The sequence below is a fragment of the Bubalus kerabau genome, chromosome 5 (genome assembly GCF_029407905.1).
Source record: "Bubalus kerabau isolate K-KA32 ecotype Philippines breed swamp buffalo chromosome 5, PCC_UOA_SB_1v2, whole genome shotgun sequence".
Taxonomy (NCBI): domain Eukaryota; kingdom Metazoa; phylum Chordata; class Mammalia; order Artiodactyla; family Bovidae; genus Bubalus; species Bubalus kerabau.
This window is the reverse complement of record NC_073628.1, coordinates 44,699,537-44,762,276: the sequence shown is the minus strand read 5'-3', so window position 1 is coordinate 44,762,276 and position 62,740 is coordinate 44,699,537. Positions and strand designations below refer to the sequence as shown.

Genomic DNA, 62,740 nt, shown 5'->3' with positions numbered 1-62,740 from the left:
AGGCATGGGGCACAACTATATGCCCTGGAGCGTATAGTTGGTTCCAATTAAAAAAACAAAGGAGTACAGAAAAAATAAAATTCTTCTCGTCCTTTAAGGTTCAGCTCAAAAATTCACTCATATTTATATGCTTCCAAATAAATTTATTACTTTTTAAAGTTTGTCTACCCTACTTGTAAAAGTAAAACCTGGGGCTCTTCATCTTAACTATCAAAAGATAGTTAAGGGTTAGATAGATAGGGTTTTTCATCTTAACTATCAGAAAGCATAGCAGAGTGCCTGCATATAGTAAATAAATAAAAGAATGAAATAGATTTGTGGAAAGTTCTGCTGGTTGCAACATAGAGGATGTCTTGGATGTGACTTTAATGTATCACCCAGTGAGATCTAGAAAACAGAGTGAAAATGATTAATCATGTGAGCAAAAAAAATGATGTATCTGGACTAAATACACAATAGTGGGGATGGAGAAAAACAGATTTTAGAAGTAAACAGTTGGCAGGGCTTGATGTTTAACGAAGCAGAATGCTTGATATTCAATTGAGTAAAATGTAAGAAGGGGAAGGAAATTAATCTGAAGTTGCTGACATGGAAAATTGCATAAAAATTGGTGATTTTCTTTTCTTTCTTCTTTTTTGGATAGAACACCAGACCAAGAACAAGCTTAGGGTGCTCAGAATTTTTTTTCTGTATTTATAAGTATTGTGAAATATATTGTACTATTAATGAATTCACAATCTTGCTAGAAGTTGAGACGTACATCTAAATTAATAGAGAAAATTGAAATGGCTTAGCAAAGATATCAATTTTATGGGAAATGAACATTATGGGGGAACGATACCATCTGCTTCCCAGAGAAGAATAAAAAGTCAATATTGCAATTGCTGTATGATCTGGAACCAGCTACTTCAATACGCTGAGTTGAGTTCCCAAATGGCAATAAATATTTTTGTTGATTTAACACCTTGACACAAAGAAAGCTGTTGATAGATTGCCTAGAGCTCACTAGGCATTCCTGAGGATTCTCTCTGCTTGGCAGAAAGCCAGCTTACATTGACTTTACATGGAGGGAAATTTCTTGGGTTACATAATGGAAAAGAGCAGAGATAGAGAGAAAGCATTTCAGACAAGGCTCTTCAAAAAGCACCATTATTAAAATGAAAGAGCAAGTCATAACTGGCAGAAAATATTTTATATTCTCTGTACAAACACACACAATATTCATCTTATGGATATAATTCAATTTGTATGTAATTTCACCATATATTTTATGTATCAATGATTTTTTAAGTATCTTTGTGAATATTCTTACAATTTTCTTTAATAAGAAGACAAGCAACACAATACACAAAGGCAAAAGACTGGACCCCCTCCAATAACATATTAAGAAAATGTCACCATAGACAAATGATAATTACTCTGGGGAATCAAAGAATGACCCAGTATTTAGGAAATCTATTAATATAAAAGATTCTGTTGACAGTTTTAAGGCAAATAATCATACATGTGTCTCCATTGATATATTTTCAAAATTCAACACAAAAGAGAAACAAATGAGCTTATCTGTATATCAACTGATAACATATCCACTTTGAAAAAAATTAATGCAAGTAACTGGATTGCATTATTTTGAATGTACACACTTTAATTTTTTTAAATTGAAGTATAGTTGATTCCCTGGTGGCTCAGAGGGTAAAGCGTCTGCCTACAATGCAGGAGACCCGGGTTCAATCCCTGGGTTGGGAACATCCCCTGGAGAAGGGAATGGCAATCCACTCCAGTACTCTTGCCTGGAAAGTCCCATGGACTGAGAAGTCTGGTAGGCTGCAGTCCATGGGGTCGCAAAGAGTCAGACACGACTGAGCGACTTCACTCATAGTTGATTTACAATGTTGTGTTAACGTCTATTAGACAGTGAAATGATCTAGTTATACACACACACTTATATAATCTTTTCCATTGTGGTTCATAACAAGATATTAAATATAGTTCCATATGCTGTACAATAGGAGTTTGCTGTTATCCTTTCTGCATGTAATAGTTTGCATCCACTAACCCCAAACTCCCCATTTATCCCTTTCCCATCACCCCTTCCTTCAGTTCAGTTCGGTTCAGTTCAGTCGCTCAGTCATGTCCGACTCTTTGCGACCCCATGAATCGCAGCACACCAGGCCTCCCTGTCCATCACCAACTCCCGGAGTTCACTCAGACTCACGTCCATCAAGTCAGTGATGCCATCCAGCCATCTCATCCTCTGTCGTCCCCTTCTCCTCCTGCCCCCAATCCCTCCCAGCATCAGAGTCTTTTCCAATGAGTCAGCTCTTCGCATGAAGTGGCCAAAGTACTGGAGTTTCAGCTTTAGCATCATTCCTTCCAAAGAAATCCCAAGGCTGATCTCCTTCAGAATGGACTGGTTGGATCTCCTTGCAGTCCAAGGGACTCTCAAGAGTCTTCTCCAACACCACAGTTCAAAAGCATCAATTCTTTGGCGCTCAGCTTTCTTCACAGTCCAACTCTCACATCCATGCATGACCACAGGAAAAACCATAGCCTTGACTAGACGAACCTTTGTTGGCAAAGTAATGTCTCTGCTTTTCAATATGCTATCTAGGTTGGTCATAACTTTTCTTCCAAGGAGTAAGTGTCTTTTAATTTCATGGCTGCAGTCACCATCTGCAGTTATTTTGGAGCCCAGAAAAATAAAGTCTGCCACTGTTCCCACTGTTTCCCCATCTATTTCCCATGAAGTGATGGGACCAGATGCCATGATCTTCGTTTTCTAAATGTTGAGTTTTAAGCCAACTTTTTCACTCTCCTCTTTCACCTTCATCAAGATTCATTTTGATATTTGGCAAAACTAATACAATTATGTAAAGTTTAAAAATAAAATAAAATTTAAAAAATTAAAAAATAAATAAATAAAATAAACCAAAAAAAAAAAAAAAAAGAGGCTTTTTAGTTCCTCTTCACTTTCTGCCATTAGGGTGGTGTCATCTGCATATCTGAGGTTACTGATATTTCTCCCGCAATCTTGATTCCAGCTTGTGTTTCTTCCAGTCCAGTGTTTCTCATGATGTACTCTGCATATAAGTTAAATAAGCAAGGTGACAATATACAGCCTCGATGTACTCCTTTCCCGATTTGGAACCAGTCTGTTTTTCCATGTCCAGTTCTAACTGTTGCTTCCTGACCTGCATACAAATTTCTCAAGAGGCAGATCAGGTGGTCTGGTATTCCCATCTCTTTCAGAGTTTTCCACAGTTTATTGTGATCCACACAGTCTGTTCTCTATGTCTGTGAGTTTGTTTCTATTTCATAAATAAGCTAATTTGTATAGTATTTTAGATTCTACGTATAAGTGTGATACTGTATGGTATTTGTCTTTGTGTTTCTGACTTACTTCGCTTAGGAAGATGATCTCTAATTTCATTCATGATGCTGCAAATGGCATTGCTTCGTTGTTTCTTATGACTGAGTAGCATTCCACTGTATACATGCACCACATCTTCTTTGTGCACTCATCTGTTGATGGATGCTTCGGTTGTTTCCATGTCTTGGCTACTGTAAACAGTGCTGCTGTGAACATAAGGGTGAGTGTATCTTTCTGAATCAGTGTTTTGTCTGATATATGCCCAGGAGTGGAATTGCTAGATCACATGGCGACTATATTTTTTAGCTTTTTGAGGAACCTCCATACTGTTTTCCAACAGCATGTAACCTTTCTCAATTGGCCTGCTTCACTTAGCGTATTCCCCTTGAGGTTCAACAATAATCTATTTTTTCTTCTTGCTGAGTTATAGTCCATAGTCACAACAAGCCACTGTCTGTTTAGGTATTTGTCATTGAAGATTATTGGGTTGTTTCCAGTTTTTGGCTGGAAATTTTACAAAAATTTCTGTTATTTACATATAGGTTTTCATGTGAACAGGTTTTCTTTCTCTAGGGTAAATGCCCAGGGGCACAACTGCGAGCTTATATTAGTTGCACATTTAATTTTATAAGCAACTACTAACTTGTTTTCAAGAGTGGCCGTATCGATTTTACATTTCTAAAAGTAGTGGGGTTTTTTTTCTGAGTATATTAGTTTTTATTTTTTTAATATACATTTATTTATTTTAATTGGAGGTTAATTACTTCACAATATTGTATTGGTGTTGCCATACATAAATATGAATCCGCCACAGGTGTACACATGTGTTTGTGTGATCCATTTTTCCTTCATCCTTTCAAGTATTTGGTGCTTTGACAAAATTTAGCCATTATGATAGACATGTGGTAGTATCTTACTGTGGTTTTAATTTGCATTTCACCAATGGCTCATGATGTACGTATTTTCACGTGCCAATTTGCCATCTGCATATCTTCTTTGATGGAATGTCTGTGTTCCTGTCTTTTGCCCATTTTCTACTTAGATGGATTTTTTTTTTATTTTACTGTTGAGTTTTGAGAATTTTTTACATATATTCTAAATATAAATCCTTTCTTAATATATGTGTAGTTTGCAAATATTTTCTCCAAGTCTGTAGCTTTTCTTTTCATTCTCTTTACAAGGTCTTTCACAAAGCAAAATCTCTATCTATCTTATATAAATCTTATATGAATGAACATGCATAAATACTTGAACTCTGTAAATACAAAATTTTTTATTAATTTAAAAGATACAAGCAGATGATGACAGATTCATAATGACTGATAAAACAGCTTAGAATAAGGAGTCTTATCCTGAGATTATTGGTTGTGTCTGCATTATTTAGAAGAAAAAGAGTCACAGAGTAATTGAGAGACTCCCTAGTTCAAAAACCTGTTTTTGCCATTTACTAGTTCCATGATATCTATTGCTCTTCTGATCTTCACCTGTCAGATGGAGAACATATTAATAAAAGTACCTTGCGCATGGTAATGTAAGGATTACCTAAGGTAGTACATATAAAGCACTTAGACTAGCACACGTCTATCTCTGTGTGTTAGTTGCTCAGCGGTGTCTGACTCTGTGCAACCCCGTGGACTGTAGCCTTCCAGGCTCCTCTGACCATGGGATTCTGTACTCAGAATACTGGAGTGGGTTGCCACGCCCTTCTCCAGGGAGCATAGCACATAGCATATGATAAATACTCAGTAGAAATCAATATTACCATTATTAATAGTATTATTAGAGACTCATACCAAGGTGTCTACTTTTATTGAAAATTATTGTTTTCTCCAAGTTTAAAGATTTATTTTCTGCCTAACAGATGATTTCATCTATGTAAATTTTACTTACCCTATGAAAACTTTGTATACTCTAGATACAAATGGCCAAAGACAAATCAGCTGGTCCTTGTCAGTAGCTTTCGTTAGAGTCCCTTTTTGGATAAGACTTGTGTGAAGGTTGTCACAAAGACCAAAGACTTATTTACCTCTGCCCTCTCATATTTATTGTACTGCCATTGTTGTTCAGTTGCTCAGTCGTGTCCAACTCTGCGACCCCATGGACTGCAGCACGCCAGGCCTCCCTGTCCCTCACCATCTCCAGGAGTTTGCACAACATCATGTTCATTGTATTAGTGATGCCGTCCAGTCATCTCATCCTCTGACACCCTTCTCCTTCTGCCCTTGATCTTTTCCAGCATCAGGGACTTTTCCAACGAGTCATCTGTTCGCATCAGATGACCAAAATACTGGAGTTTCAGCTTCAGCATTAGTCCTTCCAGTGAATATTCAGGGTTGATCTCCCTTAAGATTGACTGATTTGATCTCCTTGCTGTCCAAGGGACCTTCAGGAGTCTTCTCCAGCACCACAATTCAAAGGCCTCAATTCTTTGGTGTTCTGCCTTCTTTACGGTCCAGCTCTCACAACCGTACGTGACCACTGGGAAGACCATACCCTTGACTATACAGACCTTTGTCAGCAGGGTAACATCTCTGCTTTTCAATACACTGTCTAGGTTTGTCATAGCTTTCCTGCCAAGAAGCAATCGTCTTCTGATTTCATGACTGCAGTCACTGTCCGCAGTGGTTTTTTGCTCAAAAAAAACCCCAAGAAGAGGGGTTCGATCCCCAAGAAAAGGAAATCCGACACTACTTCCATCTTTTCCCCTTCCATTTGCCATGAGGTGACGGGCCCATATATAAATGATAATCAGATACTGGGCACTGTTCTTTGAGCATGTATACAGTGGTAAGTCAGAGAAAAGTCTCTGTTCTAAATAGCTCTGTGTGTGGAGGAGACAGATCACAAACAGAGAAATACATTTATGTTAATATCAGGTATGGATAAATCTAGGAAGAACAAAGAGAAAATCGGGGTACTATTTTAAGATATCACAGAAGATACTCAGAGTTACGTTAGGTAGAGACTCAATGAAGTAAAGGAGAGAGTTCTAACTATATAGTGAAAACATTTTAAGGGAGAAAGCTGTAACATAAAGAAACTGAGGCAGCAGCACATTTGGAAGCATTCAGGGAACAGGAGTGGGAGCTGAGGATATGGTGGAAATTGAGTGCAGAAGAGGGTATAGGGGCTAGATTTTTCTAGGCAGATATTTTAAAGAGTTTAGATGGGGAGCCTTTTGAGTGTTACGAGCAGGGAATGGGGCTTCCCTGGTGGCACAGACAGTAAACAATCTGCCTGCAAAGTGGGAGACCTGGGTTTGATCCCTAGGTCAGGAAGATCCCCTGGGGAAGGGAATGGCAACCCATTCCAGTATTCCTGCCTGAAGAAGTCCATGGACAGAAGAGTCTGGAGGATATAATTTACATTTCAAATGCTTTACACTGGCTGCTGTGGATTAGGGAAGAAAGAATGGAAACAGGATCCTTAGAAGTTTATGCCTGGGGACCAGGTGAGAGACCTCATGACATATAGCAGGGTATTGTTAGTAGGGATGGAGAAAGGAGGTTGGATTCCAGGTATATTTCAAATGGGAAGCTGAGAGGATGTGAGGACAGACTGGATGTGTATCTCCATAAAAAAAAAAAAAAAGAGAGAGAGAGAGAGAAGTTGTAGATGACGCTAAGGTTTTTGATCTGTGAAACTTGGGGAATAGTGGTACCATTCACAGAGACAGAAAAAACTGGACATGGAGCAGGTTTGTGGGTGGTACTGTAGGTGGGGAACTAAAAATAACTGTTAGTCCTTCAAGCAAAGGTGTCAAGAAGCAGTTGGACACATGATTCTGAAATTTAAGTCCAAAGTCTAATCCACTCATGTAAATTTGGTAATATTACTGAATAGAAAGTGTCCCAAATGATTTATGGAAACCATCCTGGGAGTGAGTATAATGTGGTTACAGAAGACAGAAAAGGAAGAAGGCGTGATTTGTAGAGCACTCCATCATCTAGAGATGTAGAAGGTAAAAATGATCCAGCAAAGGAAATAGAAAAAGAGCAGCTGGTCAGGTGGGAAGGAAAATGAGAAAATGTACTGTCCACTTAAAATGAAGAAAGTGCTTCAATAAACAGGAACGATTGAGCATGACAGTGTTGCTGTTGAGTGAAACTATATGAAGGCTGAGAATCTGGGACTGTGTCTGGTTTCTGCAAGGGACGGAGATCTGTCTGGAGTAGGTTCAGATGAGTAGCAGAGAGGTGAGGCATTGGAGACGGTTTATATAGACAGACAACTCTTTTCAGGAATTTTCTTCTAAAGGAAAACAGAAATGGGGTGACCATCAGAGATGGATGTGAGCTTAAAGGGAGGATTTTCTTTTAAGACCAGAGATATTTCACTGAACGGCAGTGGAAGAAATCCAGTAGAGGGAGAAAAAAGTGATGAAATAAGAAAAAGAATGGACAAAAAAAGTCAGAGAAATATCTTTTTATGAGGAGGGTATTTGGTGCTAAGTGAAGAGGCTGACGTTAGACACTAACAGGAAGGTCAGCAGGTAAATGTATACAGAGGCAGGTGGCAGCGTGGACGTGGAGGCAGATGGAAAAGTCCTCTTTGTGCTTCTGTTTTTCTCCCTGAAATAAGGAGCAGGGTTACTGGCTGACAGAAAGGAGGTGATAGAAGGTATGAAGATTTGACAAAAGAGGAAATATTGTGGAATTGTTCTTCCCTTCGCCTCCACTGTTTAGCCATATATTTAAAACTCTTTGGCCAATTTTGTTTTAACATAGAAAAGAATGAAAGAAGAAGAGGTGTGGGTAACAGAGAGAGAGAGAGTTGAAATTGTCCAGGACTGTTGAAAGCAGGGGTCCTGGAACAAATGCAGATTTCAAGGAAGGCTGGAAAGGACTGAATATAAGACCCAGATATGCTGTTGTTTAGTTGCTAAGTCATGTCTGACTCTTTGCGACACCACGGACTGCAGCACGCCATGCTCCCCTGTCCATGGGATTCTCCAGGTAATTGTAATAGATTAAAAATTGTTGTACTATAACTACACCCTTAAGACATAGGTACAGTTTTATATGCACAATTTCTTTACTGTAAATAAAGAATGACCGAGTCGGTTATACAAACTGAGAGATTATATAACTCCTTTGCTTTTTTACATAATTATGTATATCTTTACATGTACACATGTTTATGCGTGTTCAGTCTCTCAGTCGTGTCCAATGCTTTGTGACCCATGGACTGTAGCCCGCCAGGCTCCTTGTCCATGGGATTCTCCAGGCAAGAATACTGGAGTGGGTTGCCATTTCTTCCTCCAGAGCATCTTTCCAACTCCAGGATCCAACCCGGATCTTCTGTGTCTCCTGCGTTGGCAGGCAGAGTCTTTGCCCCTGCCATCACGGAAGGCCACATATATATTATACAGTCTCCTTGCTGCTGCTAAGTCGCTTCAGTCGTGTCCGACCCTGTGTGACCCCATAGACGGCAGCCCACCAGGCTCCCCCGTCCCTGGGATTCTCTAGGCAATAACACTGGACTGGGTTGCCATTTCCTTCTCCAATGCATGAAAGTGAAAAGTGAAAATGAAGTCAGTTGTGTCCGACCCTCAGCGACCCAAAGGACTGCAGCCTACCAGTCTCCTTATTACCAACCAATTTGGGAATATGATGAGATCAACGAATGGATTTCCTTCACCGAAGAATGGAAAGAAGCACATATGCGCAATATCATATATAAACAAATATTCACTGACCAAAGGGCAAGAATCCGGACTCCATCCCAAGCGCGTCCTGAGCTAACCGGCCTTCCCTCCGTCATGTCCGTGCTTCTGCATTTTATCCTCTGCCTGCAGTACCCATTTTTTTTTGTTTTCTCACCTACCAAACTGCTACTTCTCCTTCAGATTTAAACTTAAGCTTTGCCTTGTCTGTGAAGCCGTTTTTTCTGACGCTTAACAAACCCTAGGGGTTTCTTCCTTCAAGCTTATTCCCTAGTAGCATTTATCACTTGGTAACTGTAGGTTTGCAGGACTGTTTAACCATTGATACTGTGGATTCTTGAAGGCAAGGACTCAAAATCTTTTCACTTGTGAGTCATCATTGCCTAGGCTTTGCAAGTTTTCCATGAATTTTACAAATAAGGAAAAATGAGATCTAGAGGAGTGTTAAATGACTTAGCCAAGCTAGTCAGTGGCTGTACCAGGCAAGAGCACCGTGTTTTTCTTGCCTGGTTGAGGTCTCTCTTTATCTTTCCTGCATCCGTTTTTAGGGAAGAAAACATTTCACACCAGGAAATGGTGTTCAAGTGGCGATGGCGCAGAGGCGTATCCAGAAGGGCAAGTCCTCCCCCTTGTGGCATCTCTGGGAGGTGAAGATGAAAATGACCATGGACTCACGAAGCCCTGTTAGGAAGGAGGATGCATCTTTAGCTGGGAGGGAAAAACTGTATCCCTCATCCAGAAGGAAGTTAATGAGAAGATGTCTCCTTTCACTACAGGCAAAAATATCTTCATATCAATAATCCCTACTCACATTGGATTTCACAGGCAGCTGAGTAGGTTCTTGAGGCAGGTAGTCTCATCTCCATTTTCACCGAAGTCCTTGCTGCCCCACTGAAGCAGGTTTTCTCATTCTGACTGTAGATGAGAAAGCTGAGTTTCAGAAAGTTAAAGCAGTTATCTTAGGAGTGCACAGCCTGGAGCACTGGTCTTTGAGCGCTTCCACATGATATACGCTCCACCATAGTCTGCTGCCCATCGGGGCAGGAGTTAGCTTTCCTTGGTACCAGAAGACTATCAGCGACTGAAGAGACAGAAGAAGCTGATCTTGGCGGGCAGTTCAAGTATACATATCAAAGCTTCTTTTTCCTACACAAGGACTCCAAGTTGTCAAAATATTAGGTGAAGACAGGGCTACTGTTGGGGTGGAAGGGTGATGGCTGAGAGGTAGCTTGCTTTCTCTCTCTGACCCACAAGCTCAGAACCCATAAGTAGCCAGCAGTGCGGTGAATACTGGGTTAGCCAAAAAGTTCGTTTGGGGTTTTTCCCATAAAGAGGCTATGAAAAATCCTGAACGAACTTTTTGGCCAACACAACACTTTACCTGCAACAGAGGTGGGTGACGGAGGGAATAGATCTTTGGACTGCCTAAGACCGAGGCCCCAGGGTTTCCAACCAGAAAGATTTTTCTTTTTTAAGACTCAAGACATTCTTTTAACCAAAACAACAGCTTGGGGACAAGCAATGGCCCACAAGGGACCTTTTAGAAGGACTGGATGCCATCTTTATTGGAAGAAGCAATATTAGCTTTGATTTGATGGATGTTTTCATAACCTGCTCTCCCCTCCTTCTTGAGACTCTCTCCCCTTAATAGATCTAATAAACACCCAGATCACAACAATGGCAAGATGAACACATTTTCATATCCTGAACCCCTGCAGGGCAATGATCAGAATAATCGTTAATACTTATTGATCACTTGTTACATGCTAAGTGCTTTACCAGCATGATTATCTCATTTTATCCTCACAGAAAACCATATTATATTGACCAAGAGAGACTGGGGCAGGGTTAATTGACCTGCCCAAGGTCACAGTGAGTACTTGGTAGTGATGAGATTGGAAGCAATCAGCCTGACTCTACAGTACATCACCGGAAGGACTAACATACATGATGATGCCCTGAGTGTCTGGGGAAATGAGTCTGCCCCTGTAGGGTTGCACCCTTAGTTTACTCAGCATTCAGCAAACGGCTGAAGCTTCCTCTTTCCCGCTCTGTATACCTGGTCAGATGGCTGAGGACTCACCCACGATTTAGCCAGCCATATGTTTCTTGGAAAAAAAAAACAAAAAGCAATTAAAATTCTTACCAAGAATTAACATGACAAGGAAAATTTGTAACTAACAAAATGTATAAAGAAATGTAGGCAACTGGGTGCATCTTGGCACTTAAAAGGTTGACCTATTATTGACTGGGGCTTCCCAAGTGGCTCAGTGGTTAAAAAAAAAACAAACCCTGCCTGCCAATGCAGGAGATACAAGAGATGTGCGTTGGATCCCTGGGTTGGGAAGATCCCCTGGAATAGGACAGGGCAACCCACTCCAGTATTTTTGCATGAAGAATCCCATGGACAGAGGAGCCAGGCAGGCTACAGTCCACAGGGTCACAAAGAGTTGGACATGACTGAGCAATTGAGCATGCATGCATTACTAACTGCTAGTTTGCTTCGATCATCCTTTTTACTTTCAACAATCCCTGGATGCTGACTCTTTACAGCTTGCTAGAGGTTGCCGTATCTGTCTGTCCTCTTTCCCATAGAAACCCTGGAGTCCTGCCTCTGTTACCTTGGTCACTGCCACCTCACTCATTCCTGAGCATCAGAAGCTCCAAACTATCCCTTTCCACCCTCACTCCAGCCACTAGGGATGTAATAAAGCCCAGCAGGAAGCTGAAGAAGTGAGGAACAATCCTCCCGGAACTAGTGGTAAAGAACCCGCCTGCTAATGCAAGAGCCATAAGAGACATGGGTTCGATGCCTGGGTTGGGAAGATCTCCTGGAGGAGGGCAACACACTCCAGTATACTTGCCTGGAGAATCCCATGGACAGAGGAGCCTGGCAGGTTACAATCCATGGGGTCGCAAAGAGTCAGACACGGCTGAAGTGACTTAGCATACAGAGCCAGTTTTGTCTGCAGGGTAGGTAAGGGGGCTGGGAAGGGCAGATGTGGGATGACCACCACCACCCACAGGACTCCCACAACCAGAGTGTGGATGCTGGGAGGATACGAGAGGACATCTGGAGTTAAAACTTAAATTGTGGATCTCAAACAGGGATAACAACACCTGTGTGCGTGCGTGCGTGCGTGCGTGTGTGTGCGTCCGTGTGTGGGCGTGTGTGTGTGGGCACGTGTTCAGTCCTGTCTGACTCTTCACAACGCATGCACTATATAGCCTGCTCAGCTCCTCTATCCATGCAATTTTCCAGGCAAGAATACTGAAATGGGTTGCCATTTCCTTCTCCAAGGGATCTTCCCAACCCAGGGATTGAACCCACCTCTCTTGTGTCTCTTGCATTGGCACGCGGATTATTTACCCCTGAGCCACCTGGGTGGCCCAACAATACCTACCTGATAGCAATGCTGTGTGGTAAAGTGAGTAACAGACAGGTCATTTCCACTCCTGTAATCTGAGGATATATATAGATGAGGGTGCATTATGAAGCAGGTGGTGGGGGCCAGGCAGTTCTGGGTTTTCATTCTACCTGTGCCGCTGAACAACTGCATGAACTTGTAGAATGTTAATATCAACTTTCTGACCCTCAGCTTCCTCATCTGTAAAACAGAGTTGAAACTGCCTATCACAGAAATATAGAAATTAGACAAGGTATGTAAGCAGTTATTGTGACACGTCTTAGTCAACGGAGGCTGCATGTATGTTCAGTCGTGTCTGACTCTTTGTGACCCTAGGGACTGTAGCCCGCCAGGCTCCTCTGTCCATGGGATTCTCCAGGCAAGAATACTGGAGTGGGTTGCCATTTCCTCCTCCAGCGGACCTTCCTGACCCGGGGATTAAACCCGCGTCTCCTGTGTCTCCTGCATTGCAGATGGGGTCTTTACTGTCTGAGCCATCAGGGAAGCCCCTAGCAACTGTATGAATTTGTAGAATGCTCATTTCAACTTCCTGACCCTCAGTTTCCTCATTTGTAACACAGAGTTGGAACGACCTACCACAGAAGTATAGAAATTAGCGTATGTAAGTAGCTATTGTGACCCCTGGCACCTTTACTCTAACCCCCTTCATTTCTTTTAGGGGAGCACCCACCGTCCTTGACGGCTGTTACCAAAGACCAAGACGGGATGGGAGAGTGCCCCCAGCGGGGCACACACCTTCCACCTCTTACTTAATACTAGGGTAACCGCAGCAATGACCACTCCACCCACCACTTCTAATGCGACCGCTTTTACCACTGCTGCTGCTGCGATTCTGGTGTAATTTATGGTGCACGGCTATGTGGCATATGAAAAGGGAACTCAGCTATGCACTTTACCCCTGTAATTGATTCTAATCTCAATGTGTCTGCTTTCTGGCAAGGCTTTATTGCATGGCCTTGAAAAATAGCTATTCTATTCCAGTGCAGGGTGTTAGCAGGGCAGGGCGAACACTGAAGGCCCTCATTAGAAAACCATAAGCTCCAGAGATCTTGGCAACTAGGACGTGGCCATGCTTCACTTCTTTCTACCATCTCAGCACCAGCACCTCTGATGAGTCCCTCTTTGACTGATTTCACAGCTCACCGTCCCAAGTGTTCTGGGCTCCTTTCTCAGTGTTTCACGGCAGCATTCTGTAGGCAGGCATCAGTCTCCAAGGGTGCTCTAGTGGTAAAGAGCCCACCTGCCAATGCAGGAGACATAAGAGATCCGAATTTGATCCCTGGGTTGGGAAGGAGGGCATGGCAACCCACTCCAGTAGTCATGCCTGGAGAACCCGCATGGACAGAGGAGCCTGGCAGGCTACAGTCCATAGCGGGTGGACTCTTAACAATCTGCAAAGAGTCAGACACAACTGAAGCAACAGTACACACGCAGGCATCAATCTTCAGATCCTCTGGTTTTGAGTCAGGCAGAATAAAATCTCGGCATTGCCTTCCACACTGTTAGTCATTCTCCAACAGTTCTGAACCTTTCTTTTGTTCCAGTTATTCCAAATGCTGGAAAACAACAGAAACAAAAAAGCAATCATGAAGCCACATCCTTGGATGTTATTAGCAGAAAATAAAGCAACATCCATTTTTATGCTATTGAACGTGCACTTGCTCTAAACAAAAGAAATTGATGAACTAAAGCAAATAAAGGATGCTCTCCTCAGCCCTGCTTTAGACTGATAAGCAAAGACAATTAATATCATGGCTGTTGTTTCATGGTTCCAATTTTCTGCCCCTGTTCCTAACTGGCATTCTCAAAGGGATCTGAGATTAGATAACTATTTAAGATTTCCTGCTGGATTATGTTTGGTACTCTGAGAAAGTTAATTACCTACAGGCATTCTGGGGTAATTGAACTCCAATGCATTAATAAACCTACAGAATTCAGAACTAGAAAGAATCTTAGATATAAGATTTGTCTGGAGAACCTCACTTTACAAGTAAGGAAACTGAGATCCTGAGAACTTTGTGGTGTGTGTGCTTTGGGAATTCAGAGGGGATCTTCCTCAGACTACAAATTCACCTCTTTGTATATTTGGTCGTTTGAAATAATTATTTTAAAATTGTCAGTCAGTTCATTCGCTCAGTCATATCGGACTCTTTGTGACCCCCCTGGACTGCAGCATGCCAGGCTTCCTTGTCCATCACCAACTCCAAAGCTTGCTCAAACTCATGTCCATTGAGTCGTGATGCCATACAACCATCTCATCCTCTGTCACTCCCTTCTCCTCCCACCTTCAGTCTTTCTCAACATCAGGGTCTTTCTCATCAGCATCAGCAGCATGTGGCCAAAGTATCGGAGCTTCAGCTACAGCATCAGTCCTTCCAATGAATATTCAGGACTGATTTCCTTTAGGATGGACTGGTTGGGTCTCCTTGCTGTCCAAAGGACTCTCAGGAGTCTTCTCCAACACCACAGTTCAAAAGCATCAATTGTTCAAAAATTGTAGGTATTGAAAAAGAATTTCAACAAGTCAAATGCCTCCAGTGGCTTAGTGGGGAGAAACACTGCTTTGATCAGATTCAGAGTGCTTCTTCCAACACCCACTAGACACAGAAAAAGGGTGGAAAGTAGAGTGGGAGAACTATACTAAATAAAAAAAGTAAGTAATCTTCTTTCTCTCACACAAATGGAGCTTTCAGAACCTTATCACTTCTTGCCTAGGTGGTTGGGATTTGCTGTGTGTGTCATTCTTGTGTTGGAGCCTCGGTCCACGTGACAAAGGACTCAGGTTACTTTGGGGGACCTGCTAATTCTTCTTCCCTCAAGTTCTCAGCCTGAGAAACACACTGCCAGAAATGCAGCAGTCTACGCTTCAAACCATTTATTTTTTAATATTATATTTATGGTTTTAGTTTTTTTAGATTAACAATGTTGTGTTAGTTTCATGTGTACAACAAAGCAAGTCAGTTATATGTATATATGTGCTGTTGCTGTTGCTGTTAAGTTGCTTCAGTCGTGTCCGACTCTGTGCGACTCCAGAGACGGCAGCCTACCAGGCTCCCCCGTCCCTGGGATTCTCCAGGCAAGAACACTGGAGTGGGTTGCCATTTCCTTCTCCAATGCATGAAAGTGAAAAGTGAAAGTGAACTCGCTCAGTTGTGCCCAACTCTTAGCGACCCCATGGACTGCAGCCACCAGGCTCCTCTGTCCATGGGATTTTCCAGGCAAGAGTACTGGAGTGGGGTGCCATTGCCTTCTCTGATGTATATATGTAGCGATTCTTTTTCAAATTCTTTTCCCATTTAGGTTATTACAGGATATTGAGCAGTTCCCTGTGCTCTACAGTACACCTTTGTTGGTTACCTATTTTTAATAAAGCATTGACATTGTACATGTCAATCTCAAACACCCAATCTATCACCCCACCCACACCCTGGTAATTATAGTTCATTCTCTAAGTCTGTGAGTCTGTTTCTATTTTGTAAATAAGTTCATTTGTATCATTTCTTTTTAGATTCTGCATATAAATAATATCATATGGCATTCGTCTTTCTCTTTCTGACTTACTTCCCTTAGTGTGATAATCTCTAGGTTCATCCATGTTGCTGCAAATGGCATTATTTCATTCTTTTAAACGGCTGAGTAATATTCCATTGTGTATATGTACCACATCTTCTTTATCCATTCCTCTGTGGATGGACATTCAGGTTGCTTCTATGTCTTTGTTATTGTAAACAGTGTTGCAATGAACACTGGGGTGCATGTATCCTTGTAAACCATGGTTTTTCTCTGGATATACTCTGGATATACACCCAGGAATGGGATTGCAGGATGCAATGGCACCCCACTCCAGTACTCTTGCTTGAAAAATCCCATGGATGGAGGAGCCTGTTAGGCTGCAATCCATGGGGTCGCTAAGAGTCGGACACGACTGAGCGACTTCACTTTCACTTTTCACTTTCATGCATTGGAGGAGGAAATGGCAACCCACTCCAGTGTTCTTGCCTGGAGAATCCCAGGGACAGGGGAGCCTGGTGGGCTGCCGTCTATGGGGTCGCACAGAGTGGGACACAACTGAAGTGACTTAGCATAGCATAGCATAGCATAGCAGGGTAGCTCTATTTTTAGTTTTTTAAGGACCCTCCACACTGTTCTCCCTGGTGGCTGCATCAGTTTGCATTCCCACCAACAGTCTACCCGGGCTCCCTTTTCTCCGCATCCTCTTCAGAGCTTACTGTTTGCAAATGTTTAGATGATGGCCTTTCTGACTGTGTGAGGAGATATCTCATTATAGTTTTCATTCACGTTCTAATAATAGCAACGCTGAGCATGTTTCCATGTGCTTCTTGGCCACCTATATGTCTTCTTTGGAGAAATGTCTATTTAGCAAAACACTTTTAACAGAAACTTTAGCAGGATAAGCCCAATAAGATGCAAGGCTCCTTACCATGCTTGGTCCCCACAACTGTCCTCCCTGTTAGTTACACACAGTCCTGGTTCTGGCCCCTTCCCGACAGATGCGGTGGCTTCTCAGCTGCTGGTCCCCTCTCTTGACACAGACACTGAAAGTTGCCTCCCTTGGCATCCTTCCGAAAATCTGAAAGAAAGAAAGTGAAGTCACTCAGTCCTGTCTGACTCTTAGTGACCCCATGGACTGTAGCCTACCAGGCTTCTCTGTCCATGGGCTTTTCCAGGCAATAGTCCTGGAGTGGGTTGCCATTTCCTTCTCCAGGGGATCTTCCCAACCCAGGGATTGAACCTGGGTCTCCCACATTGTAGACAGATGCTTTACCATCTGAGCCACCAGGGAAGTCAACTCCAAGAATCTGAACAACATAGTAACTCTCTCTGTTCCTGCCTCAGTTGAGGAGTTGATCAGCTCCTGGCTGATCATCAACTTCATAAATCAGTAGGTCACAGTCTAGAAAGCTATACCTGCTCCATACCTCTTGGCGACTACATCGAATATGAAAACACAAGTGCTACTTGCCCGGTTATGTCCAACTCTCTGCAACCCCATGGACTGTGGCCGTCCACGTCCCCCTGTCCATGGGATTTCCCAGGCAAGAATATTGGAGTGGGTAGCTTTTTCCTTCTCCGGGGGGATCATCCCTACCCAGGGATCGAACCCAGGTCTCCTGCATTGCAGGCAGATTCTTTACCTTCTGAGCCACCAGGGAAGCCCTGGTGACCAGATTACCAGACCAGAAAACTGGTGAGACCCAGGGAGGGAAAGGCCATTGGCCAAGGGTAGTGGCAGGACTAGGATCAGGGTGGGAATCTCTGATTTCAAATCCAGTGCTGAGTCATCTCTCAGTGAATCTCTCAGTTTGAGATGCCTTAAGGACAGGGCGTGTGGAGTCTGGAAAGGAAGTGGAGGAAGGGAGTGTGCCCCTAGTACTTGTGACTTGGACAAGCAGGACCAAGCATGACAGTGTGTCTTAGTAAAGATCAAGACTTGGATCTTGGATCTTGGATCCAAGTCTTGGATCAAGACTTGGGCGGGCCTATGCTTGAATCCCAGGTGTTCTAGTTCTTTACTATCTGACTTTGAGAAAAATTCCTGAATCCTTCTGAACTGTGGTTTTCCAATGTGTAAATGAGAACTGTAATATCTACGTGTGTGCCCTCTAAGTCGCTCAGTTGTGTCTGACTCTTTGCGACCCCATGACCTAAAGCCCACCAGGCTACTCTATCCATGGGATTCTCCAGGCAAGAATACTGGAGTGGATTGCCATGCCTTCCTCCAGGGGATCTTCCCAATCAAGGGATCAAATTCATGTCTCTTGCATCGGCAGGCATGCTCTTTACCACTCGTGCCTTTGGGAGTCTACACCGTGATGTTATTTTGAAAGGCTATGAAAGACAATGTATCTTAAAGGTGTAGAAAAGCACCCAGTAGATGCTGACTTAGGTGATAATTATTATCAAGACTAGCCTGGCTACATTCCCATCCTGATTTATACTTTAAAATTTTCTATTTTGCCATTTTCATTATCTTTTTGAGATCATTAACAAGGAGAGTTCTTAAGAGCGCCTGATTTTGAATCAGATACAGCTGGGTTTGCATTTGGGCTACATTTATTTACTCTCTATATTACTTTAAGCAGGTCAAGCTTCTGAAAGGCTCAGTTTTTGAATCTGTAAAGTGAGAATAATGATTCCTCCCTGACAGAGATAGACTTGATTTGAAGATTAAATTAGGCTGAATATAACTATACATTTTAATGAAAGCAGGGGTCTTATACACTCTGGTATTATTCCCCGCATCTGGCAATGTGCCTACCATAAATATAACGAATGTTCAAATGAAAAATTAATAATGTATGCAATATAAGCTTTTAATACAGTGTCTTATGAGGTGGGAGCTACATCTGTCTTATCCCAGTTAAATTATGTGAGGGTGAAAGAGCACTGCAAAACCATTTAATAACTTGTCACAATAGAAATCAGTCTGGAATAGGCTGTCAGGTCACCAAGATGTCTCCTTCATTGGCTCTGACAACTTTATTCTTAATAAGTCAGTGCCAGGGAGATAAATTTCGGGGAAGGTAGAGGTAATGGTTGACTGTGGGCTCTCCCGTGGATTCCTCCAGATGGAAGTGGAGGTTCTGAGGATCAGGAACATTAAATAGGCAGACAGGGAATAAAAGATACTAAAGAGTGAGGATCTGGCACCAAAGAGGAACCCATAAGGAAAGTAAAGCAGATGAGGTTCTGAACATCTGGACTTAAATCCTGCCTTGGAACTTGGGCAAGTCACACTTTTTTGTCTCAATTTTCCCATTTACAAAATAGAAAGAATGGTACTTACAGAGTTATTGTGAGAATTAAATGGGACGGTGCTTATAAACACTGAACCAAAACAAGGAGTCATCCCTTGGGACTTTCCTGGTGGTCCAGTAGACTCTGGGCTGCCGATGCAGGGGGTATGGGTTCAACCCTGGGTCAGGGAACTAAAATCCCACATGCTGTGCTGCTGCTGCTGCTGCTGCTGCTGCTAAGTCGCTTCAGTCGTGTCCCACTCTGTGCGACCCCATAGACGGCAGCCCACCAGGCTCCCCTGTCCCTGGGATTCTCCAGGCAAGAACACTGGAGTAGGTTGCCATTTCCTTCTCCAATGCAGGAAAGTGAAAAGTGAAAGTGAAGTCGCCCAGTCATGTCCGACTCTTAGTGACCCCATGGACTACAGCCTACCAGGCTACTCCGTCCATGGGATTTTAATGGGGTGCCATTGACTTCTCCAGTGGAAGCTTAGTGCTGCAAAAGGAAAAAAATAAAGAGCTATCCCTTGAAGATAGGACTTGCTTTCTCTACAAAGGTTTTGTTCATTGTTTGGTCTTTCTTCCCCCTTTATTCTTAAGGTTGGAGAATTTCTACTAATTTGTTCATGACCCCTGATTTTGCAATATCAAGCCTGCTGTTAAGCCCCAATCTATGAATTTCTATGGGCTTAGTGGTAAAGAATCCCCCTGCCAAGCAGGAGACTCAGATTCAATCCCTGGATTGGGAAGATCCCCTGGAGAAGGAAATGGCAACCCATTCCAGTATTCTTGCCTGGAAAATCCCCTGGACAGAGAAGCCTGGTGGGCTGTAGTCCATGTGGTCACAAAGAGTCGAGCATGGCTTAGCAACTAAACCACCATAAATTTCTATGTCCAGATTATGGTTTTTCAGATCTAAAATTTCTATTTGATTATTTCTTTGGGGTTTATTTCTATTTTTGCTGTTTTAGCTTCTCCATATGTTCTCTCATTATAATCATCTTTAGGTCCAGGAACATATTTCGCATTAGCTTCTTCTAAAGGTTTTTTATGCTAATTATAATAACTGGATTATCTTGGTATCTGTGTCTATTGACTTCTTTTCTTGCTTGATTATGGATTAATTTTCCTATTTCTCTGACTATCTAAGCACATTTTTGTATTATGTTTGTCATTGTTGATAATACATTATAGGGCTACTGAATGCTCCCTACATTTTCTTTCCTTGGTATTTCTTTGTCCTTTTTATTATCAGGTTTATTTTGACCTCTGACTCAGTTTAGAAGTGAAAAGCGAACATGTCAGTTGCTCAGTCGTGTCTGACTCTTTGCGATCCCATGGACCGTGTTCTACCAGGCTCCTCTGTCCATGGGATTCTCCAGGCAAGAATACTGGAGTGGGTTGCCATTTCCTTCTCCAGGGGATCTTCCCGGCCCGGGGATTGAACCCGTATCTCTTATGTCCCCTGCATTGGCAAGCAGGTTCTTTACCACTAGCGCCACCTGGGAAACACCCCCTCCACACACTAGAACATGGTTATGCCTTTGCTTTGCTCAAATATTGCTTGCCTTTCATTCCATGTCTATAGATCTGAAACAAGAAGAAGCCACTAACTTTCAATTCCTTTACTGACACAAACACATTTTGTTCATGTTACTTCGTCCTACAGGCAAGAGTGGAAGCGACAAGAGAGAAAAGCTGAACAGGTGTGTTAGACATGGGGGTCACTTTCCCACATATTCTGAGCTGCACGTTCTTCCAGGTTCCCTCCAATTCACGGACATGCATTAGTGGTGGCCATTGTCATTTTCAAGCGTGAAAACACAATTTGAAGGGCTCTCTCCTGCTTTTCCTGACTTCATTTCAACAAAAGAAACCCATTTGGAAGCACCCTTGAAGCCATGTTCTTCCTGCCTCATTACAGCTCCATCAGCGCGTCAGCATTCTGGAACTACCCCGCCCGCCTTGCTTCTCAGCTGGAGCATCTCACAGCCAATTAAATTCACTCCAGCTCAGCTCTGAGACCTAGTCCTCGCACCCTGATTGCTTTTCAATAGCTTGAAATCTAGTCAACTGAAAAACCAAACCAATAACCAGGCAGGAGTCATCAGTGGAGTGAGAAATGATGGAAGAACTTTGTGCAGTGCTGAGGACTGCCCCCTTGGAAGGTGGCCCGAGATGTAAAACGAGCCTTTTTAGCACCCACCAGAGAGTCGTTGTGACTTCCTACACTTGGGTGCTCCATTTGTGTTTCAAATACCAGGGCTCGAGAGTGACATTTAACTGCTGCTCAGGGACTCATCCTGTCCTTTGCCATCTCACGCCAGCGTTGCTTAAATGTTTGTCTCAGTTTCTAGGAAGCAGAGGAAAATCAAAGCCCTAAATGTATGGAACTCAGTAAGGCACCTGGAATCAGCTGTCAGCTTTCAACTCTCTCTCCCTCTTCACCCATCAGCTCTGCTTCCCCTGCAAGGCTCAGCTTGATGATACGAGTCTACATATAATTCCCCAACTCTCTAAGGCTCCTTCTCTGAGGGCCCGACCAGACCACCTGGAAAATGTCAGAGCTAGATGCGCTGTTGGAAATCATCAAGTCGGAATCTTCTATTTTATGGAATTAAATAAATAGCAAGAAATGACTTTTCTAAAATAACAGGGCAAGTTTATGTTCTGACTATGGAAGGGGCTAGTTCGGGGCTGGGACCTAGGTGGAGTAAACGAGGCACTACCTACAGGTATAAATGTGAGAGGGCACCGATAAATTCAGTAATCAGGAAAACTAATATTTCAATGCAATATTTTTAAGAATCAAAGTTAATACAAAAAATTCTATTGTGAACAAAAATGTCAGAATTTTAAATAAAGATAAAATCCAGTAGAACGAGGGCTAGGATGCGGCAAATGAGGTATGGCAGTACAAGTACGGGGTTGGAACATGTTTTTATTTAAAATTTTGATGTTGGGACTTCCCTGGTAGTCCAGTGGTTAAGAACTTGCCTTCCAGTGCAGGGGTGCAGGTTTGATCCTAGATTGGGAGGTTAAGATCCCATATGCCTCTCAACCAAAAAACCAAAACATAAAACAAGTAATGTAACAAATTCAATAAAGATTTTTTTTTAATGGTCATCAAGAAAAATCTTAAAAAAATTAAAAAATGTTTTGATATTTTGTTCATTGTGGATTTTTTATTTTTGCATTTTGATTTTTAAAGTATTCTATTGAAATGTTACTCCTCAAGATTATTGCAATTTTTGGTGTCCTCTTAAGCCATGCTTCCAAGTGGAATGCCATTCCAGCTTTCTAGTCCAGCTCTGTTCAGCTGTCGTCTCTGAGAGCCGATTTCCGCTGCCGCTTCCTCTCAGTCTTCTAATTTTGAATCTTTTTTTGTTCCAGCTTTACTGAGATAATAATTCACAGGAAGGTTGTATACATTTAAGGTGTACATTGTGATGATTTGATACATTTATCTATTGCAAAATGACTACCACAAGGGGGTTAACACCCCCAGCACCTCACATAATTACCCTTGTGTGTGTGTGGTAAGAACGGCTAAGATCTACTCCCTTAGCAAATGTCAGTTATATAATACAGTACTGGTAACCATGGTTACCATGTGGGCATCAGATCCCCAGGACTTATCTTTTAACTGGAAGCTTGGACCCTTTGACCCACATCTCCCCATTTCTCTCATCCTCAGCCTCTGGCAACCATTATTCTGCTCTCTCTGTAAGTTTGGCTTTTCTTAGATTCCACCTATAATGGATACCACATGGTATTTTTCTTTCTCTGCCTGATTTCTTTCCCATAGCAATAGTTTCGTCCATGTTGTCATGAAACATGGATTTCCTTCTTCTTATGGCCAAGTACTCCATTGTATATATACACCACATCCTCCCTATCCACTGGTTCTTAGGCACTTAGGTTATTTCCATATCTGGGCTATCGTGAAGTGATGCTGCAGTGAACCTGAGTACAGATATCTCTTTGAGATCTTGATTTTATTTCCCTTAAATATACACCCAGAAGTGAGACTACTGGATGACATGGTAGTTCTCGTTTTAATTTTTTGAGGAGCTGCATTACCGTTTTGAATAGTGGCTGCACCGATCTACATCCCCACCAACAGTATAGAAGCTTCCCTTTCCTCCACATCCTTACCAACACTGGCTGTCTCTCGTCTTTTCGATAACAGCTATTCTACCAAGTGAGAGTGACACTGCACTGTGGCTTTGATTTGCATCTCCCTGATGATTAGTGATACTGCGCATCTTTTCAGATATCCATTGTATATCTTTTCTTGATCCCGTGACACATCAGGCTGGGTGCCCACAGCCTCCAGCTGACGTCCATGAGGATGTTGCTGAATGCTTCTTGTGGTCTTTCCTAGGCACACAGATTTCAGCAGGCTCTCTGAACATACTCACTATCCATTTGCCGAAGCTTGCTCTCCTCACCGCTAGGAGCGCACTTAGGGAGCCAGCTGTGGCTAGGAGCGTGTGGGTGATTCTCTGGTCGTGGCTGCACCTGAGCTTGGAGTCTCCAGACTCCACTGTAGTGTCATTGCTGCTGCTGCTGCTGCTAAGTCGCTTCAGTCGTGTCAGACTCTGTGCGACCCCATAGACGGCGGCCCACCAGGCTCCCCAGTCCCTGGGATTCTCCAGGCAAGAACACTGGAGTGGGCTGCCATTTCCTTCTCCAATGCATGAAAGGGAAAAGTGAAAGTGAAGTCACTCAATCATTACAGGAACAAAAATCAAATTGCCAAAACTAAAGGCAGACTCCTTGATGCTGGACTATACTAACTTATGGTAAGGTAAAGAAATAGAAAACTAAACATGGAATGTCAAATGTGTTAGAAATTCATCTGCTCTGTACTATAGTTCTGGCCTACTTTGGATAAAGACAGTTTTCCAGCACAGATATGTTTCTCTGAGATTCTAAAGCTACTTGCTCTGTAGGTTGAATTATTTTGACTTGTCTTCTTGGGGCTTCCCTGGTGGCTCAGATGGTAAAGAATCTGCCTGCCAATGTAGGATACCCAGGTTGGATCCCTGGGTCAGGAATATCCCCTGGAGGAGAGCATGGCAATCCACTCCAATGTTTTTGCCTGGAGAGTTCCATGAACAGAGGAGTCTGGAAAGCTACAGTCCATGCGGTTGCAAAGAGTTGGACGCTGAGTGACTAACACTTTGGCTGTCTAAAATTTTTATGATTTAATAATAATAAATTCATAAATCAAGGACTATATGAAATCATTTGTTCTCAAGGCCCTAGACATCTTCCTCCAGGCCTTGCTTAGATAATATCAGAGCTGAGTACCATGCAGCATTTAAATAATCAATTTTGTACTGCTGATTTCATGGTGATAATTTCTATTTTAACAAATGCTTACCTTAGATATTTAAGGTACCTTTTGTATATGATACAATGTGTATGTATTTGTCTTAGAGAGGGAGTGACCAATTACACTAAAGAATAAAGATGGTTATGTGAGATGAGGACTTTCCATTGCAATTGAGTAACAGCAAGTAGGAAAAGTCCTCTGCATCATAATTTCTGTATTTTTAAAAAATATGTGTTTATTTACTTGGCTGCCTCGGGTCTTAGTTGAGATATGAAGGATATTCACTGTGTCATATGGGACCTTGTGTTGCAGACCCCGGACCCTCTAGTTGTGGTGTGGAGGCTTTAGAGTGCACAGGCTTCATTAGCTGTGGCACACAGCCTTAGCTGCTCGGTGGCACGTGGGATCTTAGTTCCCTGAACAGGAATTGAACCACCATCCCCTGCAAGCTGAATTCCTATCCACTGGACCACCAGGGAAGTCCCCATAATTTTTGTATTGTTATTGTGATCTGAGTCAACTTTTATTCTTCTCCTTCTTTACCCAAATACTCATATCAAAGTTGATAGGAAAAAAAGTAAAGAGGGAGTCAAAAGACGTGTTCCATATATTTCCGTAGGACATTAATGAAACAGGGCTAGCCTAAAGATGAAGTGCAAAGTGCAAGACTAATGGGAGGAAGGCAGCTGACAGAAGCATCCGTTAGGATTAGTTCAGCTGTTTTAATGGAGAATAACCATGGGGTCGCAAAGGGTCAGACATGACTGAGTGGCTAACACACAAAACAACGTAAGCTTAAATAAAAGGGATTTTTTTTTTTTTTTTTTTTTTACTCTCCCATGAAAAGGTCCCAGCTGTATTCCCTGGGAATAGGATGCCTCCTCTATGCATGCTTTTCTAGGAACCAGATTTCTTTAGCTACATAGCTATGCCATCCTCTTGGGAAATTCTACTCAAATATGGTCCATCAACTCTTTGGTCTGCAGTGGGATAAGAAGCTTGTATCATAATGCCAAACAACTATATGACTAAATGCATGGCTTTGTCCAGATAATTTTTCTTTTCTTAGCCAGATTTTCTTAGTGAAGAAAGCAGCACTTTGGATTGTGTTATGATGCAAACTTCTTATCTCTTTGTGTACTGCAGCTTTGAGCCAAACTGCTGGGATGCGTTATGGTCTATGCGTCACGGTTGAAGGTGGCTCACCACTACTATTTCAATGTCTGAGTCTATGAAAAAGGTGTTTAGTACAAAAAGCTTCTTTCCTATGACACATGCCTCATAAGTGTCCGTGTTGCCTCTGCTCACATCCCTTTGATCATATTACCATATCTTGGTCACAGTCAACACCTCGAAGGGCAGGAGACTGGGAAGTGTAGCTGCTATCTAGATACCGCGCGCCCAGCCAAACCTTACCAGTGAGCGACTGGAAGGAAGAAAGGGGTATGGATACTGGGGACACCACAGCTTACATCCTGAATGGTGAGGAATGGAAGGCTAAAATAGGAAGGATCTGGGAACCACATTAATAACATAAAAAAAGACAAGCCATAAAGCATAACAAGAAAAAAACCATTATCAGTTTTTGGGAAATTGAGAAGGTACAATAAATTGCACCTCTCTTTATTCTTCTGAGTTCTGAACTGTTCCAAAATAATGCTAATTAAGGTAAATACTATTGTTGTTTTAGCTGCTCAGTCGTGTACGACTCTTTGCGACCCCATGAACGGTAGCCCACAAGGTTCCTCTGTCCATGGGATTCTCCAGGCAAAAATACTGGAGTGGGTTGCCATTTCCTTCTCCAGGGGATCTTCCTGGCCCAGGGATTGAACCCACATCTCTTGCCTCACCTGCATTGGCAGGCAGATTCTTTACCACTGAGCCACCAGGAAAGCCCTAAGCGAGTGACCAAAACATCAGTGTTATCACTGAAGAAGACTACACTGGGAAATACGGCTTATATTTACAAGCAAATAGGTTTCCAGTAAAGAACCTCAGAGTCAGCAGAGGTGCCCATCCTGTGAAAAGTACTGCTGGACCCCTAACGGTGGCCTCCCATCCACTTTCCTCCCCACCAACACTAGCAGGGCTTTACCTGTTAGGCTTGTGTAGAGACTAAGAGCAATCGTGAGTGCATGATATCTGCAGACAAGATCATCCCTCAAAAGAAAGGTAGACACTGAGCCAAGCTCACTCATTTTACCCTTCCCAAGTTTTCCAATAAAGTGGATCCTCCTCCTCCTCTCTGGGGAGGGTTGCCTGAGAAGGAGGAAGGATGCAGTGGTGTTTCTGTGACAGAGCTTCCTCCTCTTGGTGGGAAACATCGGAACCAGAGAAGATGCATTCCTCTCCACCCCCACATTCCCCAACTTTTTTTCTTTTAACACATCAGACTTTATAATTAACTGTTGACCAACCTGTGGTATAACTATCTCCCTAATGCATACACATCTGCCATGTCTTATGACAATCTCCTTCCCAATATTATGAAGATATTTTCAAACTATCAACTACTAATTCTTTGAATGTACTCCTAAAACCACAGTGGACAGTGCATATTTGACCCTAGAAGGTTCTGAAATTGATCCAAACAACATATTAACTTCATGTCAAAGTCATTATTTCCCACTCCAAATTATCCAGCTATTTTGTCCAGCATAGTCAATCTGTTCTTCAAAGAGTTCACGTAGCCATATTATAATACTCTAGCAATAAAATGCCAAAAATGAAGTGCCACAAATTTGGATAAAAATGTTTCTCAATTCAGAGTAGAAAATAAATTTTGAAGTTCCAACCTCTTAGCGGGTGAAAGCTCAAAGATGTTAAAGTTCTAAAGAATTAAATTCGGAAGTAAAATTCTCTGGCCTTAATCATTGCCTGAATTAATATCATATTCAGGTTAATCTCAGCCAGAGGAATGATCCCTGTCTGGTTGGAGTGAACATTCCTTCAGTAGCAAAGCCCAAACAGTCTTCCATTGGAATAGCTGTGCGCCCATCACCTGAATCTGTTCAATACAATGTCTTAAGAGCATCCTTTTCAGAAATTCAGAGTTAGTAAGACATTTATGATCATCACAGCACTGATCCAAATCCAAGAAATTTTGAAAATGATCCAATTCTAGCCTCTAAAGAAGTCATCCCAGACAGAATTATGAATGTAATGTTGCCAAGAGAGACAGCATGGACTTTGTAGGATCTATATGGTGGAGGAAAGATGGGGCAAAAAATTTTTCTTTCACTCTAGAGACAATGCCAGTCTCTGGTATCTTGTCCAAAATCTATGACCCATGTCCTAAAAACTTAATTGGGAGGTTACTCTTTTTATTATTAAAAATTTTTTTTGGCTGCAGTGGGTCTTTATTGCAGTACATGGGCTGTTCTCTATTTGTGGTGTGCTGGCTCAGTTGCCCCATGGCATGTGGGGTCTTAGTTCCCTGACTAGGGATTGAACCTTTGTCCCCTGCATTGGAAGGTGGATTCTTAACCACTGGCCCACCAGGGAAGTCCCAGGAAGAGTAAAATGAGTGAGCTTGGCTCAGTGTCTACCTTTCTTTTGAGGGATGATCTTGTCTGCAGATATCATGCACTCACGATTGCTCTTTTGGTATTTTTAATTTACTAGATGATAGGGGCAAAGAGCACTCTTACGTGTGGCATTTGAGGCATTGCTGCTCTTTTGCATATTTAGAAAAATATATTCATGGCAGCCCCTGTCACTTAGGAGGTACCTTTCTTTTCTATCTGATGCACTGGGAAATGGTTCCTTGCTATTTTCCATTTGAGCCTGGTGTTTCTGTCTCTGTGGTTCTGAGATGGGTATGGGTTGTCTCTGTGGTTCTGAAATGAGTATAAGTATTAGAATCATCAGAATATGATTCTAATGACAAAGAATCAATACGCTGCTATATGCAAATATTTTCGTGCTTGGCCCATTGTGGCCTCATGGTATGAAACTGCTCAGGCCTAAAGGAACCTCCTTCTTGAGAAGAAAGGGTTTGCTTTCATATGAAATTGACCAGCTCTGACCCATAGTGGTCCCGTAGCCTGTGTCTCTACTAATCCTGGTGCTGTTACTGCTGTCTCTCTGGTGGACTCAGGACAACCTCCATCTTTGCTGGACCTGAGGCCCCAAATCTTCCTTGAGGACCTTTCCCTGTACCTTTTCTGGGGCTGAAGTCTATACACTTCCTAAGAGAAGAGGCATAATTCTTTGCTGAAGCCTGCAACTCTCATTTGTGCTGACCATTTACTTTTGCTTAAAATAAGCAGGTCAATGCTTTTTCCTTCAGACGTAGCACATTCAGTTGTTTCTATAAAAAAAAAAAATAAGCCACTTGCCTGGGGACAAAGATGCCTTAAGCTGTAACATCCCATAATGGACAAAATCCTACATGCAATCGCTTAAGGCCTAATACCATCTACCCTGGTTAAAACTGGTAAAAGTTAACCAAACAACTGTAAAAGCCAGCTGCCTTGTTTGCTTGAGGCCACTAAAGTCATGTGCCTTGACTAATTGAAATGCTCAGTCACCTTATAAGTATTTTACCCTGAACCAAATTTCACTATTTACCAATTATCTTGACCAATGCACTAGATTACAACCCTTCTTGTATTAACATTCATCCTCTATCCTATCGCCTGGAGGCTTTAAAGCCTGCTGCTCAAACCCCTAACCCCTGCAAGAACAGAGCAGCAGAAGGAGCAGTTTGCTCTCAAGAGTAAAGACGACGGATAGGAACTGGGAACACTCAGTAATCACTTAAGAGTGAGAGGAGGGACTTCCCTGGTGGTGCAGTGGTTAAGAATCCAACTTCCATTGCAGGGGACGTGGGTTCAATCCCTGGTCAGGGGGCTCAGATCCCACAGGCCGTGGGGCAACAGAGCCCGCACCCCGCAGCTATTGAACCTGCCTGCTGTAAAGCTCTAAAGGACCACAATTAGAGAGAAGCCAGCGTGCTGAAATGAAGAGCAATGGAAGAGCCCGTGTGCCACAGCTAAGACCCAATGCTGCCAAAAATAGATTAATTAATCTTTTTTTTTTAAAAATATGAGAGTAAGAGTATGGGAAAAAGCCAGGGGTGTGACTAGTGCTCCCTCCCTATGTAAAGTAATATCCAGAGAGAACTATTATTCTCCTCTAAAAACAGTTACAGTTTCCCCAAGCATGTGATCCTCAATTTTTCATTACTGTAACATATTAATGGATGATATTTACCTGAAGACACATTTCCAGAAACTAATGCATAGTTGTGACATAGTTACAATAGGCTGTGGGTTATGTACATTTCCTGATGTTATTAGTCCGGTGGGTTTCAATGGGGAGTGGTGATTGTGGTCCCATCCTACCCCCACCCCCTCACCCATCCCAGGAGACATTTGGCAGTGTCTGGGGATATTTTTGGTTTTCTGAACCTGGGAAGCATGGGCTTCCCTTGTGGCTCAGCTGGTAAAGAATCTGCCTGCAGTGCGGAAGACCTGGGTTCGATTCCTGGATTGGGAAGATCTCCTGGAGAAGGTAACATCTACCCACTCCAGTATTCTTCCCCAGAGAATTCCATGGACTGTATAGTCCATGGGGTCACAAAGAGTTGGACATGGTGGAACGACTTTCACTTTCACTATCAACCTGGAAGCATGCTAGTGGGCAGATGCTGCTAAATGTCCTATAACACACAGAACAATTCCACACAACAAAGTTACCTGGCCCAAGACATTAACACATCCACCTCAACCGTGTTGAGGTTGGGAATCTCTGCTCAGGCTGTAAACTTCGCGTGTCTGTTTCCAAGTCAAGGAAATGTAGTGGAATGCAAGTAAGAGAGATGGTTCTTAATTGCACAGATAACCTTGAAACTTCCTTCAAATGTGTTTAGTAAAACAAATCATTTACAAATCTTGGTGGTCTGTTCTGCTACAACATATGTTTTTATAATCGGAATTAGTCCATATGTGATTATAAATAAGGGAATACTGCCAACAAAACATAGAGGTAACGCTTTTTCATATGTGATATATATATATATATATATGTTTTCTAGTTCATTAGTGTTTCATACCACCTAGTGGCCACAGAAGAATCCAGATAAAGGAATATAATATTATTATATTATATATCCCGGGCCTGTTGACCTGTTGATTTATGGGTTGCAAGAAATGAACCCAGGGACTTCCCTGGTGGTCCAGTGGTTAAGAATCCACCTTGCAGTGCAGGGGACATGGGTTTGGTCACTGGTCACGGAACTGGGGTCCCACACGCTGTGGAGCAAGTAAGCCTGTGCGGCTGCAGCTCCTGAGCCCCTGAGACACAACTAGAGCCCATGCACCACAGGGAAAGATTCCCCACGCTGTACCTGAGACCCCGCAGCCACACAAATAAACAAATATTTTTAAAAACTGAACCCAATTCTCCATCACCCCTCATGCTGTATCCATATCTTTGCAATGTCAGTTTTATATTTCGGAGCTCCCTCCAGCATGAGCAGAAGTCTGTTTCCATGCCCCTTGAACCTGGAATGGCTTCATGGCTTGCTTTAGCCAGTCAGTGGTATCAGAAGTAACCATAGCCATTTCCAAGGCTAGGCCTCAAGGGATCTTTTATAATTCCATTTGTTCTCTTAAAACAATGTGGCTATTATGTGAATGAGCCTAGACTAACCTACTGAAGAACGAAAAATCACTTGAAGCAGAGAAGAGTTATCTCATTTGAGGTCTCCTTAAATCAGCCAGACTGTTGATGACCTGCTAACCGATTTAAGATGCACCAGTGAGTCCAACTGATATCAACCAAGCCTGGCTCAGATCTGTAAAACCAGTCAGTAGACCTTCAGATTTCCTGCAAATAATAAATTGTTGTTAAACAACTACATTTGGGGTTTGTTTTACAACAATAGATAATGGATATATAAACCTGAGCATCATCTTGTACTGGCCATATACTCTATCTCAGAAGTTCTTATTATATATTTACGCCTTATATATAGTTATGTCTTATTATATAGTTACATGTTGGTTTTTATCTCCAAACCTAGCAGCCTCTACCATCACTTAAAAAACTTTTTTCTATCATTATTTTCATTTTTTGGATCTTATATTTAACAGTAATATTTCCTTATGCATTAGCAATTTAGCATTCTGGTTTGGCTTATATTTTGGTTAAAAGCTTTCATCCTTCTTCTGTCAGTGCTCTAGTTAAAATGTTACATAGATACTAAGTGGCTTACTTCTCTCTTGTGTGTTTCACTGTCTTACTATTTTAGTCATAATTTTGCAGAATGTAAGGTTTCCCAGTACTGTATATATTATATTATAGGCAACATATATTTGAATGTCAAGAATCTGAACATGTATTTTGAATGTCAAATTACTTTTGTCCTGTTCCACGACTGATCACAAACAACCCGAGTGTCAAGATTTCAGGATAGGGGACTTCCCTGATGGTTCACTGGCTCAGACGCCATGCTCCCAAGGCAGGGAGCCTGGATTCAATCCCTGGTGAGGGAATAGATCTCATAGGCCCCAACTAAGAGTTTGCACACTGCAACTGAAGATCCCTCATGATGCAACTAAGACTGAGAGAGCCAAATAAATAAATAAAATATTTAAAAAAATAATAAAATTATAGTAAACATTTAAAAAAAGATTTCAGGTTAGGAGCTGTTGTGTTCATACATTTTTGTAAGCATATGTGTATGTATGTTTACGAGTGGGTAGAAATTTAAATGATTAATATTCTGTACAGTTATTATCACACTAATATGTTTCCATGTACTCTGTGCTATTTATATCAAGTTATTCTAAAGAGGTATAATCATAAACATTGTCATTTACAAATAGCTCAACATTATATCAAGTGCTTTTATAGCAGTAGCTTCACCTTAATCTTCATGGAAGCCCTGAGAGATGACTAGTTTTTTTGAGTCCCATTTTACAGATGAAGCAAAGGACCTGTAGATGGGTTTGGAACTCCAGGTAGTATATGACAAAGCAAGGGTTTAAAAAACAGGTTACCTTTTTACTATCTCTTCATTCCAAGATGAAAGAGGCATCTTCCTGGTTTGCATTGCTTAAGAAAAGGGCAAAACAGGTTGTTCTCAGGTCTTCTGTTTCCTGAAACAGAAGACCAATGACCAGTGAGAAACTGCTCAGTTCTGCAAAATTCGGATGAGGATGACCATGGAAATTTCTGTGTGGTTTCTCTGTGTTACTTCCAAAAGATACTCTCCTCCCAAATTTCATTCCTCTGGTTGTTTAATCAAACACTAATCTAGTCATCAATGGAAAGGAGTTTTGAAGATATGATTAAAATTAAAGGCCTTAAAATAAGGAGATAATTCTGGTTTATTGGGTGGGCCCAACCTAATCACTTGAGTCCTTAAAATTACAGAAACTTCTGCTGGAATCAGAGAGGTGTGTCAGAAAAGGAAAGCAAAGAGGAGATGAGGCAGAGAGATTTGAAGAGTGAGAAGTATTCAACCCAGCATTGCTGGCTTTGAAGGAAGCCACACACCAAGCAGATGATCTCTTGAAGCTAAGAATGCTAAGCATGACCTTTGGGCAGCAGCCAGCAAGGAAATAGGGACCATAGTCCTACAACCACATGAGACTGAATTGTTCTAATAACCTGAATGAGTTTGAAAATAGATTCTCCTCTAGAGTCTCCACAGAGTAACACAACTTAATGTTGGCTCTGTTGGCTCAGAGAAAGCAGCTGAGCTCATCCAGACTTTTGACCTACAAACCTGTGAGATGATAAATGGGCTTTGTTTCAAGCCACTGAATTTAGGATACTTTGTTACAGCAGCTAGATAAAGCTAACACACTTTGTGAGAGGTATATGTAAGCTGAGCAACCTTTCAATGGGTGCTAAAGGACAGCAGAGAGATAAGCTCAGCTGAGTCTAGGATAGAGAGGTCCTTTCAGAGAAATAACGTGGATGCAGAGAGCTCATCCCAAGGAGTGGTCTTAGGACACCACCATAAACACAAAGTTGAAATGGGAAAGTAGGAAGATACATGGGATTAGTCTCTGCAAAAGTTCATACTTAACTAGAATTCTTGAGCTGAGGTTTCATCAGATTCAGTGGCTCAGCTGGTAAAGAATCCACCTGCAATGCAGGAGACCTGGGTTAGATCTCTGGGTTGGGAAGATCCCCTTGAGAAGAAAACAGCTACCCACTCCAGTAGTCTGGCCTGGAGAATTCCATGGACTGTATAGTCCATGCGGTTGCAAAGAACTGGACACGACTGAGCGACTCTCACTTTCAGAGGAAAGGATATTGGTTGACATCTTAAGGCTTTCTTTGTGTACTCTTGGTTTAGAGAGAAGAAGAGAGGGAGAAATAAATCAATTTACAAAGAATTTCACAGACCTCCCTGGTAGTACAGTGGTTAAGAATCTGCCTTCCAATGCAGGGGACTTGGGTTCCATCCCTGATTGGGGAACTAAGATCCCACATGCTGAAGGGCAACTAAACCAAAGTGCCTGCCTGCCGCAACAAAAATCCCGCATGCCACAACTAAGACCTGATGCAGACAAATAAATACATACTTAAAAAACACATAAAACAAGGATTTTCATCATCACTTTGCAATTTAATCCTACAAATAACTTTATAAAATGGGCACTTGTTTAAGTCCTTTTTACAAAGTAAGGATATGGACACTCAGACAGATAACATTCTTGGCTAAGATCAAACATCCAGGACTAATATGAAAGTTTTCTGAACTGAAATTCTTCTTTCTCATGTCTTGGTCTCCTTATATTCTCAGTGCCTCATTTTGAACCATACCTTTTATTTTTTTTTTTTTTACTAAGCATCATATATATATATGATATATATATATATATATATATATATATATATATACTAAATCTCATGTCTTCTTGGAAAAAAATCAAGGTTTGAATCTGAAATAATGTAAACCTACTATTTATTTTTATTGAAGTATAGTTGCTTTCCAAATTATATAAGTGTACATACAGTGATTCACAATTTTTAAATGTTATGCTCCATTTATAACACATAACATTTAAAAACTGTTATGCTCCATTTATGGGCTTCCCTGGTAGCTCAGTTGGTAAAGAATCCACCTACAATGGAGGAGACCCTGGTTCGATTCCTGGGTTGAGAAGATCCACTGGGGAAGGGAACAGTGACCCACTTTAGGATTCTGGCCTGGAGAATTCCATGGACTGTATAGTCCATGGGGTCGGAAAGAGTTGGACACGACTGAGCAACTCTCACTTCACTTCACATGCTCCATTTATAGTTATTATAAAATTCTGGCAAATTCCTTGTGTTGTATGATATATTCTTGTAAATTATTTTATACCTAATAGTTTGTATCTCTTACTCTCTTACCCCTAATTGTCCCTTCCCCCTTCTCTCTCCATACCGGCAACACCTATTTTGTCCTCTATATCTGTGAGTCTCTTCATTTTTGTTATATTCACTAGTTTTTGTATTTTTTAGATTCCATATATAAGTGATATCATACAGTATCTATGTCTGACTTATTGCACTTAGCATAATACTAAGTTCATCCATTTTGTTGCAAATGGCAAAATTTCATTCTTTTTATGGATGAATAATATTCCATTGTCTTTATATATCACACCTGCTTTATCCATTCATCTGCTGATGGACACTTTGGTTGCTTCCACATATTGGCAATTGTAAACAAGGCTATTATAAACACTGGGGTGTGCTTCTCTCTTCGAATTAGTGTTTTTGGTCTTTTTCAGATATGTACCCAGGAGTGGAACTGCTGGACCATACGGTAGTTGTATTTTTAGTTATTCTGAGAAACCTCCATACTGCAGGTTTCAATGGTGGCTGCATCAGTTTACATTCCCACCAACAGCAAATGAAGGTTCCCTTTCTCGACATCCCTGCAAACATTCGCAACCTTACAGTTTAGATGGAAAATGCCATGTTCTCTCTTACACAGGTAAATTCAGTTCAGTTCAGTTCAGTCGCTCAGTCGTGTCCGACTCTCTGTGACCCCATGAATCGCAGCAAGCCGGGTAAAGACAACCCCAAACAGCACTTGGTCTGTTTTCACCCAGTGGTGATTCTCCACTCCTTGGTAGCAACGCTGTAGCTCTTTTTAGTCCTGAGGTATGATTCCCAGTGTTCCTTAGATCACAGAATCCTTATTCTCTTAAGAACGTGCCAGAGTCGGATTTAGCATAAAAAGGAAGGATTGGATGTCTAGGAGGAAAAATCATATCAATTTGGACTTGCTTTTTGTTCCAGACTTGGGCCTCAGGAGGGTCCCCTGGGTTATCTGATGCTGAGAGATTGGCCTCTGAGGTTGGTTTCGACATGCCGCATGCATGGCTGGCCACGTGAGCAGCGGTGACGCTTCTTAGGAAATACTCCTACACATTCACATGTCCTCCAGCCGTCAGCAGCTCAGAACACCTCTGTTAATCACTTCATCTCAATTCTGTGGGATTACACATGTCTCCTTAAACTTGTTTTTAAGGAGCATTCACTGGGGTCCTGAGGAGCTGAAGTCAGTCCTCAGGAAACTTCAAATTATCAGACAAATCTCCACTAAGCCTCCACAGCCCTGACTCTGGCTGGGATTAGCGTGCTCTCCACATGGTCGCTTCAGCTGTTCTGCCTGAGAGGGAGACCAGGACCACAAGTGCCCTGAGGTTTTGGAGGAGGCAAAAGGGGGTCAGATATACTTAGAAATATAATTTTTAAAAATATTTTAATGTTTCTGGTTTTTAGAATTCCAGCATCTGGAAATGTCTATTTTTATTTTTGGTCACTTCCCTGGTGGCTCAGATGGTAAAGTGTCTGTCTACAATGTGGGAGACCTGGGTTCGATGCCTGGGTTGGGAAGATTCCCTGGAGAAGGAAATGGCAACCCACTCCAGTACTCTTGCCTTGAAAATTCCATGGACGGAGGAGCTTGGTGCAGACTATCCATGGGGTCACAGAGTTGGGCACGACTGAGCGACTTCACTTTCTTTCTGTGTAGCATGCAGGGTCTTAGGTCCCAGATCAGAGACAGAACCCATGGCCCCTACATTGGAAGTGCAGAGTCCTAACTAACAGATTGTTAGGGAATTCGCTGGAAATGTGAGTTTATTCTGACAGGCCACAGCACAGAAAGAGACACTGACCTTAAAGTGTTGGAGGACTGAGTTTAAGATTGTCTTCTGTCTCCTCTCAGTAGAAAGTGATTTTTACTTCTGTTTAGGAGTATATAGGAGAAGGCAATGGCACCTCACTCCAGTACTCTTGCCTAGAAAATCCCATGGGTGGAGGAGCCTGGTAGGCTGCATTCCAAGGGGTCACAAAGAGTCGGGCACGACTGAGCGACTTCATTTTCACTTTTATCTTTCATGCACTGGAGAAGGAAATGGCAACCCACTCCATTGTTCTTGCCTGGAGAATCCCAGGGACAGAGGAGCCTGGTGCGCTGCAGTCCATGGGTCGCACAGAGTCGGACACGACTGAAGCAGCTTAGCAGCAGGAGTATATATGTCTTTGTTCACTTTCTTGGAACTTTGCTTCTTAACATTGTTAATTCTCCTATGAACTAATTCTCCACACACCAACTGTAGTTCTTACAGTGTATCTACAAATGGACCACGTGACAAATGGAAAAAACTGAAGCCTGGAGAAATCCAGATGTATTTGGCTGGTCTGGATCAATACAAGTATTATAGACTTTAGCTTCTCCAGAGAAATAAATGAGTTAGTGCAAATTCCTCTGGTGCCCCTTTAGGAATAATGTTTACTTTATAAATAAGCATTAAAGAGCTGTGATGAAACTGGGTACCACGACAAATACAGGAGTAGTAAAATTCAGAGGTGAAGTGGAATCCCAGTGCAGAAGTCAGACAAACCTATGTTCATGTTTCCAGTCTGCACACACAATGACTGTAACCACAGGGACTAATCCTTACTTTGTATATCCTCGTATACGCAAGGCGATTTTCAAGTTACCTCAGAGAATATATGTGAGGATTGAATCTGATATGCATGTAGTACTTAAAACAGTGTCCAGAACACAGTAAATGCTGGCTTTTATCATATTACTGTCGCCATTAGCCAGCTCTCTGCCTTCAGTCATGTTGCCCAAGGCTTCTGCCTTTTGAACTTAAATTCCTTCATATCCTAATTAAAATCCAATTTCTCTAATTCTTTCGTCTACCATCCCTGTTTAAGGAGTGGGCTGTTCAGTGCTACAGAAACATGGTCCCTAGACAAGCAATGTCAGCATCATGGGAGCTTGTTAGAATTGTACATTCTTAAGCTGGGCCAAAACCTCCTGATCCAAATGTCTGGGGAAGGACTCTATATAGTAACACTTTTTCCAAGAGGTTTCAGTGCCTGCAAAACTTTGAGAAGCACGTTTCTAAGTCAATTATACAGTTTGGTGAAAAACCCTGAAAACGGAGAAAACATTTCGGTTTAAATCCTGATCTGCCTCTTAACTAGCTAAGTGAACTTTGACAAATTATTTAATCTCCTTGACTCCAGTGTTTCTAAGTGTCCCAAGTTCCTTGGAGCTTTATTACTCAGGTTACGTGCATGCGTGGTAAGTCGCTTCAGTTGTGTCTGACTCTGTGTGACCCTATGGACAGCAGCCTGCTAGGCTCCTCTGTCCATGGGATTCTCCAGGCAAGAATACTGGAGTGGGTTGCCATTTCCTTCTGCAGGGGATCCTCCCAACTCAGGGATTGAACCTGGGTCCTTTAGGTCTACCTGCATTGGCAGGTGAGTTCTTTACCACTAGCTCCACAGGCTATATTAATGAAAGTGGCGGAGGGGAGGGGGCAGTGAGCGTTACCCACTCATTTGTGTCCTACTCTTTCTGACCCCATGGACACCAAGGGATCTTCCCAATCCAGGGACTGAACCTGATTCTCCTGCATTGCAGGTTGACTCTTTACCATCTGAGCCACCAGGGAAGCCCCATATTAATCAAGAGACTCCCCCAAACTGTGGTGTGTACAAGAGATTTATTTATTTCTGCATAGTAGCCCAGAGGCAGGAAGGTGGTCCAGAGTGAACTGGTGGTTTTGTTCCATGAGGTCACCTACCAGGATCCATCTATTTTGACTCTCTGTTCGCTCCTGGAATGTGGTTGACTAGGCTCCATGACACTGTATCAGGCTTCTGTTTTAGGGAAAAGGGAAAGAGAGAGTAGAGAGCACAGCACTTTAAGAAGAAAGATGCAAAGTTTGCACATTTTGCTACTGGGCACTTGATCAGCTGTGGCACGTTTTATGACCGGTGCTCATAGTCCCTTAGTGAGAACTGGGTCATTGGGCCACACCTAGTGGGAAGCTTAGTAGTGAATCTCTGGGTGACCAGGTGCCCTGTACAAATTCAGGAGCTGTGGGCAATCTGACCTAAAACAGTGGGTACTCATGGAACATATAGTAGAACACCCAGCCCACAGTAAGCACCCCACCAATACACATATGAGTATGAATCTTATGCGTATGAGTATCTGCAGGTAGCACAGTGTTGAAGAATCAGGCAGTGACGAGTACAAAGGCAAGTTCTACCATCTGTATAGAACATGACCTTGGAAAGATGATTTCTTCTTTGAGATTCACTTACTCCATTTTCTCAGACAGAAACTACAATCCCTTACCTCACTGTGCATTTTACGATGATGGAGGGTTGCCCAATTTAGGCTACCTGCAACCCCAAGTCGGACTGCATTTTGATTCTTTTAATGACAAGGAAACAGGAGATATTCAAAATTAGAATGTTTCACATGTCGTTAATTCCTTATCAAATTCAACTCCAAGCAGCATGCTGCAATTACCATGCAACTTTTGGCTCTCAGCCTGGAGACAGGAATCTTAATCCTAGGGCCCATTTGATGGTTGCTGGGGCATGCATAACAGACATCTTGCCAACAGCCTAAAGCACAGCTCTCAGTTCCAAAGAAGGAAGGGGTGTTTCTATCCTTTTGTTATATTCTCCAGGGCAGAAACTGTGGGCCAGCAGTGAAATATAATTACAATTTTCTATTGTTTTATTTGGGGTATAAACAAGCAAGTTCCTGGCTAATCAATTTATAGAAACACACATAAAAGCAAATAAGCAGCCTTCCTCAAGGAAGGGTATTAAACAGGATTTGCATATGCCATTTACTCTGGCAGAGCAGAAATGCTGCCTTTTCAAAGAGCAAACACAGACCCTTGTAAAGAATAATGCTCTTTGTGGCGACTAGTTCCATCTGTCTTGACATCAATTTGGTAAGTATTTTTCGGCCAACCATTTTCCAACCCTTGGAAGAAGAATGTTTCCTGTATTCTTTAGGTTAACAAAGTCAAGGACAGCTCTACTCTGCTGTCTATTTCCTTCCTTCACAAACCACATCAGAGGTGAGGAATAGGTGAATACAGTGTTCTCGTGAATTACCATATTGCCAAGAGCCTGACTCTGTATGCTCTCACTTGGGGTTCAATTTCTCTAATTACCAAGGAAAGTCTGTAGTTGTACAAAGAGGGACACAAGAGATCAAAGAAGAAGGTTGGATGCCTTCTGAGGTTCCTTCTCGAGTTCACAAAAGCCTGTGCCTGAGACAGAGATTTCCATGCAGGGATTTTATACTAGAAGTGATTCCAGGGAAGGGGAATAAAGGTCAGGGAAGGAGAAACAGGAAAAGGAGAAAGTCAATACAAAGATGTGTTATCAAGCGGTCCACTGCTGCAGACAAATGAATTAAAAGTAAAATACAAATCAATTAAAAAAGTGCTCAATCTAATAAATAATAAAATACCAAAACAAAGAAATTTTACTTCAGGCCTAAAAAACTGGCAAAGATGAAAAAGGAACATACAATGTTGTTCAGGAAGGCATAATACAGGTATTTTAATTTACCGTTGGATGGAGTCAATATTCTAAATCCAGATATTTATTTTGGGGCAGTAAATAAGAGAGGTACATAAAATTGCATATGTAAAAACAGAGGCTGCAGCATTTTTAAATTCCTGAAATATTGAAAAATGGTAAATATTCTATCTCCCATCACTCTCTAATCTCCACTTTGTTTTACTTTTTTCTATACATTTATTAATATCACTACCTCATCCACACACACACATATCTTTTGCTTCCTTACTATTTTCTTTCCTGGAGTGTTACTGAACTTAGGTCTGACTGCTCACTGCTTATAAACCAATACTCAAGAGGCACATGCTGGTAGAATCAGAAAGGTTATTTTAATCAGAAAACTGGCATCCTCAGGAGAAAGCGGACTTATGTCCCAAAACAAAACCCAAAAGACTGTTCGCATCCAGGAAAGTTTTAAAGGGAAAGGGGGGAATAATCTCAGTTAATCACTGAGATAGGGGGTCAGATTCATTGCCATCTCCCATTGCATGCAAGCTTTTGACTTCTGTGATACTTCTTTAGATGCTATCTTATTCACACAGTTTATTCACAAGTTTGCTGAAGGGGAAACTGGGGAAAAGGTCTGGTTGTCTGTTAATTACTTATTCTTCATTTCTATTTCTTTGACCCAAGGAAAGAACCAACGGGTTAGGCAAGGCATTGTGTGAACAAAAGATTTGAAAGGTGTGCTTGGGCCAGAGATTAATTAAAACACAGCTTCGGGAAAGCAACAAAACAAAAGCAGTCTCCTGCAGGAGAGTCTTTACAGTAAAAAGCTGCCTACAAAGTCCCAACCATTCCACGTCTGTGGGATTATGGGCCAAGGTCCATCTTCTGTAACTTCTTCATGATGACATAACGTGCCGTATTCTCAGAGTCAACATGGGTTTGAATCCTCTGTTTGCTGACAATTGCAGTTGCTCACCTAACATATATGGCAGAGCAAGCTACAGCGAAGACCATGGTGTCCGGCCCCACCACCTCATGGGAAATGGATGGGGAAACAGTGGAAACAGTGTCAGACTTTATTTTCTTGGGTTCCAAAATCACTGCAGATGGTGACTGCAGCCATGAAATTAAAAGACGCTTACTCCTTGGAAGGAAAGTTATGACCAACCTAGACAGCATATTCAAAAGCAGAGACATTACTTTGCCAACAAAGGTCTGTCTAGTCAAGGCTATGGTTTTTCCAGTGGTCCTGTATGGATGTGAGAGTTGGACTGTGAAGAAAGCTGAGCGCTGAAAAATTGATGCTTTTGAACTGTGGTGTTGGAGAAGACTCTTGAGAGTCCCTTGGACTCCAAGGAGATCCAACCAGTCCATTCTAAAGGAGATCAGTCCTGGGTGTTCATTGGAAGGACTGATGCTAAAGCTGAAACTCCAGTACTTTGGCCACCTCATGAGAAGACTTGACTCATTGGAAAAGACCCTGATGCTGGGAGGGATTGGGGGCAGGAGGAGAAGGGGACGACAGAGGATGAGATGGCTGGATGGTATCACCGACTCAATGGACATGAGTCTGAGTAAATTCCTGGAGTTAGTGATGGACGGGGAGGCCTGGTGTGCTGCAATTCATGGGGTCGCAAAGAGTTGGACACGACTGAGCAACTGAACTGAACTGAACTGAATACAGAGATTATTAGGAGCACAGTGTTCATCTCATTCTCTTAAGGCCAGTTCCTGGGATTGTGCAAGCCATAGATTCAGTACTGCTCAAGATGGAGCAGCTTACGTCATAGCCGCGGTCTGGTCACCATGCAATTAGTTTTCCCCCTCTGGTAGCAGTTACAGTATTTGTAAAACTGTTTGGGAAAATACTGACTGAAACCACCCACCTTGGCCAGGCACCACATAACCATGTGTATGAGTTATTTTACGACAGGAGGTCCTGGTAAGGAACATGGAACTAACAAGCCACCACCAACTGGAAGAATTTGGGAAAGGTCAAAAGGAGACATCCCAAGTCCTCCCAACCTCCCAGAATCCTCCTCACTGGAATCCCTCTTAGCTGAGCAATGTGAGGGCCACCAGGAAGGACCCTACGTCAGGATGACTGGCGGGAGACAAGCCCATCACCATAAAACCTGAGACGGCAAGTCACATGGCAGAGCAGTTCTCCTGGGTTCCCTGACCCTACTGCTCTCTGCTGGGGCACCCCTTCCAAAGAAAGTCTTTTGCTTAATCATAAGGTGTGTCTCCTTGTACAATTCAATTCTTACCTGCAACAAAATGACTTAGGAATATTGCATCAGACATTGAAAGGTTCTGTGACTCTATTATCCTAATCGTGAACGATTGAGCCCACTTTTGTGACTCAGGGAGGCCTGGGAGATTTCAGCTTTTCTTTTTTTTAGTATTTATTTATTTATTTGGTTGCCTCAGATCTCAGTTGCGACATGTGGCATCTTTAGTTGTGAAATGTGGGACCTAGTTCCCTGACCAGGAATTGAACTCAGGCAACCCGGCATTGGGAGCATAGAGTGTTTAGCCACTGGACCACGAGGGAAGTCCCGAGATTTCAGCTTTTCTACAAACAAGAGGCAGAGGACATGTAGGGACCTTTGTACTTAGGACGGCCCTGCAGGGTTTTCCTGTTTCAAGAGGATATAAGTTCTGCACGGATTGTGACTTTGTCTTGTTTGCTGTTATATCTCCAGTCTCTAGAACACTATAGGACACATAATGGTCATATAGTAAATGGTCTTTGGATGAATAAATGAGTTAATCATTAGGATCTCTGCTTAAATTTAAAATGATATGTCTGTATAACGAGCAACTGCTGATATTAAAATCATATCTTTGAAAAATACTTGACACATGAGAAAATACTACATATGAGGACACAGAAGAACAATGGCTATCTCAGACCAGTGAGTTTATGATAATTTTTGTTTTCTGTTTGTATATTCATCTTCATTTTCCAAATGCTTATCAGTGAGCATGGGCTTTAGTAATAATTAGACAAATGTTGTAAAAGAGGGAAAAAATCCTAAAGGCCCAGCTCAAATGCAGCCTCTTCCATTCTCTGAACTCTCCCACACAGAGCTTGATCTCGATAGTCCCTGGAATACCATGACTGTGCCTCTCACCAGGGCCTTCTGATGTGCGTGCAGGACCCATTTGTCTCCTTTGTGTGTATTCCTCTTAAGACTAACACGCTCTGCCCCCAGGGTCCTATGTGGAGGGTGAATACAATGTCCTAAGGAAGGCCGAGGGGTAAGAAAACGAAGAGAGGAAAATATGGAGAGGCCAAGACAGCAGAGGGACCAGCAGAAAATCAGAAACAAAGTATTGCTTGGTCCCTAAAAAATGACTCTTCACTTTAACACTGGGCAACCTTTAGCTTCAAACAATTCCCTAGAATTTCCTGCTGGCTACATTTGAGCTCATCGATGTGCCCTCTAAATGAGTACATGAATTCCCAGAATGGAAAGTTCAGGAGATTGAGAGGCACTAACGAGCCCTGCTGTAAGCTGCTGGAAAGGGCAGAGCTGGTCAACAAGTAAGAGATGAACAGCCACGATGAAAACGTGACGTTAGGACTTCAGTTACTGACTGGGCCAGCTACTCTCTAACCTGCTTTTTCCTAATCCTTCCTCCAACCCCTATGAAATGCAACTTCAGTGGGGACTGAAGACGAGCCTGCATGAAGGTACCTTGGATGATTTCTCCATAAATGTGCCAGAATCAATCATCCAAATGGAAACTGGACTTCATGACAGGCCGCGCAGATTTCAAAAGATGATGTTATTGTGCTGTGCAATTTGGGGACTATTCTCTGGCATCTGCCAGAAGTCACTACCTTCTTTTGTGTGTGTACTTAATTTTTTTGGAACAGATAAAAAAAATCATTCAAAACCTAATTTGGTGAATATAATTGAGCCTTTTACTTCTGACATAAAAAAAGAAAAATTAAGATGACTGGATATTTTATTAAGTATATAAAGAAGGAAAAGAGCTAAAATTCACTTTCCATGATGTTAGATGATTTTACAGAAGTCCTTCCAGTTAACCTCAAGACATCATTTTCTCTATTTCTAGATGTAAAAGCTAAGGCTCAAAAAGTTGAGGAATGTGCTGAAGGCTTCACAGTAAGTGTCAGAGCGAGACTCTGAAGTCCATGATCTTTTCGTTGCAGCTCAGTGCTTGAAGAAGAATCCTAAAGAGGGAACCTATAATAGTTCTGATTAAGGGAAGCAAAATCACCATTCCAAGAGGGAGAAAAATTTCAGGATACTTGGGCATATTCTTAATACATAAAGTGCTATTAAACGTAACCAGAATAAATGAGAAAATACGGTGCCAGTTAATACAGGTTCCTATCATTCCTTGTGTAACTGGACACATAACTACTGGTCTAGCTCTTATCAAATTATTTATTATTTCATATAAATTAATAAATTTATTAATATTATTTTATATTTAATAATATATCATTATTTAACATCCTTGAATGTAGAGTATGTTCTTGCTGTTGAGTCCGTATAAAAGAAACCTATTTGTGGGGCACAAGTAGAGACACAGACATAAGAAATAGATACATGGACACAGGTAGGGGATAAACTGGGAGACTGGGATTGACATATATACGCTGCCACGTGTAAAACAGACAGCTGGTGGGAACCAGCCACACTGCACAGAGCTCGGCCTGGCGTTCTATGATGACCTAGAGGTATGGGGTGGGGGTGGGCTGGGAGGGGTCCATGAGGGAGGGGATATGTGTGTACACATAACTGATTCACTTTGTTGTACAGCAGAAACCAATACAACATTGTAAAGCAACTATACCCTGATCAAAAATGAAAATAAAGTCAAAAAAAGAAAAGATTTTATTGCATCCCTATATATAGATGCCTCATTTTTAATGTAAAAAGAGATATGAATGGCTTTGTTAACTTAACATCGGGAACACCTCATTACCACTTGCTCTGGGTGCTCACCAGACTTAGTCTAGCTCTGACTAGAGTCATATCCAATCAGCCAGACTTTCCACAACATCCTGTTTCACCCTCTCTACATCAGTCCACTCTGTGCTGGGAATGCATCCCCTATCATAACTGACTTACTGTTCCGTGTTCAGATTAGCTTATACCGTCTCCAAGGCACCCTCCTCTGACAATCCCCCAACTCCAAATTAGATCAGTTGTCCTTTTTTTGAACTCCCAAATAACATAAGAGCATAATCTCTCAATTTGGTTTACCCTAAGTCTGTCAAACAAGTAACTCAATAAGTGAATATTTGGTTGTATAAATTCCCTTGCATTTAGTATGATTAGAGCTACCCTACATTGCTTGGGAGACTTACCCTTTTCCCTTTTCAGTATGCAAAATAAATCTTACTTCATAATGCCACAATTCTCTTTTCAGCAAAATAGCACTATGCAAATGCAGTCATTTCATTAAGTGACAATTGATGTCAAAGACATCTTAAACTAGATTTAGGCATTGTAAATGCTCAGGGCTCTCATCCTCTGGAGATCTCTAAACTGTGATTATGAACAATTAGAATTAAATTTATTTGTGGCATTTAATACCTAAAAATATTCCATGTCCCTGGGCATCCTAATTGGTGACTTTTTTCTCAGAAATATTCCTCTTAATTGCCTCTGGCAGTGGTGAAGACAGATCCAATTAAAGACTCATTCCTTGGAGTTAAAAAAAACACACACAAAAACTAACAACCCTGGTGTCAAAAAAGCAAGGTAAATTACAACGGCTGGACTTTTCAAAGCTGCTCAGGCTTCTCAAACCAGAGTGATTCCAATATAAAGAAACAAGAGCTTCTCAAAAGGGTTATACCATAGTGTTCTTGTCACTTATCGTTACAATGCACGAACAATGTGGCATGTGGTTCAGCCAGAATTGTTGAAACGTAATGAACTGTCCTTGATAACAGGGGAAAAACTCACGACCTTTAGGGGATAAAAACCAAGACTTTAAGCTTGGGTACAACTTATGACTTGTATTCAGTTGTGTCGCCTTAGTCGACTCATCTAAAATTTTGAATGTAAGTTTACCTCTCTGTAAAACAGAAATAATACTACCTTCCTTAGAAGCTTCTTGAAAAATGAGCTAATGAATGAGGTACTATCTCCACACTGCAGACAAAGTGTCTTCTCAGTCAATGTCTTGCCCTTTTTTCTTTAGCCTTCTTCTCTAGCCCCCTCCCTACTATTTTAATAGACACGGCTCTGCTAAACTAATGTAGGATCTCTAAGCCCTCCTCCTCCTCATGGGTAGGTGAGACCCTGGCTCTTAGATTTTTGTACTTCATGGACTATTATTTTAATGGGGAACTGAGAGAGGGTTAGCTATTTCCTTTGCAATGTCCTTTAAAAAGGATATTTTTAAAAACAAATGCTGTCTACTATCATCATCATTTCATTCACACACACACACACACACACACACACAAAGACCTTTTAACAACAACAACAAAAGGATATAATCCCAGGAGAATAAACTAATCCTGACGTTGAATATATTTTTAAATTATGAAAAATTAACTCCTTGTATTTACTCTGTTTTTCTCATGTAGTCAGGAACATTAGTGAGAGTTCCATGAGTGACCAGCACTGGTCTGTACCCTGGCATACGGAGCAATGGACCCAAGATGTCCCGTCTTCAGAAGGACATCCTCCAGGCATGGCTGTAGGCAGGATTTCTCAGAACTCAGGGGCCTGGGTGACTGAACTCATCTTCCAGAGACTAAAGAAGCCAAGTTGGGGAGAGGCTGATGGCTTTATCTGCCTCAGGTATGTCAGGGCAATACCTGGTGGAAGGGATGCCCACTACTCTTATAGGAGAAGTGCTAGATCAATACTTTATTTACAGAGAGACAAATTTCTCAGTAGAATTCAGGGCTCTGCCTCCCCTCTACAGCTCAAGGCTCAGGCTGAACACCAAGGAGGGTGCAGGCACATGTGTTACTGTGTGTTTATGTGGGAGTGTTTGTGTACATGTGCAGATGTGAATGCATACATCTGTGAATGTGTGTGTGTGTGTTATGCACAGGGGTTGTGGAGCAGTTATTAGTCAAGTCTGATTTGTCAATACCATGAGGTGCTAAGTATCAGTCACTCAGTCACATCCGACTCTTTTCGACCCCATGGAAGGTAGTCCACAGTCTCCTCTGTCCATGGAATTCTCCAGGGAAGAATACTAGAGTCGGTAGCCATTCCCTTCTCCAGAGGATCTTCCTGATCCAGGGATCAAACTCTTGCATTGCAAATAACCTTCCCTAAAACAAGCTCTTTTTAAATGCACCCATCAGTATGGGGGTTGGAGGCTCTGTAGGAACAGCTGTGGTTTAAAATTTAAAAAAAGACTAAACTCCAAATGTGCTCATACATGAAGAAAGACCCAAGGCTGGCCCACATGGCTCAGAGGGCACAGTCTATCATCAAAAAGCTGAATAATTGACCATGGTACTGAGGAGAACTTAAGACTCTCCCCCTGCCCCAGGTTTCACCCGGCAGGGCACTGATGAAGCCTTGGATGGAGAGATTCAATTTTCTAAGACATTTGGTCGGGTAGTGCCTGTCTCCCTACTATTCAGCTGTGAACACTCATGAAATCAGACCAATCAGCATTCAAATTCTGGTTTTACCATAGGCTACCTGTATGAACTTGGGCAAGCTATTTAATCTCTTTGCCTCAGCTTCCTCATCTGTGCAGTGATTATCCTACCACCATGAAGGGTGATTGTGAGAATTAGAAATAATAAATACAAAGATCCTGGAATTAGTGCCTGCCACATCAGAGATTTTCAATAAAAATTAACCTAATATCTTTATTCAGTTGCATTCTTTATGTCAGGGAGGATGCTAAGTGGAGTAATTTTGACATTTAGATGCAGAAAACCTGGTTTAGTTTTATCTGTGCTGTTACAACCTTAGGCGAGTACATCGGGAACAGGAGCAGCTTGAGCTGGCTGATTTTAAAGACATTTCTAGTTCTAATATCTACTCTTCTTGCTGGGTTGCGAATGAAATGACCAGCATGGGTGTTCACAGGTGTATCCTTGCCTCATCTCCCCTTCCTGCCTTGTCTCCAAGTCTTCTGCCACTTTCTTTCCTCACCATTTCTCTAGGCATCCTCTGCACTCATGTGCTTACTGTTTTCTCTCCCTCTCATGCAGGTGGCACAGTGTTAAAAAATCTGCCTGCCAAAACAGGAGATGCAAGAGACATGGGTTCAATCTCTGGGCTGGGAAGACCCCCTGGAGGAGGGAATGGCAACCCATTCCAGTATTCTTTCCTGGAGAATCCCATGGAAGAGGAGCCTGGCAGTTACAGTCCATAGGGTTGCAAAGAGTCAGAGATGACTGAGTGACTAACACTTCACTTCACTCCCATAATCTGAATCAGATACACTCCCCAAATGCGAAAGATATTGGATGTGAACACATGTTCGTTTTCTCTGATTCTGGCCCTGATTGGTAAGTTAAACCTTTCTTTTCCTAGTTTCTTAGATCTTGGTTGCTGTGAATAGATTCGGCTTTGTTTATTAGACTAATCTGGGGACTTTCTTCTGTTCTGGGTCAGAACTCCCCACTCCAGTTTTCTAACTTCTTGAGTCCCATTACAGAACTAGTCCCCAGATTCCCTGTCTTGAGGGAATAGGAAAAAGGCTCAGCCCATTGAGTAAGTCTTGGTCCCTCCATTTGCAAAATGACAGAGTTAGAGCTCAATGGATATAACGTTTGAGTATGAGAATGGCTACATCAGACTCATCTGGAGGATACACTCGACACCCTTGTGTGGACATCTCTCTCAGGTTTGTGGGTGGTTCCAGGATGGGTCTTTATTCTTTCAACAATACTCAGATGATTCTAACTTTCAGATGGTTTTGAAATCCACTCACATAGACACTCCCTAATGGTCCTTCCAGTCCAAATATTCCATTATAAATTATATACAATTGTGACTTTTAGGCACCAATGCCAGTAGGGAAGTTATTTTTCAGCTAGTAAATTTTTTATTGCCCCTCAGGCCTTAATATTTATATATACTTGGGATTGACTCGATGTTAAGAATGGCTAAGCTAAGGTGATCACAAGGATATAAAGTTTAGGTTTATATAGTGAGTTGTAGTCTTGCCTGGAGAATCCCAGGGATGGTGGAGCCTGGTGGGCTGCCATCTATGGGGTTGCACAGAGTTGGACACAACTGATGCGACTTAGCAGCAGCAGTGAGTTGTAGACTCTTAAAACCTTTTATTTACATTGTATGTCTCAATTATTACAACCCTGGGAATCCATCAGAATGGAGGTTAATTGTCCGAAGTTTACATCTAAGAATATTGAGGCTAAAATGGCATGTCTTTCCTACTCAATGTTACATGGGTAAACCGGCCACATCAACTTGTTAGGAATGTCGTATTTCAGGCCCCACCCACTTCCCTACTGGGAAACACTCGGAATTTAATAAGATCCATGAATAATTCTCCTAAAAATCTGAGAAACTTGATTATATGATTCCCCCCCCAAGCTGTGAGATCAGGCACGGCTCGTGGCATAGAAACTATCAGGAAGTGAAGATATCATTTACAAGGAGAGAGATCTTTGCAGCCAGTATCAAAATCAGGTTGAGCACAGTTTTCTTGGTGAGGACGCTATCTGGCACAAGGAAGGGAATCAGGGCTGTCAGCATCCATCAGACACCCCGGCAAGGAGCAAGGGAGGGACAGAGGTAAGGAAAGCATTCCCTCTGGAGATGACTCTGAGATCAGGGCTTCTTTCTGCTGACAGGTAAGGTGAACTGTGTGTCTCTCAGGGTCTGACTTTCCCATAGCGATACAGAAGGGAAGAAGAGCAAGGCAAATTGAGAACTTAACATCACCCAAACAGTAATTAATCATGTTCTTTAGTTGTATTCAGTAGTCCTCAGTAACCTAAAAAGAAAGAACATTTGAAGTCTTTTTTGTTTTCTCCTACCATTTTCTGACAGCATTGACTTATAGGCAGTACTGAGAAGCGTCCATTCCTTTCTTCATTCATTCATTTTATATTCGCTAAGCACTAACCAGGCACTCAGTATTTGGGCTATGAAAATGAAGAACACAAGTTCTTGCTTTATGAGGCAATGGGGAAGCAAATTGAGAAGAGGGATGATTTTAATATAAAATAGTACTTTTATTTCATTTTGCCTTATGTGAAGATATGCCTACTTGATTTTTTTCCCCAATTTTTACATCTCCTGACCAGAGAGAAAAGAAAATGGCCCATCTAGCCCCATCCAGATAAAACCTAGATAAAACTGTGATGAATGTAAGTTGCATTCCCCTCTATGAACAATTGCTATGTCCAGAGGACTAGAATCACTGGGGCAGTTTGAGCCACCAGGTCATTTCTGTGATTGGGGTGGGGACAGAGAAGTTACCAAAGACACAGGAGAAAGAGTGTTTGGAGGTGCTATTTCCAGGAAATAACTGCGTGATTACTTTGGTTTAGTGGCCAAGTCATATTCAACTCTTGTGACCCCAAGGACTGCAGCCCACCGGGCTTCCCTGTCCATGGAAATCTCCAGGCAAGAATACTGGACTGGGTTGCCAGTATTTCCTTCTCCAGGGGATCTTTCCCATCCAGGGATCAAACCCATGTCTCCTGCATTGCAGGTCAAGTCCTTACCGACTGAGTCTGCAGAGAAACCCAATACATCCCTGCATTTGAACTCAGAGTCTTCTAAGGGAAAGAATCTACGTAGGTGCACCATGACAGCTAGTTCAAAGATATGAATTTTAAGTTGGGTTTGGCTGAAAACTGGGTGACCATAAACACACCCAATCACAAATAGCAATGTTAGATTCTCTACAAGGAATGGTATTTTGTGTCTGGCAGGCACTAAAATTAACTTATAAAGTAAAATAAAATGCAATTTAAAAAAATTTAAAAATGACTTCCACCTCTGGGAAGATGCAATAGACATACTTCCTATTCCTCTTAGGAATAGGACTTAATAGTACAACAAAAGTCCTGTAATTGCACCTAAAACAAATATAAGAAGAGAAAACAGACCATCCAGGGATTTTAGGGTTTGAGGAGCTACACATCAACAAGTTCCTGAGTTTTCTTTTTGTCTCATCTGTACCTGACATGCAGGTAGAGAAGACAGCAATTGGACATACAGAGGTGAACAAATAAGTAAATAAACCTTGCCCTAAGTCTCAGCCCATCCACAAAGCTTAGCTCAAAATGAATCATGGCCATAAATGGAAAATATAAAACTTTTAGAAAGAAAACATCGGAGAAAACCTCTAGGGTTCAGAGCTAGGCAAATAGTTCTTAGACTTGGAACCAAAACGTGATCCATAAAAGGAAAAATTGATAAACTGGTCTTCACCAAAATTTAAAAATTTTACTTTGCAACAGACCCTGTTAAGAAGATAAAAAGACAAACTAGAGAGAAGTAGAATATATTTGCAACTCACATATTCAACAAGGGACTAGTATCCAGATTATATAAGGAACTCTGAAAACTCAATAGCCAACAAAGCAAAATGCTAAAAACCCAACTAGACATGAACAAAAGACATGGATATATTTTACTAAATAAGACACAGATGGCAAATAGGCATGTGACAAGGTGTTCAACATCAGTAGCCATAAAATAAGTCCAAATTAAAAACACTTTGGGTGAAAAAAGTCAATTCTGAAGGACTACATACTATTTGATTCCACTTATATATAATAGTCTTCAAACGACAAGACTCTAAATATGATTGATTGTCCAAAGTATGGAGGAAGTCAGGGTGGGAGGGAAGGGGGTGTGGTTATGAAAGGGCAAAATTGGGGATCCTTGTGCTGATGAGAATGTTCTGCAACATGTCCATATCCTGGCTATGATATTGTACTACAGTTTTATTAAGAGTTTAGCATTGGAGGAAAGTAGATACAGGGTACTAGCATCTATGTGCATTAACTCTTACAACTGCACATTAATCTGTAATTATTTCAATAAAAAGATTAATAAAGAAGGGGGAGAGAGAGGGGGAGAAGGAAGGAAGAAAGAAACAAAAGAAGAAAAAGGAAGGAGGGAGAAAGAAACAGCAGTTGGTTCTTCTAAGAAATAACAATATTAATCTATTCTCAGAGCAGAATAACAAACCTCCACAGAGGTTGAATATGAAAACTGAAGTCTTCCCAAGGGCATGGTCTGGAAGAAAAAGTGGCAGCAAGGGTGAAGAGCTGACTTATTGAAAATAATAAATAATAAAGAATTTTGAATTTTCAGAGGAATCCCATGAGGGAAGCAGTAAAAAGACAAGGAAATGAAGAAGACAGGGAGAGGCAGAGGGCCAGAAGCTTATTGCAAGAGCCTCTCAAAAGGAAATAAGGCCAGAGAGGAATTCCACATAGATGAAGCAACTGAGGAACTGTTACCAAAAAGGATATATAATAAACAATTTTAGTTATCATATAACAACATTTCATTTCTCCCAGACACTTGATAATAACTGTTTTTGTTAGTGTTCCTTTGGGGTTCTAAAGGAGAAATGGTCCCATTCCTTATTTGGGATGATGGAAGGCAGAGAAAAAAAAACTTCTTAAAGTGAGACTTCAGTGAGAAGAAGGGCGTGAAATTAGAGGTGATCAGGAAAACAAATCCCCATAGTTTTACAGAAAATGTGAAGTCTCTGGCTACCAGACACATAAACCTAAGGTAAGTATTAAAGCTCCAACCTCCATACCTACCATTTTATAAAAATTGTCAATGAAAAAACACCCCAGAAGACTGATGGGGCAGTGGATTTCCTAGTGACAGACAGGTTACAGACTCAGTATGCAACCTGAGTTACAAACTCATATGCTTGATTTAATATGAGTAATTGTTGCTTAGTCACTAAGTTGTGTCTGATTCTTTTGTGACCTCAAGGACTACAGCTTTCCAGGCTCCTCTGTCCATGCAACTTCCTAGGCAAGAATACCGGAGTGGGTTGCCTTGCCCTCCTCCAACCCAGGGATCAAGCCCACATCTCCTGCATTAGCAGGCAGATTATTTACCACTGAGTCACCAGGGAAGGCCCAACATCAGTAATAGCATCGGTCAAATCCTTTAGCATTTACAAGGATGCTCTATGTGCCAAGTAGTAAGCTATGAACTATCAGCTTTAAGACCCCTGCTCTATACTCTTCTTTGTGATACAAAAACTGGAATTGTGCACACCACCTTCATCCTTTACCAGCTGGCTCCCTGCTGGGTTCCATCAATAGGGGACCTCAGGAAACTGGAAAACACAAGCAATAGAGAGAGGACGTGCCCTTTTGTACGCGCTTGTGCTTTCTGCCAGCCAAGGCTCTTCCCCTTGGCAGTGGGAATCTGTTCCTAGTCTCCAGCTTTTTTTTCCCCCAGCAACCTCAGAACCAACTTCATCATGTCAAAGACAATAGAACTAACTAGATTGTAGCCCTTCTCAGAAGTCTAGTCCCAACTGTTTTTGGTTTCTTCGTCAACATCTAAGTTTTGTTAATGCCGATCTCTTCCCATTGTTGCCCCATCCTAAGAGGTGGAGCTATTTGCTGCAAAAACTATCTCGGTGTTAGCTCAACATTCCTTTTTCACATTCTTTGTTTCATAACATGTTCTTAACCATACTCTAATACTAAGCTTTTTCAGTGGAAATACTGTATATGCTTTTTTTTTTTCCTGGCCAGTCCCTGATACTATACTCATATAAATTATATTCATAAATGGAATATTTTTAAGAGAAGATGTACAAACTAAATGCTTCACTTCCTTTGAGATTGAGATGGACAGCATGCAGAACTCAGAAAGCAATTAGCATTGTCTGGGAGAGCCACTTTAAATTAATCATCTTTTATGATACTATGGAACTTGTATTTTCCCAAAGAATGGATTTGATAGGAACAGTTTTGTCTCTGGGTATAAAATAACACTATTGGGTAGTTTTCCCACCAGGCTACACAGGAGGTTAAAACCAAATCACTTATTTGTTTTCTAATCCAGCCTGTTATAATAACATGAAAGAAAGTATTTCACTAACAAATTTACAATGGTCATAGCAAATGGGATGAGGGTTGAGAAGGCCAAAATTGAGGCTTCAAGTTTTTCTGAAAAGGTGCTTGTACAGGTAATGAATAGGCACTTGGCATTCATGGATCTCCCCCTCAGTTACTGCAATGTTTGTTCAAGCACAAAGGCATGCAGGATGTAACTGAGATGCATTCAGATTTCAGTTTTATCTGAGACACCTCTACACACACACTGGATATACTCAAATGGCTCATTGGGTGGCCTAGGAGAGTCATAGATTAATTCATGGAGTTGTTGAAAGGTAACTAGTTACTTAAGAATGAATTTAAATGAGAAGCAGAGAAACTTGGGTAAGAAAGGTCTTTCAGGTAATACTTCCTGAATTGAAAAATACCAGTTTTGACAGGACTTCATTTTCTGCCATTGGTGTATTAGCTTAATGCTAAATGGAAATCTGTTAAAAAAAAAAAAAAAAAAAAGCAAATGTACTGCTTTATGTAAACTGAAAAGTCCATGGTTAGTTCTTCTCTAAGTATAGCTTGATTCAGGGCTCAAATAATGTTATATGGATCTGTCTCTTGATTCTGCTTCTTTAGAACTGGTTTGGTTCTCAGTTCTGCACAGAACACTAAGGATGCTCTACATTTATGGCATCTCATATCTGTTCAGCAGTTGGGAGAGTCTGCTTTTCTGAGCACTCAAACAGAAGTCCTCAATCTTCTTGGCTCTGGGGGACCTGCCTTGGGACATGAGCCCATCTCAAAACCATGTGATGGCAAGAAGGATAGAATAAGGTGACAAAGAGAGTCTGGACCACACATTGCATTCTTGTGACCTGTGTATGAAATCAACTTTATCTTAGAAATGACATGGAAGTTGGAAAGAGGTGGCTTTCTCAAAGGAAAATGAAGGTATCAGTGCCACACAAAGATGGAGAGGATTTTAGGCAACAAACTCCAGTATGTTTTTCTCCTATTACAAAGTCACACTGAAGTTCCTCTCCTGAGTACTTGTTTATGGCATCTCTGCTTCTGCTTCTCTGCCTTGAAAATGCCCAGCAATTGCCTGATTAGTCAGGATCTTGAGTCAGCTTCTTTCTTCTTGCAGTCGTGAAGGGTTCATCTTTATTCTGTGGTGAGCCTCCACTGGTAATGTTTCGAGTAGTGTGTAGCAGGCTGTCCTATTGCATTCTTAAGGGCATTGATGAGGCTCTTGAGGAAATGTAATTTAGCTGACCATAGTCTGTGTTCTATGATTCAACTTCAATGCCTTGACTCCAAATTAAGAAAACGAAAATGCAGTAATATGGCCTGTCCCTATGTCTCCTAGCTGCTGATTTCAGAATTAGAAATGTCCAATTTGTAAGATCTGAGCAACCCAGACAGTTTGAAGCCTGAGCTTCAGCTGTCCGAAAGGTGCAGTGAGATGATTCAGGCAGTTTTTGCCTATACAGTGGACAACTAGCCACAGCTCTGTTTACACAGAAGGGAGGGGAGAGGAAGAGGGCTGAAACTGGGACCTAAATGCTTATATAACACATGGGAAACCAGGCTGTAGGGAAACTGGTCACCTGGACTTTTCACAGCAGGCTAATAATACCAGGATCCAAGAGAGATGCACCTTACTGTTCTGGGCCACAACCCATTAAAGACACTAAAGGAAGCCAAGGGTAGCTTTGGTGAGATGGTATGAAGAGCCCATAGCGACAGCCTGGCTGTTCTGGTCAAGGAGCTCAGTGAACTGGGCCTTCCAACCCAGACGAAGTAGAAACTCCTTGCACAAATCTCTTTCTAAGATGCCTTGCAAATTCCACATTCCAAGTTTGTCCCTTTCTTCTGATGGTGTCAAACTCTGTCCCCAAGAGAGTTCAATCACTGCCATCCAGCCTGAATCTCTTTCTCAGCAAATACTCCCCATTCATGGTCATAGCTGATATGCCCAGGGTCGACACTGGATCCCATCCTAGAAGCCTGGAATTGGGACCTGGGAATGGGGAAAGTGAGCAGTTTGGCCTTGAGGAGCTGAGCTGAAAGGTCTCCTCCTTGCTCAGATTTCCTGGAGGGTCTAGTTGTATAATAAGGCACAAGACTCACATTTTCCCCCACCACTCCCTCTCCCACCACCTCTGCACGTTAGCCAAATGCCCCTCCTTTCCTTCTTTACTTTCCTGCCTGTCTTGCTTGCAGCAAATGGAGGTGCTGCTTCTTTAATCAGAGAACACATATACACTTCAGTTTTGCTCTCACCCAAGTGTTAAAAACACAACGCAGCAAGAATTAGAGAGGTGTGCTATGTACTAGCTAATGAAAAGGTTACAGACATCAAAAGGCCTTCATATACTTGTTACTTTAACTCATGCATTCCCTCTGAATCATTGAAGCTAACAAAAGAGACTGATACCATGGGTGATTCACATAGAATTCCTGTTTGGCTTTGAAAATTGTGACATTTTGAATACTGGAGCGCCTGGAGTTCAGTGAATTCACATCAGGGAAGCAACCATATAGCACCTGGGGGCCAGTGGTCTCTGAAAGAAAACGTGACTTCTCAATCCCATCTCCTGCTAAATGCCTCCTTGCTCTGGATCCCCGGCCAGCGATGAGCAGACAGGCCTCCCACCCTACTGCACAGCACCAGCCAACATGGAACTAGCTACACCCTCTCATCTTAGGTGGTGCTCTTTCTCCTCATACTTTAAGACGGACAGCAGATATAACAGAAAGAGAAAACCCAAACCATCTTCTATTTTCCTCCTTCTTTCCCCCTTTTCCTTAGAAGAATACATTAAATTCTCTTTGGGAGGACAGAGTTCAAGGATGCTTAGAATATTACTCCTGTCTTTAAAGACTTTGTTGGTCTTACTATCCATTGGATGATTTAAGAATGAAAATTATACTGTATAGCACAGGGAACTATGGTCAATATCTTGTAATAATCTATAAAGGAAAATAATTGCAAAAATAATGTGTGTATATATATGGCTAAATCACCTTGCTGTACACTTAAAACATTGTAAGTCAACTATATTTCTGTAAAATATGTATATTAAGAGCAAATAAAAGAAAAAATAAATACATATATAAAATAAGAAAATTAAACTATGCCTAAAAAAATTTTCTGAATGATCATTTAAAATGATAACTCGAATGATTATTTGAAAAAGTTCAGTAACTTGTCCAAGGCCGTGCAGCACAGTAAAGGAGTAGCAAAAATGGTGTGTGTGTTAGTGTGCTCAGTTGCTCAGTCGTGTCCGACTCTTTGAGACCCTAACGACTGAAGCCTGCCAGGCTGCCCTGTCTGTGGAATTTTCCAGGCAAGAATACTGGAGTGGGTTGCCATTCCCTACTCCAGGGGATCTTCTCGACCCAGGCATCAAACCCTAGTCTCGTGCTTCCTGCATTGGCAGGAGGGTTCTTTACCACTATCACCACCTGGGGAGTCCCACCGACAGAAGGAGATCACCTAAAATTCAACTCCCACAGCCTTTGACTGCGTGGATCACAATAAGCTGTGGAAAATTCTGAAAGAGATGGGAATACCAGACCACCTGACCTGCCTCTTGAGAAATCTGTATGCAGGTCAGGAAGCAACAGTTAGAACTGGACACGGAAAAACAGACGGTTCCAAATAGAAAAAGGAGTATGTCAAGGCTGTATGTTGTCACCCTGCTTATTTAACTTCTATGCAGAGTACATCACGAGAAATGCTGGGCTGGAAGAAGCACAAGCTGGAATCAAGATTGCCAGGAGAAATATCAATAACCTCAAATATGCAGATTGCACCACCTTTATGGCAGAAAGTGTAGAGGAACTGAAAAGCTTCTTGATGAGAGTGAAAGAGGAGAGTGAAAGTTGGTTTCAAGCTAAACTTTCAGAAAACTAAGATCATGGCATCTGGTCCCATCACTTCATGGGAAATAGATGGCCAAACAGTGTCAAACTTTATTTTTTGGGGCTCCAAGATCACTGCAGATGGTGACTGCAGCCATGAAATTAAAAGACGCTTATTCCTTGGAAGGAAAGTTATGACCAACCTAGATAGCATATTCAAAAGCAGAGACATTACTTTGCCAACTAAGGTCCGTCTAGTCAAGGCTATGGTTTTTCCTGTGGTCCTGTATGGATGTGAGAGTTGGACTGTGAAGAAACCTGAGCACCGAAGAATTGATGCTTTTGAACTGTGGTGTTGGAGAAGACTCTTGAGAGTCCCTTGGACTGCAAGGAGATCCAACCAGTCCATTCTGAAGGAGATCAGCCCTGGGATTTCGTTGGAAGGACTGATGCTAAAGCTGAAACTCCAGTACTTTGGCCACCTCATGCGAAGAGTTGACTCACTGGAAAAGACTCTGATGCTGGGAGGGATTGGGGGCAGGGGGAGAAGGGGACGACAGAAGATGAGATGACTGGATGGCATCAGTGACTCAATGGACGTGAGTGTGAGTGAATTCTGGGAGTTGGTGATGGACAGGGAGGCCTGGCATGCTGCGATTCATGGGGTCGCAAAGAGTCAGACACTACTGGGCGACTGAACTGAACTGAACTGAACTATGTATATGAAAATATGCCCAGGTTCTATTGCTAAAAGAGGTTACAATATAGAGTGTACCCAGCATTATGTCTTTAATTAACTAAGTACTAAATTTTTGTACCAGTGTAGAAAAAATTTGGAAAAAAGCCTATCACACTATTAATAATGGTTACCTCTGCAGGAAAAATTGGATAAGTAGGGCTGAAGAGCTTTTACTCTCTATCTTACAGCATTCAAATGTAGCAAAGAAATAAGCGATATTTTTTGTTACTCTTTTTATTTTCATGTTAGTAAATTGAGTGTTTTTCCAACTCTCTGTGGTCCTATTCTCTGAAAAAAAATTTAAAGCAAATTTATCTAAACACCTTTTCCTTACTTCTAAGTTTATAACACTGATAGTGTTTTAATGAACTGGAGAAGTGTTTTACATTCTTGTGTGTTTTGTTTCTTTGATTCATTTTTTTGCTCACTGAAAAACTTTTTAGACAGTCTGTCTTGGTGACATTTACTAAGTGTTTATTTTAAATTGTTAATTTGTATTAGATTTAATTAGATCTAAATACATTTAATGTCATCAAGTAAAAAGAATTCTGTATCACTGGGGAGACAGGATTCAAAAGAACTTTCAAACCTGTAACTTAATTGATCAGATGAAGTGACACTCTAGAGTAGCTTTCATTTCAGATAAATTAGTCTTCTTTGTAGACTGCAGATTGCATGTGTGCTCAGTCGTGTCCAACTCTTTGTGACTATGGACTCTAGCCTGCCAGGCTACTCTGTCCATGGGATTCTCCAGGTAAGAATACTGGAATGGGGTGCCATTTCCTTCTCCAGAGGATCTTCCCAACTCAGGCATCGAACCCTCATCTCCCATGTCTCCTGCAGTTGCAGGCAGGCCCTTTACCTCTGAGCCGCCGAGGAAGCAGTCTTCAAAAGAATTGATTTAAATCACTTTTAAAAGTTAACACAATTTTTGGAGCAATTTTAGGTTCATAGCAAAATTGAGGGGAAGGTATAGAGATACTCCGTATACCCCCTGTAGAATTTTTTTTAATGTAAACTATTTTTTATCAAAATGACTTTACCAAAAGTATAACATTTAAAAGTAAAACAAAAAAGTGCTGCCATTACCACTTATTTGCCAGGTATAATTTGAGTATATCACATGTATTAACTCATTTAAACCCCATTACAAAACTATGATAGCTCCTCTTACAATCCTCATATTGCAGCTCAAAAAAGCAGCACAGAAAAGTTAAATAACTTGCCCAAGGATACACAGCACAACACAGGAGCAACAGAGAGTAAAGGATAGATGAGATCCTTCATAGATTTATGAACCAGGAACTTTTAGAAACTAAGGAAGGGAGAGACTGACTACCCCAGGAAAACTGGGAAGGCTTCTAACATTGGATGCAGTGTTGTATGTACCATATGAGCAATACTGTTAAGAGATGTGCAAATAAATTAGCTATTTTGGCAAAGAAAGCAATTCCTTTTAAAGAACTCCAGTGGAAGAAGACAGGTCATACTGTAAGCAGCTCACTTTCAGATAAAAACTAAAATACAGTATTATGGGTACTTTTGAAAAGAAAAAAAATATTTATAGTCTGACAACCTCAAAACAAAAGTGATTCTCAACTGACACTTCTCAAGCCTATACTGGAAGACTAGCTCTGTGAGTGTTCTCTTCTAGGTGCTGGTATGTAAAGATATAATCCACATAATCCCCCCTTGCTCAGTCTAGAGATAGAGAGTTGAGAATATTACAATAAGTATATTGTCTATTCACATCCAAGTTGCGTTTTTAGGGGGAAGTCTCTTTCTGAGTAATAACCACCTGCAATTGTTCTTTATAAGTCTCCTTGGATAGATAGAAAATATGCAGGATAACAGCTGGGCCAGTATAGCCGAGATCTGTCTACTTTATCATTCAGATGCATGTGCACATGTCATCATGTTATTTATCTCATTTCTTCTGAGCAAACTCTCAGCACTGTGGGAACCACCTCCTCCACTGATGATACCACTGCTGGTATTCTAGAATTGATTAAAGTAGGCCAGGAAAGTCTCCCAGGGGAAAGAGATGAAGCTGTGTAAATGCAGCCTGCTTGTTAGAGTTGTAGCTCATCGGTGGAATCAGCCCTGGCATTGATGGATGACTGCTTTGTTACAGACTGGCTGGTCAGGCCCCTGAAGAAGCCCACCCTTTGTTCGTTGCCATGTAATAAAGCCCCACTCTTCAATGGCACCAGCCGAGGCTGTCACCTGCCAGATCAGTTTGCTTCTCCTAATTCTCATTTAGACTGATCTACAATAACTTAGCAACTGTCTTGTTGCTTCACTACATGAAGGGCTTCACTACATGATTTCAGGGGCTAAACTTGCTATTCTTTGGGACTGAGGATGCAGGAAAAATAATAGCATTTTATTTATTCAGAATTGAGTTGGACAATTCTTCAGAGATGGTTTAGGTTAATTAGTCTTCTGATTTCACAGATGAGGGTCAGAAAGGAGAGCTGACTTTCCTGAGGTCACCCAGCTGGCTGTCAACTGAGCTGGCACTAGTCCGATGATTTCTTTGCTAGTCAGATGATTTCTTCAAGGCCAGCACATTCCCACTACATTTTAACTGATAATAATCTAGTAACATTTTATGATTTTTTTAAATGTTAGGGGATGCAATAACTTTTTCGAAACTTCAATCAGAAACATTGGTTTGGGACTTTTGAAACAGGCAGGAGAGAAATTAGGCTGAGAGATCCGAGGATGGAAATATGAGGTGGGCATCATGACAGCAAAAGGGAAAGATTCTTTCATTGTTTCGCTCTGTCTACTAATATCCATGGACAGAGAACTCTGTATTAGAAGTCAAGTGTAGGTCATAGCTCAACAATGTTGCCGTCTCTGTACTATGCTAAGCATATATGAGTAGGGGTCTGAATAGGAGAGGTGTGGGGCATTCTGACATGAACTCTTCTCTTCTGCTTCTTGTAAGGCTTAACACAATTACTATTCTGTCCATAAAATTGTCCTGTACACGGGACGGCAAATATTGATATTAAAAAAGATAACTGTATGCCAAATAAATGTGAAAAATCCTTCCAGGTCACTCCAGACAGATGAATGCATTAAACTTTGCTTCAACACTAGTGATAGAAAGTGGATTACTTATAGAGACAGCCTATCCCACAACTGGATAACTTAATAGGAAGAACTACAACCTTCCTTGGAGATCCAACCAGTCCATTCTAAAGGAGATCAGCCCTGGGTGTTCTTTGGAAGGACTGATGCTAAAGCTGAAACTCCAATACTTTGGCCACCTCATGCAAAGAGCTGACTCATTGGAAAAGACTCTGATGCTAGGAGGGATTGGGGGCAGGAGGAGAAGGGGACGACAGCGGATGAGATGGCTGGATGGCATCACCAACTCAATGGACATAAGTTTGGGTGAACTCTGGGAGTTGGTGATGGGCAGAGAGGCCTGGCATGCTGCAATTCATGGGGTCGCAAAGAGTCGGACACGACCGAGCAACTAAACTGAATGACCTTCCTTAATGCTGTCATCTGTTTCCAGTGACATTTACCCACTGGTTCCCTGATGGGATGTAAGACTACCCTGAGGGACTCATAGACTAAAAAAACTCCGCCTTTGGTTCCCTTTGCCCTGTAACTAGCCAAGATCATCTCTGCTTGGTGCCTTCTCTGTATGTCTTTGTAAACCAATATTTACTGTACAATTATTCTATGCCTAGATTGTGCTAAAAGC

General features: G+C 41.7%; 1 long non-coding RNA gene across 1 annotated transcript; it reads right to left on the bottom strand.

Annotated features, from left to right (window-relative positions):
• Window positions 1-13,222: 13,222 nt before the first annotated feature.
• On the bottom strand, window positions 13,223-32,774 carry LOC129653837 (uncharacterized). Its single transcript, XR_008715231.1, has 3 exons — window positions 32,575-32,774; window positions 16,905-17,054; window positions 13,223-14,019 (listed from the first exon to the last, which is right to left on the bottom strand). It is a non-coding gene; the product is annotated as an uncharacterized LOC129653837 (long non-coding RNA).
• Window positions 32,775-62,740: the final 29,966 nt, after the last annotated feature.